The 63,592-nt window shown below is 39.0% G+C and overlaps 4 protein-coding genes and 1 long non-coding RNA gene across 6 annotated transcripts; 1 reads left to right on the top strand and 4 right to left on the bottom strand.

Moving 5' to 3' along the window:
- Positions 1 to 4,776: 4,776 nt before the first annotated feature.
- Positions 4,777 to 7,010, bottom strand: LOC120570553 (galactose-specific lectin nattectin-like). The gene is made up of 6 exons (XM_039818950.1): positions 6,912 to 7,010; positions 6,572 to 6,596; positions 5,891 to 5,973; positions 5,398 to 5,532; positions 5,115 to 5,223; positions 4,777 to 4,972 (listed from the first exon to the last, which is right to left on the bottom strand). Exons 1-6 carry the CDS (start codon positions 6,972 to 6,974, stop codon positions 4,911 to 4,913), a joined length of 477 nt encoding a protein of 158 aa, XP_039674884.1. The 5' UTR covers positions 6,975 to 7,010; the 3' UTR covers positions 4,777 to 4,910.
- A 3,135-nt stretch (positions 7,011 to 10,145) lies between these two features.
- LOC120570563 lies at positions 10,146 to 16,066 on the top strand. Its single transcript, XR_005641080.1, has 3 exons — positions 10,146 to 10,407; positions 13,820 to 13,928; positions 15,960 to 16,066. It is a non-coding gene; the product is annotated as an uncharacterized LOC120570563 (long non-coding RNA).
- A 5,082-nt stretch (positions 16,067 to 21,148) lies between these two features.
- On the bottom strand, positions 21,149 to 26,679 carry LOC120570549 (galactose-specific lectin nattectin-like). Its single transcript, XM_039818944.1, has 7 exons — positions 26,594 to 26,679; positions 26,235 to 26,297; positions 25,658 to 25,682; positions 24,145 to 24,227; positions 22,314 to 22,448; positions 22,031 to 22,142; positions 21,149 to 21,900 (listed from the first exon to the last, which is right to left on the bottom strand). Exons 2-7 carry the CDS (start codon positions 26,295 to 26,297, stop codon positions 21,836 to 21,838), a joined length of 483 nt encoding a protein of 160 aa, XP_039674878.1. The 5' UTR covers positions 26,594 to 26,679; the 3' UTR covers positions 21,149 to 21,835.
- A 3,554-nt stretch (positions 26,680 to 30,233) lies between these two features.
- LOC120570552 (galactose-specific lectin nattectin-like) lies at positions 30,234 to 38,912 on the bottom strand. Of its 2 annotated transcripts, none has more exons than XM_039818949.1 (7): positions 38,775 to 38,912; positions 38,473 to 38,566; positions 38,138 to 38,162; positions 31,870 to 31,952; positions 31,340 to 31,474; positions 31,129 to 31,237; positions 30,234 to 30,982 (listed from the first exon to the last, which is right to left on the bottom strand). In XM_039818949.1, the coding sequence occupies exons 2-7, from the start codon at positions 38,533 to 38,535 to the stop codon at positions 30,921 to 30,923; spliced, it is 477 nt and encodes a 158-aa protein (XP_039674883.1). In that variant the 5' UTR covers positions 38,536 to 38,566; positions 38,775 to 38,912; the 3' UTR covers positions 30,234 to 30,920. The 2 variants fall into 2 exon arrangements, with proteins under 2 accessions (XP_039674883.1, XP_039674882.1); XM_039818948.1 differs by having other exon boundaries at positions 38,473 to 38,535; positions 38,775 to 38,910.
- A 9,788-nt stretch (positions 38,913 to 48,700) lies between these two features.
- Positions 48,701 to 55,617, bottom strand: LOC120570551 (galactose-specific lectin nattectin-like). The gene is made up of 7 exons (XM_039818947.1): positions 55,466 to 55,617; positions 55,163 to 55,225; positions 54,832 to 54,856; positions 50,406 to 50,488; positions 49,878 to 50,012; positions 49,595 to 49,703; positions 48,701 to 49,461 (listed from the first exon to the last, which is right to left on the bottom strand). The coding sequence occupies exons 2-7, from the start codon at positions 55,223 to 55,225 to the stop codon at positions 49,400 to 49,402; spliced, it is 477 nt and encodes a 158-aa protein (XP_039674881.1). The 5' UTR covers positions 55,466 to 55,617; the 3' UTR covers positions 48,701 to 49,399.
- Between the last annotated feature and the right edge of the window lie 7,975 nt (positions 55,618 to 63,592).

The raw sequence follows: 63,592 nt of genomic DNA, 5'->3' as shown, positions 1-63,592 counted from the left end.
TCGGGGGTCGTTCTTTTTGCAACTTCCGGGTCGTAACTCCGGAAAACAACTGGTAAAACGACTTCGGTGGACAAAAAGAACGCACCATAACTACGTAAATTAACTCACGTACTGTGCTTGTCCAAAAATAACATGGATGGTTCAACACAGAGCTCTTTGCAATTAAAATGTTTAAAAAACATCAAAGAATGTTAAACTTAAATGACTTAAAAGTGACAAAAGCGCCAAAAACATTGAAAAAAGTGACTAAAGGCATTGAAAGCCTAGAAAACAGCAGAATAAAGCTTTGGAAAAAGAGTCAAACACAACAAGGCACTAACAATGTTTTAAAAAAGCGACAAGAAACTTTTAAAAAGCATCGGAAAATGTGGGTCAACATTCTTTGATGTTTTTTTTAAAACATTTTAATTGCATTTTAAGAGCGGTGCGTTGAACCATCCATGTTATTTTTGGGCAATTTTGTTGAAAGAAACCCACATTTCTGATATAGAAAACTTTGAAAAGGGGTCAGACTTGACCCGAGGACAACAGGAGAGTTAAGCACAGTTTGTGAGTTAATTTACATAGTTACTTTACACCTCTGATTCGTATTATTTCTCCAGAAGATAAACTACTACAGCTTTTATTTTGGCAGCGCAGAACACTGGACGTACATTGCAAGTGCTTATGGGTAAACAAGTCTGTTGGCTAGTCGAGTTAGCGTTAATTTCTGGTCAGTTTTATCTTAAACCAACCAATTAAAAAGGAACTCTTTGCTGAGTTCAATGATACCTCCTGTGTGTCCCTGTGAAACGTCATCTCGTGTTGCCAAAGGACTGTCCCAATACACAAGTTCGCATTTCGCCAAGAACAGTTAAAATTCCCGGATGTATTCTTGACACGCCCATTTACCGAGGATACATCGGTTGGTTACTTGTATGAACTTCGCAGCACCTGTATCCCAGCATTCATTTCGGCATTCAATGATGGTTGGATTTCCAGTAGGCCTACATAGACAGCCCAAAAACGGGACAATTTTAACAATTTTCGCCATTTTATTCATCACTAAATTCACTTCTGAGAACATTTTAGGCGAGAAATGAACGGTTTAGATTTCGAATATAGGCAGTCTTGCGAAAATCTTTGCCGAATTGACAATTTGCTCCAAAGTTTTCGGAGTTTTCGGAGCTCCATAAAATGACGCGGCCGCCAGCTTGCGCCTGCCGGGGCCGCTAGCTCGGCGCTCGGACAGTCACACTCGGAGATCCCGCTGCAAGACCGGTCCCGTAAATAAGAGGCTTTTATTTCGCCGTTTCGGATCGTTTGTTTAAATATCACAACACATGTGGTTAACTGTCTTTTCGGAGTTAAACTCAACAAGCACACACACACACACACACACACACACACACACACACACACACACACACACACACACACACACACACACACACACACACACACACACACACACACACAGCGCAGCAGGCAGAGGAGAGATATACCATAGGTAGATGTATATTATTAGTCTATGAGATACACCCGTTTCTTTTCGGGAGACTTGTTTAAATTATGCCATAGGCTATAGCCTACATTATATTTTGTATTTAGTTCATATTTTTGATGTATTTGTTTTCTGATTTATTAGAAGTTGAGTTTCAGTCTTTATGATAAATGAACAGTTGTACATAAAGTGGTAACCTGCTATGACATGTTATGTAGACTAAAGGGGAGACACCAACCTTTATAATTTGAATTTTTAATTTCCATCTCCCTGGGCATATACAGTGCACTACAATAATATAGAAATGATGATTCCACATAATACTAATAGGAACACATAGGACACACCAGTGCATATGCCTACTTATTAGTTTAATTTAAACTGACTTAAACTTATATGCTAATAATAGTAGGGATCACGTTCCACTCTTTTGAATAAGTAAAGGGTGTTTGAGCTAAACCATACACAATAAAATTAAAGCTCAATTAGTTTTATTTTTCAATATTATTGCAATAGTTGTAGCATTATGAGGTTTTCTTGTCCGGAGATTGTTTTAATACAAAGTTGTCATGTTGTTGTGGTTTTTATTTCTAGCTGTTATTTTGGAGCCCTGCAGGTAGCCTCTGTGCTGGGAGTGTTGAGCAATAACAGGAAGAACGCATCGTCTCAAACTGTTAACAGCGTTTTCTGTGCTTGTGAACTTGCGAGTTAATTCTTCCAAGAACAACCAGCAAGAACGTTCTCCCCAAGAACACAAGTCCGTAGTTTGCATTCTTGGTATTGAGAAACGCCCTCTACCTGAAACGGTTCAAATGTTATGAAAGGGGGCGTGGCCTGAGTAAGTGGGCGTGGTTAAAGTATAGGGGGCGGCTCAGTATCACATGTGGCCCACACATTCTAAACTTCATGTAAATCGGATGATGTTTGTCATATTAGGCTGATTTGCTGTTGCCACCAGGGGGCGCTATGACCAAAATAAATTTTTGCTTATAGATGTCCTCAGGCCTGGACTCTTGTCAAACGTGAGAAATTTTGGCCAACTTGAAATACATTTTTAAATGGGCAATTCAACCCATAAATATGGAGGATATATTTATTCATAATTCAAATTGAAAGTCCAAAGAGAAAACAAAGCGAGATCAAATTAAAAATATTATTTTATTGCGCTACTAGGAAAAATCATGCCATAATTGAATTTAAAAAAGAAAAAGCAAAGTTGAAATGTAAAATCATAATTTGAAAGTGTAAAGTGCAATGCAAAAAGTCAAATTTAAAATTAAAAGCTTAAATATAAATGCTTAAACTGAAATCTTTGAAATCTTTTATTGATTGAAAATTGCAATGGAAATAAGAAAAGAGAAACATCAAATATGAAAGTCAAAATGTTAAATGGAAATACTTAAAGCGCCTGTATTATGCTCATTTTCAGGTTCATAATTGTATTTTGACGTATCAGAATAGGTTTACATGGTTTAATAATCAAAAACACCATATTTTTGTTGTACTGCACATTGCTGCAGCTCCTCTTTTCACCCTGTGTTCAGGTCTCTGTTTTAGCTACAGAGTGAGACCTCTCACTGCTGTAACATCTTTGTTGGCAGTCGCACATGCTCAGTAGCTAGGTAAGGACTACATGAGCTAGCTAGCTAGCTGTTTGTTTTTACAACTTCAGTCAGTACAAGGCAGGATTAGCTGGGTGACTTCACCCAGCTAATCTTCAAGGGCACACTTCCAACTTAGCGTGGAATACCTGCAGAACAGGGACATGGAAGTAGTTCTTCTGGAGATTATGGTGAACTAGTGTGTGTTGTAGCAGTGTTTTGCCATTCAGAACGAGCTAGAATGCTAGCGCTAGCATGTTACGGTTAGCCTGCTCGTTTCGGCTAGTGACGTAGAAAGCCGTGCAGATTTTGACCAGCTCACCAGGAGACTGAAGGCAGGACACATTCAGAAACCAGCTCTCACTCAGAAAACCATGGATGGTTTGTATGAGTGTGGAAGCACCAGAGACAAAATAACACTCAAACTCACTCTTTTTTCATAACATGAGCACTTTAAATTAAAATCTCAAATAAAAAAAAAAATATATATTTTATTTGAGCCTTTGCAATTCATAATTTTCAATTTTATCTTTTTAATTTTTAATTTGGCAATTTCCATTTGACATTTTAAGATTCCCCTTTTCTTTTGATTTAACATTTGGCTTTTCAATTTGGACTTGGCCCAAAGGCTGGTGGGAGGGTCTGAAAAGAAAGATAGACCTCCCGGCTGCCACCAGTCATACTGGAGCTTCTCAACACCAGAGAAAATTTACAATTGGCCATCAATTTTTGTAAAACTGCCCATATTCAAACTCTAAACAGTTAATTTCTGGCATAAAAAAAGTCTAGGAAGTGAATTTAGTGGTGAAATAGCAGACGGAAATTGTAAAAAGAAAAGCAGTCAAGCAGCTTAGCTTGTTGAATATTGATGAGAACTGGCACAAATCGAGCTGAGTCTTCCTACAGGCTTTCACGCTAGAATGGCTTGAAACAAGGTAACCAAGGCATTTTTTCCACAAAAAACTGTTACAGAGTCCATGGTAGAACTTCAGACATTACCACAAAGTAATGAAGTAGTGTGGCAGGGCACCTTTAACCTTGTTTTTATTGTAATTATTTAAGAAAAGCAAAACATATTATTCACAATTATACAACTATTAGTCACTTTAAAGAAAACAAGAGTCAATAAGTCAGGACCAGACACTGTTTTTGACAATATGTCTTTTATTTTCGAATGCTTATTGATTATAAAGTGAAGAAAAACAGATCAATAAAGAACCCAACACACCAGAAACTCCTCTTGTATCACAGAACGTTCTGACATTTGGACTTTTATTTTCTATTTGGACATTTTGGATGAGAAGATCGTCACCACTCACGTCTGGTAGGTAGATGTTGTTACCTTTGGACAGAGCCAGGCTAGCTGTTCCAGTCTTTATGCTAAGCTAAGCTAATGTCTGCTCGAAGGGAACTTCATATTTAGTGTACAGACGAGAGTTGTATCGATCAGAACTGTTACTCTCAGAGAAATCAAATGAGTGTTTAGGTTTTATTTCATTAGATAGTGGACGCTGTTTATAACAGACAATATTCATTTAACTAAAATGGAAAAGATGTCAGAGTATTTGAATGTTTTCTGTATTTAATTTTGTCTTATTTACTAGATTAAAAATCCAATAACTGATTATGTTTTTGTCCAGCTCAGAGAGTCAGTTTCCTTCTAATGTTAAAACTCAAATGTGAACCGTTTCCTAACTCTTCAGATAATAAACAAGTGAAAGTGAGTCTGTCAGCAGAGAGCTGTTTCTGTCTGCAGAACAAACTGAAAGTGAATCAATGATAGAGATTATAGATGAGCTGTAGTGAGATCATGATGGCGGGAGGCCTCACAGGTCCTTGGAGCACAGGAAAGGTTGTGTTTTGGGACACGAATTGTCATTCCATGTGTCTGTAGAGAGATTTTCCAGAGTTTTAATGTCTAACTTTTTATCTTTCAGACTGGAAAATATGACCACCTGCTATAAGTTTAGAGGTCATTTTTTCAATGTTTATTTAAAAGACAAGATGTTTCATATGTTGTTGTTTTTTACCCTGATAGTTCTCAAGACAGTGCTCAACTCCGCCGGCGTTGTCAGGCTTCCCGGGACCCCAGCTTGTGTAGTCGAATGGGGATCCATCAGACCACATCCACACGCCCGGCTGGAGGAGAAAGATTGGTTCAAAGTAAAATCAAAAGAGGATCCTCCTTTTTTGTTGTTGTTTTATTAAGAGTACATTTCCTCTTTCTGTTCTTTATTTCTTTCATCAAATTTCATTTCCTCCATACCTTTAGAGACAAGTGACATCACTTCCTGTGATGATAAAAAGTCTCACCTGCACTGAGTCAAAGCCTCCGATCCAGGTCCGTTCGATGTCACCGGTCACTTGGTTAATGTAGGTTTTGAGGAATTTATATTCCTCTTCTGAGTGGACTGAAGCCAGATTCCCACCATCAGACTGGCAGAAGTTCTAATGGAGACAATATAATAGGTTAAAAACATTTAAGAAAAAAACATAAACCTAATCACAATTTTAATAAATGCGATCTCAGGACATCTCATTTTTACACTGACATAACTTTGGGCAATGCAGGACTTTTACTGTAACAAAGTATTAATACTTTTTTTAAGTCGTTTGTTCAAGCAGCAATTAGGACTCATATTTAGGTTTATAGTGGCGTTGCCCTCTAATGGCCGTAGTAGTTATGACACCAGCAAAACAGGAGGTAAAGTGATTTATTTTTTGCTCCTGTCATAACTACTATGGCCACTAGAGGACACCACCACTAGAAATCTTAATATAGATACCTATATAGGTAGGTATATACCTCTGCATCTGTCCAACTCTTTATCTGGATGTTGAAGCTGAAACAGCGAGAGCCGAACTGAGTCCAACCAGGAGGGCAGGAACCTTCAAGACAATGTTGGAAAAAAGAGAAAGTTAGATTCTTGTTACGTAGCAGTTTGTATTTTTTGTTGCGTGTGTGCACCTCCCATCCTTCCTTCAGAAACTTAACATAATTTTTGTTTTCCCTAGTCCCTGTCAGGACGTAATATATCTTTCCGCGTGATGCAATCAGTCAAGAGCTGATGTACGGGAAGTTAACATCTGGGCGTACAGCCAGGGACAGCGAGGTCAATGGCCTTATGTGGTACCTAATGTTAAACGCGTCATGTACTGATATGGACTCCATCCTCCCAAATGTATAAATGACTGGCATGCTAGAGAATGTCTTCAGTTCCTCTGCAGAGTAACTCAGGTCTTTGGTTGAATTAAGATCTTATGTTTTGCAACATCTTGGTCTCCCTGAAAATTCCTTGATTAGTAAAATCAAGGAAGTTGAAAAATCCAAGACAAACCAACATGGAGAAGAGAGGAAGGAGGCGCGCACACACACACACACACACACACACACACACACAACAAAAAATACAAACCCCTACATAACACTGTATGAACAAACAAGTCAAATACAATCAGAGCAACGAGTCAGAGATACTGTACTAACCTGGGCAGGAGGTTTGTCCATAACACTGTAATCACAAAAAGACATTCCTGAATCAGTCTGAATCTTTTAATTATTTAAACACGAGCAGTCTAATTATAAGACTACTCAACTCCACTTTATTTATATAGCACCTTTGATACAAACATGCAGCCCAAAGAGCTTCACAGAACAAACTTATCTAAAGTTTCAGCTTACAGTTTGCACTCAGCCTACATTAAAACTAGTAACATTTTTTAATAACTGTCTCATAATCTTACAGGTTGGGAAACCACTACATTATACTGCATGTGCAACACATAGAGTTGATTTTTAAATTAAGAGTTGCATAGTTTTTACTAACAGATGGAGCCAACAGTCCGATGGACAAACAGAGCAACAAAGCAAACGGAAAGCCTGATGCCATCTGTGGAAAGACGTTAAACAAAGTCAACGTACTGCAGACAAGGACATAAATGGAGACAATTACTGACTGGGATCAGTGAGCCATTTCTCAATTAAAGAATCCTGCTAGTTATAAGTGTTTTATATAATATACATATGGTTTCATATTAAATAGATTAACTGATATTTAAAATGTCTAAATATTAAATACAGTAAGTGTTCTCAATATATAAAATGTCCTCTCGATGAATACAGGATTAATTACTAAAAATAAAAATAGATGAAATTGTGATAATAAATTGAAATATAATTACCTTTGCAAAGGTGATGATTGGCTGACACAGAGAAGAACAACCAGCTGATGACTGTCAGTAAAGGAAGATATTCACTCTTTATATAGTTTATCAAAGCCCCACAAGAGAGTACGTCTACACCTGCATGACCCTTCAAGTTCCGCCCCTCTATTCCAGTTGAGAGAGACCCTTATCAAGCCCCGTGACATCTGAAAATCATGATACCTAAAAAACATGTTTGAATCAATGATCACCATGGTGATGCGTGGAAAGGATCAAGGAACAAGTAAACACTTGTTACATAAATTATGTTCCAGTTAAAGGTGAAATATTAACAAACTTCAGCCTACATGCCAACATTATTGTACTTTAATCAAGTATTTTTTCACTATATACTCATACTCCACCAAAACTCAGAGAGAAATATTGTACTTTTTACTGCACTACATTTATGTGACACTTAAAGTTACTTTTTACATAAAAAAACGATATGTACTTATACTACTACTCTACACAGTAGTATACAAAGTATCTAAAATTGACTCCACGTTAATAAACTACTACATTAAAATGCTCTTACTTGATACACAAAATACAATCTTCTAAAATAATATAATACTGTGAAAGGAGCTATTCTGCATATTGATTATGATGATGACTTGATGATGACTTGATGAAGACAGAACAGTAAGCTACGATATGAGCCGAGCTGGGCGCATTCAAAGCCGATGTCCCACGATGCAATGCGGGCCCAGCTCGGCTCATATCGTAGCCTACTGTTCTGTCTTATTTACTGTAATATTTCACCGGTAATAAGACAGAAATAATATTATTAAAATAAAGAAATGCATACCATGATAACAGCTAAATACATGTTGAAAGATGTAGCGTTATAGTTTTAAAAATATCAATAAACAGCAAAGCAATCCAGCTTCCCTGACCGAAATAGACCGAAATAATAACATTAAAAGAAATACATATAAACCGTTATAAGATCTGGTGAATAAATGTTGATTAAAACAGCGATTATTGGGCTAAAAATACCAATAATATCAAAGCTGTATCCAGCTTCTCTGCTGCAGCCCGACTGGCAGAAAGTTTCGTGCTGTGATCACGTAAGATGCTTCTCATTGAAATACATTAGTATAAAAAACGGGACCCCAACACGTAAATCTTCAAAATAACGTGAGGGTATCACGTTCTAATAGATTTAATTTCGTAATGCCATCACGAACTGACGTGAGACTGGGTTGTAATACTGGGTGTGTTTTTTTTTTTTTTGCTGTGGTGGCTGCATTATTACGATAATACGCCAATCATTACCAAAGTTAAATCAAATAAATTGCTATATCATCCAATCTTGTCACGTGACTTTGTTTATATTCTCACACACGGAGCACTGCATGTGATAGAGAGGGAAAGCTCTTCAGCCTTCCTTTTTTCCCGATTAGAGCAACGGAGAGAGAGAGAGAGAGAGAGAGAGAGAGAGAGAGACCGACGGACGGACAGAGAGAATGACACACACACAGCCACATATCTACATTTATCACGGTTTACCCCACTCATCCTGTCTCTTTCTATCGGAGAGAGAGAGAGGCGAGAAGAGAAGGATTGCTTTGTGACCGGCGCGGAGAAATGCGCGTCCGGTATGAATGGCAACACGCGCGATCAGGCACGTATCTACAGTACGCTTTGCAGGAAGCATACACGCCCAGTGTGTTTTTCCTGTAAGACCTTACAACATGTTTGAATCACTGATCGATATTGGTGGTGCTTGGAGAGGATCAAGGAACAAGTAAACACTTGTTACATAAATTATTTTCAAGTTAGAGATGAAACATTAACAAACTGCAAACAAACATTCTTGTACTTTAATCGGGCATTACCTTTTTTTAATGAATACTTCTAATCCACTAAAACTTACTTTTTACTGCACTACATTTTTGTGACACTTAAAGTTACTTTTTACATAAAAAAACGATATGTACTAATACTACTAATCTACACAGTAGTATACAAAATATCTAAAATTGACTCCACGTTAATAAACTATAACACTGAAATGCTCTTACTTGATACAGAAAATATATTCTATAATAATATAATACTGTGAAAGGAGCTATTCTGCATATTGATTAGGATGATGACTTTTGATTTGAAGAATATTTTCTTAATACTTTTACTTGAGCAACATTTTGAACAGGTTATGTACCACAGTCATTCAAAGTAGCTGTGATAAAACCTCTGCTTAAAAAAACACATTTGATCGTGAGATCTTAGCCAACTTCAGACCTATATCTTATCTTCCCTTTCTCTCTAAAATCATTGAGAAGGTAGTTGCTAATCAGTTTTGTTAATTTATACATAACAATAGTTTATAGATTTTCAGTCACGATTTACAGAGCATCATAGCACAGAGACGGCACTGGTGAAAATTACAAATGACCTAACTGCTTCAGACAAAGGAATTGTCTCTGTACTTGTCTTACTAGATCTTAGTAATGCATTTGGCACTAATGACCATCTTATATCCTATTACATAATATAAAAAAAAAACCAACCACACCAAGCTGATTTAAAGCTATAGTGTGTAGTTTCTGTCGCCCCATGAAAAATTCTAAGTAATGACAACAACACTGTTGGCGTGTCCACATGATACAAGTCTTCCCCGCGCACCCCTAACAGTGAAAAAACACCAGGCGCGTAAGCGTCACGTAAGCGTCACGTAAGCGTCACGTAAGCGTCACGTAAGCGTCACGTAAGCATCGCGTTAGCATCGCGTAAGCGCCGCGTAAGCGTCACGTAAACGTCACGTAAGCGTCACGTAAGCGTCACGTAAGCGTCACGTAAGCGTCACGTAAGCGTCACGTTAGCATCGCGTAAGCGTCGCGTTAGCATCACGTAAGCGTCGCGTAAGCGTCACGTATAGCTGCGTAGCACATCTATTTTATTTTGGCGCCCATGTTATCCAATCCGCCCTTAATACTGGGTGTGTTTTTTTTGTGTTGCTGTGGTGGCTGCATTATTACGATAATACGCCAATCATTACCAAAGTTAAATCAAATGAATTGCTATATCATCCAATCTTGTCACGTGACTTTGTTTATATTCTCACACACAGCACTGCATGTGATAGAGAGGGAAAGCTCTTCAGCCTTCAAGGTGAGTTTTTTTAAATTATGGAGATTATGACCATTGCCATGTCAATAGTAACCAAAAAAATCCACTTGAGCTTTGAATAATGTGCAGCTTCAGCTTGCAACGTTTGCATCACGTCGCACAGCATTGCCTTATATTAATGTAAAATGCTACGTTATCAACCAAAGCTAATGACAGCCTATGTTGCAGCAGCAGGCTAATCTACGTTAGCTACGTTCTGTAGAGAAGAGTGAGACACAGGTGTCAGTACCCGATCCGTGCCGCCTGCACGACCCGTTCTGCGCATGCGCAAGATGTTCGCGCATGCGCAGATGATAATACTGTTTTCCGACCTGCACAATCTGTTCCACGCTAGCCTCCACCGGGAAGCTAACGTTAGTTTAGCTAACAGCTAACTGTTATATATGTTAACGGTTATTTTCAAGTTTTTTTCAAGTTTATTTTCAAGTTTTATTTTGAGGGTCTTTTAAAGTTTACATGCTGTCTCAGCTAGCGGTCAGCTGAATTAGCTATTAGCTAAACTAACGTTAGCTTCCCAGTGGACGCTAGCGTGGAACAGATCGGGTAGTGCCGTAAATCCTCGTACAACAGCGAATGCGCGAACATCTTGCGCATGCGCAGAACGGATCGTGCAGGGGGCACGGATCGGGTACTGACAACAGAGATGTGATGGTTTGGGCTCTTGAATGTCTTTGCTCTCCCTCTATATATATATAGAAAGCACGTGGAGCATCACTCAACAAATCAGATGGCTACATAATGAGAGATGTGAGTAAAAGGGCCATGTCAGTAAAAGCGTGATAAGGAAAAACATTGATGCTATGGCCAATAGTATTCTTACATGATAGAATTCAGAATTATAATGTTTCCTTTGGAGACATCTCCATCTTTGAAGGCTGAACAGGCGGTGCCTTTTTTCCAGATTAGAGCAATGGCCCCTCCATATGTCTGAGCACGTCCCTGGATCGGAGAGAGAGAGAGAGGTATGAATGGCAACACGCGCGATCACGCACGTATCTACAGTACGCTTTGCAGGAAGCATACACGCCGGTGTGTTTTTAATGTAAGACTTTACAACATGTTTGAATCACTTATCGATATTGGTGGTGCTTGGAGAGAGTAAACACTTGTTACATAAATTATTTTCAGGTTAGAGGTGAAATATTAACAAACTGCAAACAAACATTCTTGTACTTTAATCGGGCATTGCCTTTTTTTAATGAATACTTCTACTCCACTAAAACTCAGAGGGAAATATTGTACTTTTTACTGCACTACATTTATGTGACACTTTTTACATAAAAAAACAATATTTACTAGAGATGGCCCGATACCACTTTTTTGCTTCCCGATACCGATTCCGATACCTGAACTTGTGTATCGGCCGATACCGAGTACCGATCCGATACCAGTGTGTCATATATTTTATTATGTTTTAACAGCTGTATCCCTGTATGGATGTGATATTATTTCTATCAGGTTAAACTCTTTGTGAAACATGAACAAACACAAACAATGAATGCCGTAGAACTTTCTTTTATTCTCCAGTTTGACAGTCAGTTATAACGGAAAAGAACATAAATAAACTACTTTAATGTAGATTTTCTTTAGGGCTTTATTACGTGGTATCGGATCGGTGAGTAAAACTCCAGTACTTCCCGATACCGATACCAGCGTTTTAGGCAGTATCGGCGCCGATACCGATACTGGTATCGGTATCGGAACATCTCTAATATTTACTAATACTACTAATCTACACAGCGGTATACAAAATATCTAAAATTGACTCAATTTTGATCCAGAGGTCTTAGCCAACTTCAGACCTATATCTTATCTTTCCTTTCTCTCTATGATCCTTGAGAAGGTAGTCGCTAATCAGTGATGTTAGTTTTCAGTCAGGATTTAGAGAGTATAATAGCACAGAGATGTGACCCGTGCGGCCGCCTGGCCTGCACTCGCTAAATTATGACAAGAGTACACACCATGTCATCATAAAATAAAAATTTCATTTAGGTAATGCGCAACGTTACTTGAATCAAGAACTGTAATACCATTACTGTTTTGGAAATTGTAATCCATTACACTACTCGTTATTGTGGAAAGCAATAATTTTACACTAATACTGTATATCACACACTGTTCATGTTAACGATGAATCGTCAATGCACACTGAAGTTAGTCATACTCTGCTTCTGACTGGATAGTAGTCCTTACCTAGCTACTGCGCGTGGTACACTCCCAACAAAGATAGGATAGAAGTGTGATGCCTCACTTGGTAGCTAAAACAGAGAGCTCAACACACAGGGTGAAAACAGGAGCTGCAGCAAAAGATGGTGTTTTTTGAAAATTAAACCATGTAAACCTATTCTGGAATAACCTCTAAATACAATTATGAACCTGAAAATGAGCATGATAAAAACAAATGTCATTCAGGTAACGCAGCGTCACTTGAATCAATAACCGTATACCATTACTGTTTTGGAAATTGTAATCCATTACACAACTCGTTATTGTGGAAAGCAATCATTTTACAGTAATATATCCCACACCAAAACTGTTCATGTTAACGATGAATCGTCAATGCACACTGAAGTTAGTCATGGTGTTCCACAAGGATTTGTCCTTGGACCAATTTTAATTACATTTTATCGGTTTCTCTGTTCATTTCTCTGTTTGTTTGTTTTTTGTCTGTCAGCTGCTATAAGAGAATCTACTGGACAGCTTTTCATGAAACTATACCTATTTAACTAGTTGTTGTGAATTCTGGAGGCTAAAATTCTTTATTCTTATTCTTCTGTACCCCTTTTTTACACATTAACTCCTTCCACATTTTTCAACATAGTAACTTTATTCAAACATAAAAATGTTCAGCGCAATTAGGACATTCCTGAAAATGTATGAAATATGAATATTTCAGAAATTCTGAAAGTTATAAAAAATCTGTATACAAATACAGATTTTTTATAACTTTCATAATTTCTGAAATATTCATATTTCATACATTTTCAGGTAAATCTTCCCCATTCGAGTGGTTGGACAGAATGTTTATATTTGACACAAATTAATCTTCAACTGCTTTCTACTCATTCATACATTCAACAAGAAACTCCATTAAAACTTTAAAATGTTCCAAATCTTTATTACATTCAAGGTAGTATTCAACTTTCAGATCCTATTAATACTTTCGGAAATATTCAACCTTGTTTGAGGCTTAGAAAAAATGCCCTTCTGACATTTTACATTAGTGTGCATGGGATGAAATGTTCAGACTCAGTTTGCAGGATCCAACTGACAGATTGGAGAAGCAGAAGCAAACTGTCTGTCTGTCTGCCTGTGTGTCTGTCTGTCTGTGTGTGTCTGTCTGTCTGTGTGTGTGTGTGTGTGTGTGTGTGTGTGTGTGTGTGTGTGTGTTCAGGATTGTGGAGTACAGGGAGTATAAGGTTCACCTGTACGGGACCAGCACTGATGATATTGATGAGGTGCTGAAACGAGGACGGATGTGCATCATCGATGTTGAACCACATGTGAGTTTCATGATAACATGGATCAACTTATTTTTTTCAGAGTAATAACTGTTGCTTATCCAACCAGTCCTCCAAACCATGTGCTGATATCATTGGTTTATTCCTCTCCTCTAATCTTACCTGCAGGAGAGTTTTTTCCGTCCTCATATCTAAACCAGAGTAGGTAATGGTCGCGTTTTTAAACACGTGGTTAACGTTGTGAAACGGTCTCAGTTTGGTTAGGTTTAGGCAACAAAACTACTTAGCTAAAGGTGCACTATGAGTTCCTGCATGGTTTCAGCGCAATTTAAGTTTTGTCTTAAATCGTAGGCTTCTCTCCATGATCCGCTAGCTGCCTGCCCCCTAAACACACTGTGAAAAAGCCCGGTCTCGGGAGACCACACAGGGGTCGTAAACGTCAAACAAACACTAGGGGCACAGGCTGTGCACCAAAATACAACCAACCACGTTCCAGCCAATCACCGACAAGATGGTTGGGGAGGGGGTGGGGTTAGTGACAGTCAGTTTTAGTCATGACAGTTATGGAAACATGGGGGGAGGGGCGAGCTTGCTCTGTTTTTTTCTGGAATTTACTTGGAACGTCAACAGAAGTGACCATGCAGGAACTCATAGTGCAACTTTAAGTTGATAAAAAGATGGAGGTTTGGGTGAACATCAGACGTTACTTCACTTACTGAAGGTTACCACCACCCGCGGTACACCCATTTTAGGTCCGGGCCCGCCCATTTTGACCCAGCAGTTCATCCAATAAGCAGCCCGAGGAAAGCTTTGAGTGAAAGCTTCTCAGCCAATCAGTGGCTTCTACCCCATGTGTGGACTCTTAAGCCTGCCCACAGGCTGCATCTTCACCAGCAAGTGATTTAATGAAATGAATGACGTTTGCACGCAAGCTTTTCAAGCAAGCTCAATGAGACAGACACAGACTGTAGCTATTAGAAATGAATGTCTTTTGCGTGGTGCGTTTCCCCCCCAAAGTACAAATATAACCAATTTACACACATCTAAGAATCTACACGTGAGTTTTCATACATTTGTACATGGACATTTAACCCTCGTGTTGCCTTCCAATCGACCATGCAACTTTTTGGTTTTCTGGGTCAAAATTTTATATTTTTAGACACTTTTGTTGCTTTTTCACCAATGTTTTTGTCATTTTTTTCAAAGTTTTTGTCACTTTTCTCAAAGTTTTTCGTTTCTTATGCACCTTTTGACATTTTTGTGTTTTTTCCCCCACATTTCTGAAGCTATTGCGACATTTTTGTCACTTTTTTCAACGTATCATTTTTATTTTTCAAATGCTATAAAATTGAATAAAACTGCGTCAAGAGCATACAGTGTAGGGGCCCCATCCATGTTATTTCTTTTGAAAATGTGGTATTGAAACCTTTTGAAAATGGGTCAAATTTGACCCGAGGACAACAAGAGGGATAAATGTCTGATTAGGGTACGAAAGTGACTTTGATGAGAGAAAGCAGTGAGAAAGTTTTGGGCGATGCTCAGCCGGCGGTTCAACTTTACATTCAAAGTGGAAATGAAGGAGCTTTAGTTGCATCATTTAGTGTAGTTGAAGAAAAAATCTATTGTGACGAACACAAGTACAGTCGCCCGATGTGTTTTTTTGCGCTTTTTCCGAAGTTTTTGACACATTTCGATGTCGTTTTGATGCTTATTTTGATGTTTTTTAAGCATTTTTGACATTTTGAAGCTTTCTCTATGTTTTGTTACCCTTTTTTCATTGTTTCCGTTCCTTTTTTTGTTTCTTTTGTCACGTTTAACTGATGTTTTTGTCTCTTTTTTCAAAGTTTTTAGCGTCTTTTTCCGACATTTTTGTGTCATTTGGACTGCCGGCAATGTAGAAAAATTTCTATAATCTAAATGTGTTATTCTCAGTATAAACTAATAATCCCTCTATAATGTATAGACTAGACTTGAATTTTCTTCAGCGCCCCTAGCATTTACCTAGAAGAGTCCTGAAGACTTGTGACTTTAACTCCTAACGAAAGCGCCATCCCATGTTCCCCCGTCCTGCAGGAGGAAGACTTTGTGGAGCTGGAGGAGGCGTCCCGGCTGATGGAGGCCAAGTACAAACAGCTGTTTGATAGCGTGCTGGTGAACGACGAGTTCACCAGAACCATCATCAGCTCCATCATCCAGGCAGCACAGCATGAACCGCAGTGGATCCCCGTCAGCTGGAGCCAGACGGACGAGTAACGAGAGGAAGGAGAGGAAGGGAAGGAGAGGAAGGGATGAGGATATCAAGACTATGAGTGAGAATACGAAGAGATAAAAGACGGAGATGTGTTGGATGAAATGGGACAATACTAATAACTAATAAAGGTTGACTGATCAAACTCTCTCTGTCATCTCACATTACCTCATCGCTACTGCTAACCCTTGGGTCAAATTTGACCCGTTTTCAAAGTTGTTTAATATTAGAAAATATGGGATGTCGAAATAAGCTCCGAAAATGAAAAAAACTTTGAAAAAGTGACAAAACGTTGGAAAAGGGGGACAAAACGTAATATGAAGAGATATAAATTTTGAATAAAGGGACCCAAATGTTGAAAAAAAATTACTTTGAAAAAAGCAGCTAAAACCGTGAGATAGAGACAACAAAAGTGTTTGTTTTCATGGTTGACAGGAAGACACCACAAAGGTTAAACGCTGCACTTTAAAGTTTATTTGGTAACACTTTACTTGAAGGTATCTACATAAGAGTGACATGACAGAATTTGAATTATTTGTTGGTCGCAGCGGTGTCTGTTAGCAGTTAGCTCGCTCGTTAGCCGCTGAACCGCAGCAGAATGCAGGCAGAGCGAGCAGCCGCCAGCTGTTGATCCGTGCAGGACTTCACTGTGATGGACTGTTTAGAGACCATGTGACCGACAGGTAACGTTAACTGGTCCCTGTATGCAAATAAAGTCAAATCATAAATGATAGGGGAACCCAGCAACGGCCATTATGAGCTTTTCCTCCATTTTCTCAGAACTATGTTTTGGTAGGAACGAAAGTTTACATTGTATGTTTCTCCGGGCTCAGCCAGCGAGAAGGATGTCTATAATCCGATTGGTTGCTGGTGTTTGCCACTGAACCGCGTCATTGCTCATTACCATAAAGTTGACCTACTTTCATCTTTCTGCTTGACGCTCTGGTTGCTTAAAACGCAACGCCGACAGATTTGCCGCTTCTTGCAGCTGAGAGACGCTATCGACACTTACTAAAAGAAGGGTTATGTCATGAATGTTTATGACACATTCATGAGTGTCATGTCACTCTTATGTAGATACCTTCAAGTAAAGTGTAACTCTTTATTTTAATGAAACTAAACCTTGTTTTGGATTCTATTAATGGTCAGTATATTTTACACGTAATATTTACTGTATATACATTTTGGGCCAATCAGAAAAATTTCACGGTTTCCATTAACCCTTGTATTGTCTTCCCATCGATCATCAGTGCGTCAGTAACGGCAAATTACACGTACCGTTACCTTACGTAAAATGAAATTTTGGGTATCTATACTTTACTGTAGTAATTATTTTACAGCAGACTTTTTACTTCTACTCCTTACATTTTCACGCAATTATCTGTACTTTCTACTCCTAACATTTTAAAAATAGCCTCGTTACTCCTATTTCAGTTCGGCTTGTTTTCATTCCAGCTCGTCATCGTTAAAAAAAACACACACAAAGAAAAAACCTATCCAGATAAATCGCGCCATCCGGATAGAATGAATTTGATTGTGGTTGGATGAGAAGTATAAACATATACCATTCCAACACCCTATTGGTTTGTACGCGATCCATCGCACCTGCACAGACCCGGTGCAAATACGGCACCCGGTAGCTTAACGACCGTTATCTACCGGACCGAATAGCAACATGGATTTCGGTGCCTTATTTAGGTTCCACTTAAATGCCTGCTTCTCTCTGATGCTCCGAAAACGGACGTTAGAGGCAAGTGAAACATCGCCGCACGGGGCGCTAGTTAACACTACACTCGACAGCAGGTAACGTTAGCCTACCGTTAGCTAGTTAACACTACACTCTGCAGTAGCTAACGTTAGCCTACCGTTAGCTAGCAGCTGGAGTAAACAGGGTTAAAATGCTGACAGCTGACGGTGTAAAAGTGTGTCTGTATTTCACTGGAGAGGATTGTAACACTAGACTGTAGCTGCTGTTGTCTGAAAAACACAGACTCAGCCTGAAATAAGTTGTTATTGTTATTACATTTTTAATAAATCATTTAATTTTGACCCTGTGGCCTTAGCAATACACAAGCCATTCTTTAATGCCTTTTATTCCTTTTGTTTTTTAGATTAACTTTTTTATTATTACAGGGGGCCTATAGTGCACTACCCTTAATGGCATTTTTTAATGGCATTTTTTTAATGGCATTTTTTTAATGGCATTTTTTCCCCCTTATATTACTTTTACTTTTATACTTTTAAGTAGTTTTGAAACCAGTACTTCTACACTTTTAGTTGAGAAAAAAGCTTGAGTTGATGCTTCAACTTCTACAGAAGTCTTTTCAAACCCTAGTATCTATACTTCTACTTTTTTTTTTTCTGGGTCAAAATTTGAAATTAAAACTTTTTTTGGTGATGTTTTTGTCACTTTTTACAAAAACATTTCGTCACCTTTTCCCGATTTTCGACTTTTTGGTCAATTTTTTTCAATATTTTTGTCACATATTTCTGGTTACTTTTTTCAACATTCTTTGATCATTAATAGCTAAAAAATTGAATGAAACACACAAATTCAATGAAAGTAGTGAAGTGATCATTTATTTAACTTTACACTTTAAAGGTCCCATGACATGGTTCTCTTTGGATGATTTTATATAGACCTTGGTGGTCCCCTAATGCTGTATCTGAAGTCTCTTTTATATAGACCTTAGTGGTCCCCTAATACTGTATCTGAAGTCTCTTTTATATAGACCTTAGTGGTCCCCTAATACTGTATCTGAAGTCTCTTTTATATAGACATTAGTGGTCCCCTAATACTGTATCTGAAGTCTCTTTTATATAGACCTTAGTGGTCCCCTAATACTGTATCTGAAGTCTCTTTTATATAGACCTTAGTGGTCCCCTAATACTGTATCTGAAGTCTCTTTTATATAGACCTTAGTGGTCCCCTAATACTGTATCTGAAATCTCTTTCCCGAAATTCAGCCTTGGTGCAGAATTACAGCCACTAGAGCCAGTCCCATAATGAGCTTTCCTTAGTATGTGCCATTTCTGTGTCTGTAGCTATTGAGGAGGAGAGAGGGGGGGCAAGGTGGAGGGTGGGGGTGTGGCCTTGACCAACTGCCACTTTGCTCGTTTGAAAGCCATGATGTCTCTCTCTCTCTCTCATGGGTGGCCCAAATTCTCTGGGCGGGCAAAGCAGAGAAAGAGGAGGTAACCTTGCTCCTTATGACCTCATAAGGAGAAGATTCCTGATTGGCCCATCTGAGCTTTCATTTTCTCAAAGGCAGAGCAGGATACCCGAGTAAGCCCTGACTGCAGTACGCAGATCGAGGAGTGGCTCAATGTGGGTGGAGCTAAACGTTTGACTCCGCCCACTTGCCAAATAGCAATTGGCAGAGCCATTTCTCTATCACTCTGGCAATTGGTGTGAGGGGAAAACACAGGACTTTCAAGCTGACCGGAGATCTTTTCCCGTTGTTGTTTTTCTTAACCCAACCGTCCGTTGTTGGCGTCCCCCAGAGACATGGGCTCGTTTCCCGCAAATTACGTTTGCTTTCCCCGTTATCCTTTCCTTAACCCAGCGGCGGAGTGGAACCAAAACATCTACCGGGAAATTTTGTAGACCACCGGCCGGCAGGTAGCGTCCGTCCGCGGGCAGCCGGCGTCCGTCCGCGGGCAGCCAGCCGGACTTTCCCGATTACCACTCCGCCTCTGCCTTAACAACCATCAGTTGTTGTCTGGCGTTCCCCAGAGACCAGGGCTCATTTCCCGGGAGTCATGTTTGCTTTCCCCGTTCTTCTTTTCCTAAACCCAACCCTGTTCTTTTTTCCTTTTTACAATTCAAATATCATTATTTATTATAATCTCTATATCTATAATTCAAATATCATTATTTATTATAATCTATATATCTATAATATATATTATATTATAAAGGTGTTGCATTGACGTTTGAGAATGTGCTGCCTGATGTCCGCCACCAGATGGCGCACCCACGGAGTCAAACGTTTAGCTCCGCCTACATTTGGCCCAACCCCGATCTGCGTACTGCAGTCAGGTGCAATTGGGATACCCAGGGCTTGGTTTACACCTATCACCATTTCTAGCCACTGGGGGACCATAGGCAGGCTGGGGGAACACAATGAGATAATCAGGTTTTCAAAGTGTCTTTCTTTCTCTAAATGTGTTTCTTTCCTCTTTCACTAACCGCTCACACACACACACACACACACACTATATGGACACACACACGCCCAAGTGAACAGCTGGCCAACAGCTAGTCACGTACATCGAATAGCTACACAGCAAGCACATCGCTAAGTGGTTTATTGTGTGTCTACAACTGCGCTCTTTGGAGTGTCTCTTTGTCAGCAACCTGTTAGTTTGTTGAGCTAACTGGCTAGCTTAGCCATGTGGCATGCAAAGCAGCCCTCTACCGCCCTCTTGGGGCTAAATAGCTTTTGTGCAGCTAACACATAGCCTAGCTCGGATGGGGCGTAGCCGAGCAACCCCTGGGTTTCATCACACCCCCTCGTCCTCGCACTTTAACTCTCACACACACTCACACTCACACAGACACAGACGTGTCTCCCCACATTGTTTGTTTTTCGTTTGGTTGTAGTTTAAAAAAAGGGTATATTCATTTTAATTGATCAAAGGATTATTGATAATATAATTCTGAAATTCTTTACAATTTGTACTTTTACTTTTGGTTATTTTAATGCTGATACTTTTTTACTTTAGCTATATTTTTATATAACTGAGTATTTCTACTCTGTGGTATTGGGTACTTTTACTTCATTTTGTTTGTTTTTCTTTCATAAAAGTCCAAGTACACTTTATAAACCTGTAAAAGAAAGTTTATGACACGGTATGAAACTTTATTATCTTATTTAAACTATTTATCAATATGTTTATTTTTATTTAGTATCTTAAGCTTGTTTTTATTGTAATTATTTAAGAAAAGCAATAACATATTATTCACAAATATAGAATTATTTGTCCCTTTAGAGAAAACAGCAAGACCAGACACTGTTTGTGACAATATGTCTTTTATTATTTAATGGTTATTGATTATAAAGTGAAGGAAATCAGATGAATAAAGAACCCAACACACCAGAAACTCCTCTTGTATAACAGAACGTTCTGACAAAAGTTTGACTTTTATTTTCTATTTGGACATTTTGGATGAGAAGATCGTCACCACATGTCTGGTAGGTAGATGTTGTTACCTTTAGACAGAGCCAGGCTAGCTGTTACTCCCTGTTTCCAGTCTTTATGCTAAGCTAAGCTAACGTCTGCTTGAAGTGAACTTCTGACAAGAGTTGTATCGATAAGAACATGAACTTTTAGAGAGAAATCAAATAAGTGTTTAAGTTTTATTTTATGAGATCAGAGGGAGCTGTTTATAACAGACAATATTCAGTGAACTAAAATAGAAAAGGTGCCAGAGTATTTGAATGTTTTCTGTATTTCATTTTGTGTTATTTACTAGATTAACAGTCCACTAACTGATTATGGTTTTGTCCAGCTCAGAGAGACAGTTTCCTTCTAATGTTAAATCTCAAATGTGAACCTTTTCCTAACTCTTCAGATAGTCAACAAGTGAAAGTGAGTCTGTCAGCGGAGAGCTGTTTCTGTCTGCAGAACAAACTGAAAGTGAATCAATGATAGAGATTATAGATGAGCTGTAGTGAGATCATGATGGTGGGAGGCCTCACAGGTTCTTGGAGCACAGGAAAGGAGATATGTCGTCACACGGATCGTCGTTCCAGTTCCTTCCTGTAGAGAGATTTTCCAGAGTTTTAATGTCTAACTTTTTATCTTTCAGACTGCTACAAGGTTAGAGATCACTGTTGAATCATCATGTTTATTTAAAAGACAAAATGCTTTTTATATTGTTGTTTTTTACCCTGATAGTTCATCTCAAGACAGTGCTCAACTCCACGTGCGTTGTCAGGCTGCCCATCAGCCCAGCTTTTGTAGTCGAATGTGGATCCATCAATCCACATCCACACGCCCTCCTGGAGGAGAAAGATTAGTTCAAAGTCAAATCAAAAGAGGATCCTCCTTTTTCTGTTGTTTTATTTAGAGTAATTTTCCTCTTTCTGTTCTTTATTTCTTTCATCAAATGTCATTTTCTCAATACCTTTAGAGAGAAGTGACATCACTTCCTGTGATGATAAAAGTCTCACCTGCACTGAGTCAAAGCCTCCGATCCAGGTCCGTCTGTTTTCACCGCTCACTTGGTTAACGAAGGTTTTGAGGAATACATGTTCCTCTTCTGAGTGGATTGAAGCCAGATTCCCACCGGCGGACTTGCAGAAAGTCTAATGGAGACAATATAATAGGTTAAAAACATTTAAGCATAACACATAAAACTAATCACAATTTTAATCTCAGGACATCTCATTTTTATACTGACATACCTTTGGACAATGCAGGACTTTTACTGTAACAAGGTATTAATAATTTTAGAGACTGTCCTCCTCCCAAAAAACAGTCCCATCAGTCGTTTGTTCAAGCAGCAATTAGGACTCATATTTAGGTTTATAGTTGCAGCATAAGTGGAGTTTGACATTCAAGCCAGGCGGGGCAAAAAAAAACTCTAGCAGTTGTAGAAGCTGAGACCTGGCCTACCACTTGGGGGGGACAGCACGAGTACATATGGACAAAACAAACGTGCTAAATAAACATATATGTTTATTTTTATAGCAGATTTTAAATTACATTGTAACAATTTAACAATTCGCATTTATGAAATCCAATTGCGGCACGGCTGTCTTGGAAACGCAATAGACGTTGGCGGAATGCCCCGACACTTAAATACAACTAAAATGTAACAGTGACCAATCAGTGTTCGACCTACAGTCTGTTGAGATGCCTCTCCAAACGCAGAAACAAAGCGCAATCACACCATAAAACGTTAAGAAAAAAGATCTGTATTTTGGCGCAATCCAATGACACGAAAAAAAGTAATCCACAGCGATCAGTAGATCCACTTCACCGTTTAAACAATGTGGAATAAAACGTATAAAAGTCCAAATCTACACAAAATGCGCAATCAGTTAGTAAGCTGAGTAAGCTTTATATACAGTACAGGCCAAAAGTTTGGACACAGCTTCTCATTCAATGTGTTTCTTTATTTTCATGACTATTTACATTGTAGATTCTCACTGAAGGCATCAAAACTATGAATGAACACATATGGAATTATGTACTTAACAAAAAAGTGTGAAATAACTGAAAACATGTCTTATATTTTAGATTCCTCAAAGTAGCCACCCTTTGCTTTTTGATAACTCGCGAAACCCTTGGTGTTCTCTCAATGAGCTTCATGAGGTAGTCACCTGAAATGGTTTTACCTTCACAGGTGTGCTTTGTCAGGGTTAATTAGTGGAATTATTTACCTTATTAATAAAAAAGCAAAGAGTGGCTACTTTGAAGAATCTAAAATATAAGACATGTTTTCAGTTATTTAACCTTTTGTTAAGTACATCATTTTATATGTGTTCATTCATAGTTTTGATGCCTTCAGTGAGAATCTACAATGGAAATAGTCATGAAAATAAAAAGGAAACGCATTGAATGAGAAGGTGTGTCCAAACTTTTGGCCTGCACTGTACATGGCATTTAGGCAACCTTTATTGCAACGTTGGCACGGCAAGATGTCAAGACTAGTGCAACAGTCATTTTTATATTTTGCGTCCTGCATATGCGTCAACAATGGTCTCAGTTTTTTTTTTACTAAAGCAGTAGGCCTATATGAAATCAGATGTATTATTATTCCACTCATTTTTGAAACAATGCAATTACCCGTTTCAGCCACCGGGGGCCAGTGCTCCCTCTACCCCCGAGCAAATGAGTAGTGGCCCCCGTCTAAAGGCCATAGTAGTTATGAAGGCAGCAAAGCAGGAAGTAAAGTGATTTATTTTTTGCTCCTGTCATAACTACTATGGCCACTAGAGGACACCGCCACTAGAAATCTAAATATAGGTCAGGACAGTCTTGATAAAACTGCTGTACCTCTGCATCGCTCCAACTCTTTCCCTGGAAGTTGAAGCTGAAACAGCGAGAGCCGAACTGAGTCCATCCAGGAGGGCAGGGATCTTCAAGACAATGTTGGAAAAAAGAGAAAGTTAGATTCTTGTTATGTAGGTGTATGTGTATGTATTTTTGTTACGTGTGTGCCTCCCTCCCTTCTCCAGCTTGGTTGGTTATTGCTTGTGCTCACTCAGCTCCCTGGATAAAGGAGGGAGGAGACCCCACGAGTCGTCCCCTGCTCGCTTTTGGTTTTCAACTCCAGTGGAGCAGTGTTGCATGTCTTCTGTTTGTATTATTTTTAAATGATAGAGATCATTTTGCTACTAGCTCCTCCCATCCTTTCTTCAGAAAACTTAACACTTTTTTCTCCCTAATCCCTATCAGGACGTAATATATCTTTCCATGTAATGCAATCAGTAAAGAGTAGATGTAGGGGAAGTTAACATCTGGGCGTACAGCCAAGGACAGCGAGGTCAATGGCCTTATGTGGTACCTAATGTTAAACGCGTCATGTACTGATATGGACTCCATCCTCCCAAATGTTTAAATGACTGGCATGCTAGAGAATGTCTTCAGTTCCTCTGCAGAGTAACTCAGGTCTTTGGTTGAATTAAGATCTTATGTCGTGGAAGTTTTCTTGAAGCAGCAGAGTTTAGTAAATATCAATGATAAAAATGAAAACGAATAAAGACTGTTTGAGAATTAAACCAAAGTCTGGTCTTTGAGCATTTATTATATTTTGCAAAATATGAGAATACAGATTCACAGGTACAACTGAATGAGCATTTCTAACCTAAAATCTAAACATCACAACATCATATAGTCAAAACCTCTCTCAAGCCACCCCTCTAACTTTATATTTTAGCCTGGCCATAGTTGAAAAGAGGACATCACGAAAAGTCAAACCATCCTCACCTTCCCCTCTGCTATCTGTTCCCAACATTAGCCTAAACAATAGTTTATCTCAGGAGGCAGAAGGAGACATGGTTTGTGGCCTTCTCGACTTTGTCTGCTAAAAGTTAAACAAAATGAGAAGCTAGAGTTTCTTAAAAAGAAACTTCTAGCTGAGAGTTCATGGCTGCAGCTTTCCCTCTCTGGTCTTTAAGAGTCTAAGAGGAAGGAACAGCTTTTGTGGAGGTTTAAAACAATCCTTAAACAAATGGTTAAACTCATTAATCAATAATGATTAAACAATAATGGTTAAAATAAAATTTGCCACCACACTTATGTTTTGCAACATCTTGGTCTCCCTGAAAATTCCTTGATTAGTAAAATCTGCAAGTTGAAAGATCCAAGACAAACCAACATGGAGAAGAGAGGAAGGAGGCACGCACACACACACACACACACACACACACACACACACACACACACACACACACACACACACACACACACACACACACACAACAAAAAATACAAACCCCTACATAACACTGTATGAACAAACAAGTCAAATACAATCAGAGCAACAAGTCAGAGATACTGTACTGACCTGGGCAGGAGGTTTGTCCATAACACTGTAATCACAAAAAGACATTCCTGAATCAGTCTGAATCTTAAATTATTTAAACACGAGCAGTCTAATTACAGGACTACTCAACTCCACTTTATTTATATAGCACCTTTGATACAAACATGCAGCCCAAAGAGCTTCACAGAACAAACTTATCTAAAGTTTCAGCTTTGCAGTTTGCACTCAGCCTACATTAAAACTAATAACATTATTTAATAAATGTTTCATTGCTACTACATTGCACATATCTGTACATGTTGTTCATACATTGTTCATATAGTACTCTTATAACACTGCAATATATTCCTTGTCCTGCCTATGCAACACCTGTCTATACTTTGTATATCGCATTGCACTTTTCTGCTTTTTTTTTTTGCACTTCTGGTTGGACGCAAACTGCATTTCGTTGTCTTTGTACTTGTACTATGCACATGACAATGACAATAAAGTTGAATCTAATCTAATAATCTTACAGGTTGGGAAACCACAGCATTATTCTTCATGTACAACACATTGAGTTTGTTTTTAAACTAATAGTTGCATAGTTTTTACTTACAGATGGAGCCAACAGTCCGATGGACAAACAGAGCAACAAAGCAAACGGAAAGCCTGATGCCATCTGTGTAAAGACATTAAACAAAGTCAACGTACTGCAGACAAGGACATAAATGCAGACAATTAATGACTGTGATCAGTGAGCCATTTCTCAAATTAAAGTATCCTGCTAGTTATAAGTGTGTTATATAATAAAATAGATACTAATAACTAATAATAAATATGGTTTCATATTAAATAGATTAACTAATATTTAAAATGTCTAAATATTAAATATACTAAGTGTTCTCAAAATATAAAATGTCCTCTCGATGAATACAGGATTAGTTTAAATGTGATAATAAATTTAACTATAATTACATTTGCTGAGGTGATGATTGGCTGACAGAGAGAACAACAAGCTGATGACTGTCACTGATAGAAAATGTCCAGTCTTTATAGTTTATCAAAGCGTGTTGAAAACGCTGCAAGATCCTTCAAGTGATGGCCCTCTTTTCCAGTACACAGAGAGACTTCTTCGCAAGTGACGTGGCATCTGAAATATTGAAATCTGAGAACATGTTCTAATTCCTGAATGACATGATGGTGCTTATAAAAAACAAGGAAACACTTGTTACATAAACGTTTTTCCAGTAAGAGGTGGAACATTTGGGTATTTCCTTTTTTTCACTGTAGACTTCTACTCCACTAAATGGGAAAGGGAAAAATCCCACGAATTTGAAAGTGCATTTTTGGTGAGGGGGGGAATAAATAGAAAGCAGCACAACTGGGCAAAACAACCAGCAGTACTTTATTTAAACAACTGTGTATTTAAGAAGAGCAAGACAATACGATACATATTCAAGTTACAAACATAAGAAGATAGTGACTCTGACTGAGTTTTTTAAACTATATCCTCCCACCCACCACCAAAAAACATATTAACTACTTGAACATAAATGTTGCTCTCCTTTCCTTCTGGCCAGCAAATTTCTCCATGACTCTCTGATTAAAGTCAGACCAACCACCAGGTCTTTGCCAGTTCCACAATAGTAAACGCAAATATGAAAGACAAGGAAAAACTGCACTCTGATGGAAGACAGACAGAAAGTGCAAGCTAGGATTTTTTGGTTAAATTTGCTGAATTATTTAGCCCCCTTCCCTGTTTGTTAGCACGTTTAGAGTGGTACCAATGCATGCCTGATGTTTTCCCGTTTAATTTAATACCATAGTCTTCATCCTAGCAGCAAAACTGAGTTCACTACAACCTCTCATATACAACGCGCGATTCATTTCTAACGCATTTAATGTTTAAAATTAACCTAACAGAAATTATTAAATACGTTAAGTTTGACAAAACTAAATGGCACGATCATTTTCATAATCATGATGCACACTCATGTTGAGCTGACTATGCAATTCGCTAAATAGGGATAAAGGCGTCTAATGATGTAGGCCGACTCTTCTTCTTCAGTTTTATTTTTACATGTAGCATACAGTACAGGCCAAAAGTTTGGACACACCTTCTCATTCAATGTGTTTCTTTATTTTCATGACTATTTACATTGTAGATTCTCACTGAAGGCATCAAAACTATGAATGAACACATATGGAATTATGTACTTAACAAAAAAGTGTGAAATAACTGAAAACATATCTTATATTTTAGATTCTTCAAAGTAGCCACCCTTTGCTAAGTGCTTGTATTTGCGCCCCCTGCTGTTGGCTGTTAATATTGCTTTAATAGAGTTTTTTTTTTTTTTGTGCCGACGGCCGTCGGTTGGATGGCCGTTCTCAACTTTTCCAGAACGCACAAATTGTCAGTCCGTCCCTGCTCCTCCCGTTCAGTCGTCCCTGCTGCAGCAAACACCACTGTCTCTACCCTCTGGGGTTTTTCACACCCACGCCATCACTTCCCCACTCACAACCTCCAACAAATAGCCCCCCTCCCCCAACCTGTCCTCCTCACCAGGTGAGGAGTGAGCTACGGAGGATCAAGGTGAGGAGAACAGCGGGTCCTGATGGCCTCAGCTCCAGGCTTCTCAAGTCCTGTGCAGATCAGCTGTGCAGGATAGTGGGACACATGTTCAACCTGAGCCTGAAGCTAGGGAGGGTGCCACAGCTCTGGAAGACATCCTGCGTGGTGCCTGTGCCAAATCCCAGCGATCTCAACAGCTACACTGACATCCTACCTGATGAAGACTCTGGTCCTGGTCCATCTCCGCCCGCTGGTGAGCACATCCATGGATCCACTTCAGTTTGCCTATCACCCTGGCACTGGGGTGGATGATGCTATCATATACCTTCTCCACAAATCTCTCTCCCACCTGGAAATGGCTAGAAGCACTGTGAGAATCATGTTCTATGATTTCTCCAGCGCTTTCAACACCAACGCTTCTGAGGGAAAAGTTGGAGCGGACGAGGGTGGACCTCCACCTCACCGGATGGATATTGGACTACCTCACCAACCGACCTCAGTTTGTAAGGAAACAGGGCTGTGCGTCTGACAAAGTTATCTACAGCCCCAGGTGCCCCACAAGGAACAGTCCTGGCCCCGTTCCTGTTCACCCTCTACACTGCAGACTTCACCTATCACTCAGGAAACTACCACCTACAAAAGTTCTCTGATGACTCCGCAGTTGTTGACCTCATTCGCAGGAGCAAATACTCTTCACATCCTGTGAACATCCTGGGTACGGACATCAGTATGGTTAAATCATATGGGTTCCTGGGTGTTCACCTCAACAATAAACTGGACTGACAACACCACAGCACTTTACAAAAAAGGCCAGAGCAGACTGTATCTACTGAGAAGACCCAGGTCTTTTGGGGTGCAAGGGGCACTCCTGAGGACATTCGATGACTCTGTGGTGGCATCAGCCATTCTCTATGGAGTGGTCTACTGGGGCAGTGGCGTTGCAGTGGCAGACAGGAAAAGACTGGACAGGCTGATTAAGAAGGTCAGCTCTGTTCTTGGTTGCCCCCTTCACGCCGTGGAGGTGGTGGGAGACAGGAAGATAGTGGTTAAATTGTCCTCCATGATGGATGACTCCTCGCACCCCATGCAGGACACTCTGTCAGCACTGAACAGCTCCTTCAGTGACAGACTGCTGCACCAATGCTGCGTCACGGAGAGATACAGCAGGTCTGCTGTCAGACTCTAAAATCAGCACTGCTCCCAGTAGACCACATGGAAAAAACACACACACCAGGGCTGATAAAACATAACACATAAAATAAAACATGTGACATGTGCAATTACTGTAAATACATTTCAGTATTTACTATTTAATGTTTACTTTCTTTAATTATATTTATTACTGTGTGTTAACGTGTGTCTTCTATTTTTCCACTTGTGAATTTCCCCATTGTGGGATTAATAAAGGACTTTGAATCTTTGGGTTCCTGGGATCAACCATCTCACAGGACCTAAAATGGTCTCCCCACATTGACTCTGTCCAGAAAAAGGCCCAGCAGAGGTTATACTTCCTACGACAGCTAAGGAAGTTTAATCTGTCTAAGGAGCTGCTGACCACATTCTACTCAGCCATCATTCAGTCTGTCATCGACATTTATTTTCGATGAGAAGATCGTCACCACTCATGTCTGGTAGGTAGATGTTGGTTACCTTTGGACAGAGAGCCATGCTAGCTACAAATCAAACCATACTACTGACATGGTAACAAGCTGTTTGCCTTCCCCTTTGCCACACACCTGTTAATGTGGCTGTTGATTTCTATAAGCATTTCCTGTGTCAATGCGCCACCCGGTGGTCACACACAAAACTGTAATTTTATCCCGTAAGAGAAAATTCATGACTTAAAAGAAAAAGAAACACAACCCTTTAAAATAAACTTTATGCTATTATTTAATCTATTCATCAATGGGTTTATTTGTATATTGGATTAATATCTTAACCTTGTTTTTATTGTAATTATTTAAGAAAAGCAATAACATTATTTACAATTATATAACTATTTGTCACTTTAAAGAAAAAGAGTCAGTAAGTCAGGACCAGACACTGTTTGTGACAATATGTCTTTTATTTTTTTAATGCTTATTGATTATAAAGTGAAGGAAAACAGATGAATAAAGAACCCAACACACCAGAAACTCCTCTTGTATCACAGAACGTTCAGACAACATTTGGACTTTATTTTCTATTTGGACATTTTTGATGGGAAGATCGTCACCACTCATGTCTGGTAGGTGGATGTTGTTACCTTTGGACAGAGCCAGGCTAGATGTTCCTCCCTGTTTCCAGTCTTAATGCTAAGCTAAGCTAATGTCTGCTCGAAGGGAACTTCTGATGAGAGTTGTATCAATCAGAACATTAACTTTTAGAGAGAAATCAAATAAGTGTTTAAGTTTTATTTTATGAGATCAGTGGACATTGTTTATAACAGACAATATTCAGTTAACTAAAATGGAAAAGATGTCAGAGTATTTGAATGTTTTCTGTATTTCATTTTGTGTTATTTACTAGATTAAAAGTCAAATAACTGATTATGTTTTTGTCCAGCTCAGAGAATCAGTTTCCTTCTAATGTTAAATCTCAAATGTGAATCGTTTCCTAACTCTTCAGATAATAAACAAGTGAAAGTGAGTCTGTCAGCAGAGAGCTGTTTCTGTCTGCAGAACAAACTGAAAGTGAATCAATGATAGAGATTATAGATGAGCTGTAGTGAGATCATGATGGTGGGAGGCCTCACAGGTTCTTGGAGCACACGAAAGTATTTTTACTGTCACACGAATCGTCATTCCATGTGTCTGTAGAGAGAGTTTCCAGAGTTTTAATATCTAACTTTATCTTTCAGACTGGAACATATGACCGCCTGCTATAAGTTTAGAGGTCATTTTTTGCATCATCATGTTTATTTAAAAGACAAGATGTTTTATATGTTGTTGTTTTTTACCCAGATGGCTCTCAAGACAGTTCTCCCCTCCATGGGAGTTGTCAGGCTGCCCCGGAGCCCAGTGTTCGTAGTCGAATATGGATCCATCAGTCCACATCCACATGCCCTCCTAGAGGAGAAAGATTGGTTCAAAGTGAAATCCATCAAATTTAATTTTCTCGATACCTTTAGAGATGAGTGACATCATGTCCTGTGATGATAAAAGTCTCACCTGCACTGAGTCAAAGCCTCCCATCCAGGTACTGTCGATTTTACCGCCCACTTGGTTAATGTAGGTTTTGAGGAATTCATATTCCTCTACTGAGTGGACTGAAGCCAGATTCCCACCTTTAAACAAGCAGTAGTTCTAATGGAGACAACATTCAAATAGGTTAAAAACATTTCAGAAAAATACATAAACCTAATCACAATTTTAACAGATGCGATCTCAGGATATCTAATTTTTACACTGACATACCTTTGAACAATACAGGACTTTCACTATAACAAAGTATTAATACTTTTAGAGACTGTCCCCCCCAAAAAACAGTCCCATAAGTCGTTAGTTCAAGCAGAAATTAGTACTCATATTTAGGTTTATAGTGGTGGCGCCCTCTAATGGCCGTAGTAGTTATGACAGCAGCAAAGCAGGAAGTAAAGTGATTTATTTTTTGCTCCTGTCATAACTACTACGGCCACTAGAGGACACCGCCACTAGAAATCTAAATATATGTCAGGACAGTCTCAATAAAACTGCTGTACCTCTGCATCGCTCCAACTCTTTCCCTGGAGGTAGAAACTGAAACAGCGAGAGCCAAACTGAGTCCAACCAGGAGGGCAGGGATCTTCAAGACAATGTTGGAAAAAAGAGAAAGTTAGATTCTTGTTACGTAGCAGTTTGTATTTTTTGTTGTGTGTGTGTGCCTCCTCCGTCCCTTCTCCAGCTTGGTCGGTTATTGCTTGTGCTCATTCAGCTCCCTGGATAAAGGAGGGAGGAGACCTTCATTGTGCCGGCCGGCAGCAGACTGAGTGAAGCATGTGAAGTTGATCGACCTCTGCCTGTCCGTAGCAAACTGGCTTTTGTTATTTAACTTCTGTGAGGCAGTGTTGCATGTCTTCTGTTTGTATTATTAATACATTATATAGATAATTTAAATACAAGCTCCTCCCATCCTTCCTTCAGAAACCTAACATAATTTCTTTTCTCCCTAATCCCTATCAGGACGTAATTTATCTTTCCGCGTGATGCAATCAGTCAAGAGCAGATGTACGGGACGTTAAAGGAGAATTCCAGTCGATTTCAACACATAGCTCTGTTGTTTGTAAATTTGGAGTGCTGTCAGTAGCGAGAAAAATGATAATAATCGGTGCTGCCTACACAGTGTTATCCTCCTGCTAGTGTTAGCACCCAGGAGGCTGAAACAGGGCAAGTTTCAAACGTGCTTTTAGCTTCTTAACATGTTCAAGATGTCATTACAAGTGTCTACCCATGTGAAGTGATTCCTTCCGAGTGAACACAGAGGGCCATATCTTGCACTCAGCGCAATTGCCTTTGTACCACTGACGTATGTATCATTCCTATTTTGCACCTGACGCACAGCGGACTTTTCCCTCCACAGACGCACGTCGGTAAATTAGGGAATGAACTTGCTCGGGGGTGGTTCAGCAAAAAGAGGAGGGGTATGTTCTGGCGCAAAAGTTCCCTGGTGCTATTTTGCAGTTTCAGAAAACATTTCCGCCACAGACCAGGAAAAACCTAGTCTAAAGTCAGTGGCGCTAGTCTAAAGTCAGGGTGCTAGTCTAAAGTCAGTAGCACTAGTCTAAAGTCAGTGGTGCTAGTCTAAAGTCAGTGGCGCTAGTCTAAAGTCAGTGGCGCTAGTCTAAAGTCAGTGGCACTAGTCTAAAGTCAGTGGCGCTAGTCTAAAGTCAGTGGCACTAGTCTAAAGTAAGTGGCGCTAGTCTAAAGTCAGTGGCGCTAGTCTAAAGTCAGTGGCACTAGTCTAAAGTCAGTGGCGCTAGTCTAAAGTCAATGGCGCTAGTCTAAAGTCAGTGGCGCTAGTCTAAAGTCAGTGGTACTAGTCTAAAGTCAATGGCGCTAGTCTAAAGTCAGTGGTGCTAGTCTAAACTCAGTGGCGCTAGTCTAAAGTCAGTGGCGCTAGTCTAAAGTCAGTGGCGCTAGTCTAAAGTCAGTGGCGCTAGTCTAAAATCAGTGGTGCTAGTCTAAAGTCAGTGGTTCTAGTCTAAAGTCAGTGGTGCTAGTCTAAAGTCAATGGCGCTAGTCTAAAGTCAATGGCGCTAGTCTAAAGTCAATGGCGCTAGTCTAAAGTCAATGGCGCTAGTCTAAACTCAGTGGCGCTAGTCTAAACTCAGTGGTGCTAGTCATAAGTCAGTGGCGCTAGTCTAAAGTCAGTGGCGCTAGTCTAAAGTCAGTGGTGCTAGTCTAAAGTCAGTGGAACGTTATTAAAATGCTATTTTAGGGGCGCATGCTTGGCCATAATGAAGCTAGTGCACAACGCGCATACACCTTGCTTCTCTTGCAGTACAGATCCATTTGCCTGACACGACTGAAGTGTGGTGTCGCGACATCACACATCCATTGTTGATGCTCCACGCCCCCTGACTGGCAGCGTATTGAGAATACAATCTAGTATTTTACAAAAATAGTTCACTAAAACGTGTTTCTGAAAACATTTTAAGAGAGAAATAGGCCGTGCAGTTGCTGAATCTGTCTTCATTTCAGATCAACAAAGGTCAGTTTGAAAGATTTTCGTCTACTTCTACTGGATAGTCACGTCCAATGGATTCTTTTGCATAAAGATGGGCATTGGCCAGCTTTTGGATGCACAGCACTTTTTCAAATGCAGCACCGCCTTCCTGGGAGGCTTTGCGTGCATGTTGAAGTCACTTGACATCACCCATAGGAATAAAGTGGAGCGCGGCGCGACAGAAGCATCGCACGGTCAAATGGATCTGTACCGTTATCTACACGGATGCAGCAGTTCCCATTTTTGCAAACCATACATAATTACAAGGAAAAATATTACTGAAAATGCGCTTCAGGTGTTTGGATCGGTCAGGAGGCACTTTACAGTACAGTCCTCAAAAAGCCGCAGCATTCTTTGTGGCTTGTTGTGTTTTACACAACATTTCCATGAATCATGGATGTGTTGATGACATAAATGAGGAAATATTAGAGGACTTAAAGAGACGTGATGTTGAACTACGGCGGGATTGGACACTTGAGTGGCGATGTGCTCCTGGTGGAGCGGGTGGATGGAGATGGAGTGGGGGGGGAGGAGGAAGGGGAACAACAAAAGCAGGTGGTGCATTTGGAGGCCCACACTCCATAGCTGCAGCAATCCTCTCCAGACTTGAGAAGATGCGCCCAAGAGGCCGCAGCAACATCGCCACCCGGTCAAGAATGGGCATTTATTACTTTGGCGCATCCCGGACAACTCCCGCTGGCATGCACTAAGCAAATCCACTGTTATAATAGCAATCCGCCATGGAACAAGCGCGCCTGCTCTTAAAAGGGAATGTGAGATGACGCTCTGATTGGTTTATTGCACGTTACGCCCAAACCACACCTAGCTACTTCAGACCAACCCATTTTAGATTTGCGTCGGACAAAGCTACTTGCTTTTCAGATCATTAAAATAGCGCCCAGTGAATCTGACTGCAGTAAATGTGAAAGAAATTCATAAAAGTCGTTTATTATGACTTTTATGAATTTCTTTCAGCTCTGTTTAGTTCCGGTGGTGAGAAGGCAACACGAGTGCTTCGGTACTGTCTACAAACTACAACACCGAAAAGAGATACAAACATATTTTCAAAAATAGGCATATGCTTATTTTTTAAAAGTAAGTGCTGTAGTACAACTAGCAGGAGATAAGTTATAAGTGATGTAAGTTTTGAGACTTATTTAATCATTAAATCAGTAAATATTTTTGCATCTTTTTTCGGTAGTTTGTAGACAGTCCCCAAGTCTTTCCGTCTCAACACCGGATCTAAACAGAGCTAAATTAGCACAACTTTCAGATTCACTGTGTTCACTCGGAAGGAATCACTTCACATGGATAGGCAGTAGATGTGAAAGAAATGCATAAAAGTTGTGCTAATTTAGCTTTTGTTTACTTTTTGTTTTTTATGTTTACTTCTGGTGGTGAGTGACCACTCGCAAGACGAGTGCAATACCGAAAAGAGATATTATTATTATTATTATTATTATTATTATTATTATTATTATTTAATCATTAAATTAATAAATATTTTTGTATCTCTTTTCGGTGTTGTAGCTTGTAGACGGTCCCTAAGCTACGGTGGCCGGGAAGTGCAATGCAACATTACAAAGAATGAAACACTTTTACATTTTGGAAAACAAATTTACATTTTGGAAAACAAAATAACATTTTGGAAAACAAATTTACATTTTGGAAAACAAAATAACATTTTGGAAAACAAATTTACATTTTGGAAAACAAAATAACATTTTAGAAAACAAATTTACATTTTGGAAAACAAAATAACATTTTAGAAAACAAATTTACATTTTAGAAAACAAATTTACATTTTGGAAAACAAATTTACATTTTGGAAAACAAAATAACATTTTAGAAAACAAATTTACATTTTGGAAAACAAAATAACATTTTAGAAAACAAATTTACATTTTGGAAAACAAAATAACATTTTCGAAAACAAATTTACATTTTAGAAAACAAATTTACATTTTGGAAAACAAAATAACATTTTAGAAAACAAATTTACATTTTCGAAAACAAATTAACAAGATGCAAAACACTTTTACCAGTCCCGAAACAAATTTACAAATGACAGATTCTTCACGAAAGGGAATGTACCACATACCCGGAAGTGATGAGGTTTTGTATACATGTCGCCTTGACTACGGCAGTTATGGATCGAATGCGTCAATAGAGCCGCCATCTTGGAACAGGGGAGGCACTGCCTTATATACTGTCTATGGGCCGTCCTTCCAATGCATCAGCGCGTCAATGTAGGCAAAGGTCTAACGGAAATAAAATCACTATAAATCGTCAAAATCTCATGCGATGTTCTTGTTTTTTAAACAAAAAGACAAAGAGACTAATTAATGTGTTAATACAAAGAATATTTATTATAATCAGTTCACAGATATGAGTACAAACGGAAACTTCACCCTTCTGAACTAAGAGGTTCTGCTTCAAAGTGAAGTTTAAACAGACTGAAATGTCCAGGCTCACTCCCCACTAATGATTCATTTATTTCTGCATGTATTTATTTATTTAACGAGACTTTAAGTCGTGTTTCGTCGTCCACAGTCCGAGTCCCGCGCGACACCCTTTAGGAAACCTGTGATTTAAACTTCAGCAGGCTGTGACAGTCCGCTCCGTTTAGTCCTGGATCTGATTCTCCCGGGCTTCCCTTCCCTCCAGCGGGCCCAGCAATACGGCCTGGGTCTCCAGCTGCGTGGTGTCGGTTTTGGCTCCCAGGAATGGGCAGTGAGCTCCAGGTCCTGCAGCTGCAGACGGACTCAGCTGCCCCCCTGCTGTAGCTTCGATCCGGCCGCGGCTGTCGATACGTTCCCTGTTTTTCCAATGTTTCCGTCAGGTCCGCGTCATATAAAAACTCCAAACACCGACCACACGTAAAGTCACCATAAACTTCATTCACGCCATATACTCACTCACAACAACACAAATTGACTGCGCTCACCAACAACACCTCATCACTTCCGGTATGTGGTACATTCCCTTTCCGTGAAGAATCTGTCATTTGTAAATTTGTTTCGGGACTGGTAAAAGTGTTTTGCATCTTGTTAATTTGTTTTCTAAAATGTAAATTTGTTTTCGAAAATGTAAATTTGTTTTCGAAAATGTAAATTTGTTTTCTAAAATGTTATTTTGTTTTCCAAAATGTAAATTTGTTTTCTAAAACGTAAATTTGTTTTCGAAAATGTTATTTTGTTTTCCAAAATGTTATTTTGTTTTCCAAAATGTTATTTTGTTTTCCAAAATGTAAATTTGTTTTCTAAAACGTAAATTTGTTTTCGAAAATGTTATTTTGTTTTCCAAAATGTAAATTTGTTTTCTAAAACGTAAATTTGTTTTCGAAAATGTTATTTTGTTTTCCAAAATGTAAATTTGTTTTCTAAAATGTTATTTTGTTTTCCAAAATGTAAATTTGTTTTCTAAAATGTTATTTTGTTTTCCAAAATGTAAATTTGTTTTCCAAAATGTAAATTTGTTTTCCAAAATGTAAATTTGTCTCGAGCTTTGTAAAAGTGTTTCATTCTTTGTAATGTTGCATTGCACTTCCCGGCCACCGTACTAAGCACTCGTCTTACTGCCTTCTCAACAACGGAACTTAACAGAGCTGAATTATTACAACTTTTATGTATTTCTTTCTTTCAGTCAGATTCACTGTGTTCACTCGGGAGGAATCACTTCACATGGGTAGGCACTTGTAATGACATCTCGAACATGTTAAGAGGCTAAAAGCACGTTTCAAACTTTCCGTCTTTCAGCCTCCTGGGTGCTAACGCTAGCAGGAGGATAACACGGTGTAGGCAACACCGATTGTTTTCATTTATCGCGCTACTGACAGCACTCCAAATTTACAAACAACAGAGCTACGTGTTGAAATCGACCGGAATTCTCCTTTAACATCTGGGCGTACAGCCAGGGACAGCGAGGTCAATGGCCTTATGTGGTACCTAATGTACTGATATGGACTCCATCCTCCCAAATGTATAAATGACTTGCATGCTAGAGAATGTCTTCAGTTCCTCTGCAGAGTAACTCAGGTCTTTGGTTGAATTAAGATCTTATGTTTTGCAACATCATGGTCTCCTGAAAATTCCTTGATTAGTAAAATCAAGGAAGTTGAAAAGAATCCAAGACAAACCAACATGGAGAAAAGAGGAAGGAGGCGCACACACACACACAACAAAAACTACAAACCCCTACATAACATTATATGAACAAACAAGTCAAATACAATCAGAGCAACGAGTCAGAGATACTGTACTAACCTGGGCAGGAGGTTTGTCCATAACACTGTAATCACAAAAAGACATTCCTGAATCAGTCTGAATCTTTTAAGTATTTAAACACGAGCAGTCTAATTACAGGACTACTCAACTCCACTTTATTTATATAGCACCTTTGATACAAACATGCAGCCCAAAGAGCTTCACAGAACAAACTTATCTAAAGTTTCAGCTTACAGTTTGCACTCAGTCTACATTAAAACTAGTAACATTATTTAATAACTCATAATCTTACAGGTTGGGAAACCACTGCATTATTCTTCATGTGCAACACATATTTGTTTTTTTAAATTAATAGTTGCATAGTTTTTACTTACAGATGGAGCCAACAGTCCGATGGACAAACAGAGCAACAAAGCAAACGGAAAGCCTGATGCCATCTGTGTAAAGACGTTAAACAAAGTCAACGTACTGCAGACAAGGACATAAATGGAGACAATTAAATACTGTGATCAGTGAGCCATTTCTCAAATTAAAGTATCCTGCTAGTTATAAGTGTAATATATAATATACATATGGTTTTTAATTTAGATTAATATATACATAATTATATAAAGTGTTCTCAAAATATAAAATGTCCTCTCGATGAAATTGTGATAATAAATTGAAATATAATTACCTTTGCTGAGGTGATGATTGGCTGACACAGAGAAGAACAACCAGCTGATGACTGTCAGTAAAGGAAGATATTCACTCTTTATATAGTTTATCAAAGCACCACAAGAGAGTACGTCTACGCCTGCATGACCCTTCAAGTTCCGCCCCTCTATTCCAGTTGAGAGAGACCCTTATCAAGTCGCGTGACATCTGAAAATCATGATACCTAAAAAACATGTTTGAATCAATGATCACCATGGTGAAGTAAACACTTTTATTACACAATTATGTTCCAGTTAGAGGTGAAACATTAACAAATTGCAGCCTGCATGTCAACATTCTTGTACTTTAATCAAGTATTGCCTTTTTTTCACTGTATACTCAGAGCATACTCCACCAAAACTCAGAGGGAAATATTGTACTTTTTACTGCACTACATTTATGTGACACAATTACTTTTTACATAAAAAAACAACATGAAGCTGTACTTATACTACTAATCTACACAGTAGTATACAAAGTATCTAACTAAATTGACTCCACGTTAATAAAATACAACATTGAAATGCTCTTACAATTTTCTATAATAATATAACACTTTGAAAGGAGCTATTCTGCATATTGATTATGATGATGACTTTTGATTTGAAGTATATTTTCCTACTACTTTTATTTGAGCAATATCTCGAACAGGTTACTTTACCACAGTCATTTAAAGTAGCTGTGATAAAACCTCTGCTTAAAAAAGCACTTTTGATCCAGAGGTCTTAGCCAACTTTAGAGCACTGAGATGGCACTGGTGAAAATTAAAAATTGCCTTCTAACTTTTTCAGACAAAGGACTTGTCTCCGTACTTGTCTTATTAAATCTTAATGCTGCATGCGACATTGACCATCACATGCTATTACATAAATATAGAGACTGAAACATTGAATTGACATTAAAAGAACTGCACTAAGCTGGTTTAATCAATCAATCAACATTTATTTATATAGCACTTTACAGCATCCAGCAGGTATCCAAAGTGCTTTACATCAGGAACCAAGAATAAAAAAACATATACAATAAAAAGAATGAAACATAGAAAACAGTAAAATCAGAAAAGGTTACATAGAAACAGGAAATTGTCTCTACATATTAAAAGCCATTGTCTTACAAATAGGTTTTGAGTTTAAATCTAAAAAGAGCTACATCTTTGATAGTGTGAATATCCAGAGTCTGGGGTAGATCACCCCACCGTTTATAACTCGACCTTGGGACTTCTAAAACCAGTTGATTTGAAGACCGCAATGACCGGTTATGCTCACGCAGGGTTAAAATCTCGGACAAATACTCCGGGGCCAGAACAAACAAAATCTTAAAATCGATTCTAAAACACACAGGGAGCCAATGTAGGGTGTAAAAAACGGGAGTGATGTGTGCACGTCTAGATGTATTTGTTAAAAAGCGAGCAGCAGCATTTTGCACAAGTTGAAGTCGTGAGATGGAGGTCTGATTCAGACCAACATAAAGAGCATTACAGTAATCCAACCGTGAACTAATAAAAGCACGAATCACCTTTTCTAGATCATGCCTGTTAAGGAAGGGCTTAAAGGAGAATTCCGCCAGTCGATTTCAACACGTAGCTCTGTTGTTTGTAAATTTGGAGTGCTGTCAGCAGCGAGAAAAACGATCGGTGCTGCCTACACCGTGTTATCCTCCTGCTAGCGTTAGCACCCAGGAGGTTGAAACCGGGCAGACTTTAAACATGTTTTTAGCCTCTTAACATGTTTGAAATGTCATTACAAGTGCCTACCCATGTGCAGCACTGCTGCTCCCACCACTTGAATCACGCACTGTGCGTAGGGCACCAAGTGCTGAGGGGGCACCAAAAATAGCCTAATGAAAAATCATCATAGTCATAATAATTATAATACCGATATTATTTCAGTATAGAAATATTAGGCACTTTTTAGGCATGTATATCACAAAACAGGCAGAACAAGAGATATATTTAATTGCTCAAGAAAGTAACGATGGTGCACCCCTACCCCCCAAACACACACACTGAACTTCCCAAGATCCCCCTGGGTGCCCTTCCCTATCTCAGTGGTCTGTTGAAATGCACCTGACAAAGTTTGACAGTAGCCTAGGCTAAGTCATCTTTTTTGGAAATGGCCTCGAAAAGACAGCAGGAGCCAGGAGCAGAGAAAAGAAAGAAGTAGAAACTGTGAGATGATGCCCGTGCATCACTTGCAGGTAAGTCCGTGTTTAATCATTCTTAAATACGGAAAATGTGCTGCTCATATTGCTAATGGTTAGCCTATCCGTACACCTCGAACTAGCTGACGTTATTGGTAATATTAGCAAACTCAAATATGTTATAAGTTAGGTGCAAGCTAAATTGAGATTTCGCTGTTGTCGACCGGTGTGGCAGTTGCTGAGGCGTCGCTTCGCTTGCTTGGTTGAACCAACCCTCTTTGTGCCTTCCCCTCAGCAACCCCCGGCCCTACTGTGCCCTCTTCTGCCGTACGGACAAACACTAGTTGCCCATCAGCGGGGCGGATGTTTTGGCCTATACTAAAAGGAGTTGCTTAACGACGCTTCCCTGATTAATTTAGCTTTTAGAGACACACATGCCCTCCGTTACAGAGAGACCCTCGCCCGGATCAGGGAACCCGAAGGCGAGGCAAGAGGCTAGATACACTACCCCAGACGTCCCCAATCTCACAGGTCTTCCGGTGCGTTGCATTATGGGTAGCGTAGTTTCGTGCTCCGGGGTTTTACTTCCCGCACAAATCGGACTCTCGTTTTCACAAAAACTAACACTTTACGATAATATGTGGCAGTTAAACTTGTTTTATATCTGAATAGAGGAATCAGAAACATCTAAAGCAACACTTTTTAAGACAAAACTGACAAGAAGTTAACGCTAACTCGACTAGCCAACAAACTTGCGATGTACTTCCAGTGTTTTGCGCTGCCAAAATAAAAGCCGTGTTCTGGAGAAATAATAATGTGGAAAGTAACTACGTAAATTAACTCACGTACTGTGCTTGCCCAAAAATAACATGGATGGTTCAACACAGCGCTCTTCGCAATTAAAATGTTTAAAAAACGTCAAAGAATGTTGAACTTAAATGACTTAAAAGTGACAAAAGCGCCAAAAACATTGAAAAAAGTGACTAAAGGCATTGAAAGCCTAGAAAACAGCAGAATAAAGCTTTGAAAAAAGAGTCAAACACAACAATGTTTTAAAAAGCGACAAAAACATTTTAAAAAAGCATCGGAAAATGTGGGTCAACATTCTTTGATGTTTTTTTTAAAACATTTTAATTGCATTTTAAGAGCGGTGCGTTGAACCATCCATGTTATTTTTGGACAATTTTGTTGAAAGAAACCCACATTTCTGATATAGAAAACTTTGAAAAGGGGTCAGACTTGACCAGAGGACAACAGGAGAGTTAAGCACAGTTCGTGAGTTAATTTACATAGTTACTTTACACCTCTGATTCATATTATTTCTCCAGAAGATGAACTACTACAGCTTTTATTTTGGCAGTAGAGAACACTGGACGTACATTGCAAGAGCTTATGGTTAAACAAGTCCGTTGGCTAGTCGAGTTAGTGTTAATTTCTTGTCAGTTTTGTCTTAAAAAGATGCTTTAGATGTTTTTGATTCATATATTCTGATATAAAACAAGTTTAACTGCCACATATTATCGTAAAGAAATACAAAAACAAGCAGCGTTGGAACCGTGCATTTGCGCGGTACTCAGACACTGCAAATCGTCACCAATGAAAACGGAACTCTCTGCTGAGTTCAATGATACCTCACACAATAGTGTAGGAAAAAGCTTAAAGATACTGCCAAAATTTTTCAGATGACGCAGATGATCCATAAGCCCACAAGAATAACAAAGTCTTCTCAAATGCTTTTAGACTTAATTTTCACAAATAAACCAGATCGAATTAGAAAGACTTATAACCTCATTACTTTGTAGATTCTCACTGAAGGCATCAAAACTATGAATGAACACATATGGAATTATGTACTTAACAAAAAAGTGTGAAATAACTGAAAACATGTATTATATTTTAGATTCTTCAAAGTAGCCACCCTTTGCTTTTTTTGATAACTCTGCAAACCATTGGTGTTCTCTCAATGAGCTTCATGATGTAGTCACCTGAAATGGTTTTCACTTCACAGGTGTGCTTTGTCAGGGTTAATTAGTGGAATTTCTTCCCTTTTTAATACAAAAGCAAAGGGTGGCTACTTTGAGGAATCTAAAATATAAGACATGTTTTCAGTTATTTCACACTTTTTTGTTAAGTACATAATTCCATATGTGTTCATTCATAGTTTTGATGCCTTCAGTGAGAATCTACAATGTAAATAGTCATTACAAAAAGGAAATGCATTGAATGAGAAGGTGTGTCCAAACTTTGGCCTGTACTGTATATATATATATATTAGGGCTGTCAAAATTAATTACTTCATGTGGCGGCTGAGAAACGTAATACGTCTACATAACAGCAGGTGGCGCTACTCTGTATTGTTGCCCAAGTAATGAAAACCGGCAGCTGATTGGACGAACGCGTCACATGGGTTTGTTTTCTCTGGCTATTGAGAGCCAGACTGTCATGATGGCCGTTCAGAATACGATCTCATATTGTACTAAAATAGTTCACTGAAACATGTTTCTGAAAACATTTTAAGCGAGAAATAGGCCTTGCAGTTGCTGAATCTGTCTTTATTTCAGCTCAACAAAGGTCACTTTAGAAGATTTTCGTCAGATTTTGAGAGACTAGTCACCTCATTCCGCTCGCCATTTCCGGGTGAGTCCCGACTGCCCTGCCACCGACTGAACATAGACTCGTTGGAGATGAACTGCGCCTCGCCTGTAAAATAGACGAGAGCAGGCGACAGCAGCCGGGGGCGGTGACAAAAATCTGCTCTCAAGTCGGACAGTTTCTAGCCGTTTCCAGCAGCCTTCAGCAGGACTAAATAAGTCAAATTGTTGCTGCTGTTGTTCTGAAAGATATTAAACATTCTGAACTTAGCAGAACCTTTCCTTGTTTGTTTTTGTTTGTTTTTTCTTCATATTTGCAAAGTTAAGTGATTTAGCATTTAAATATCCATTATTACAAGCTTCAGTCCCAATTTAAAAAAGCGATTAATCGCGATTAATTACAGCAAATTGTGCAATTAATTAGTTAATTTATTTTAATCGATTGACAGCCCTAATATATATATATATTTTGTAATTTCCCCACTGGGGATCAATAAACAGTATAAATTATTATTATTATTTCTAAATTATTAATTTAATGTCAACTATTAAAGACATTATATTAAAATACACCAAAAAAGGGGCAAGAAAACAAATAAAAAATATAATCTACCCTGGTTCAACACAAATCTCTGCAAATTAATGAAAAAAAGGGATGCTTTTTTGAAAAAGTTTTTAAAATCAAAATTAAATACTGATCATCTGAATTTTAAAAGTTCAAGAAATAAAGCCACACAACTTAGAAAGGCTAGAGCAAATTTCTTTCTCAATGTTATTAGTGAGGCAAAAGGAAACCCTAAAAAGTATTGGAAGAGCACTGACAAAATACTTGGACGGGAAAAATCAGCAAATTTTAAAACTCATGGTGGATTGCTGTATCCAGGATGATGACCAGATTATTGGGGAATGTTTTAATGAGTATTTTATAAATTCAGTATGAGAATTGAGTTTAAGTTTTCCAAAAACTCAACTCACACAAGCTTTTACCTGTGATGATTCTGCTTTCAACTTTTCCCTTATCAACACAGAGAAAGTGGAAAATATAATCTCATTTTTATCTAATATCAAAGCTAAAGATATATATGGCAGCTTTTTTAAAACAACACAAGACATCTATTATGATACCTCTAGCCATGATTATAAACAAGTCTTTTAACGAAAACATCTTTCCCAGTGTGCTTAAGCCTGCCATCATCACCCCTGTGCATAAATCTGGGGATACTCAAGTGGTCTCCAACTACCGACCCATCAGTATTCTCCCAGTTGCATCAAAGGTTATCGAAAAGGTTGTGGCAGAACAACTAATAGCACATCTGGACTTTAAGTCCTTTTTTCATCCTATGCAATTTGGTTTCAGAAAAAAACGTTCCACTGAAACTGCATGCTGCTACTTCCTTGAAGAAATTAAAACCAGCTTAGATCAAGGAGGAGTGGTGGGAGCAGTCTTCTTAGATTTATGCAAAGCCTTTGATACAGTTAATCATGAGGTACTGATACACAAACTGGCCAAATATGATATCTCCACAAATGTCCTAAATTGGATAAAATCGGACTTGATAAATCGAAAACAATGTGTGCAAGTAAATGGCACATTGTTTACATCTCTTGCATCTACTCTGGGAGTTCCACAGGGGTCAATTTTAGGGCCACTGCTCTTTTGTTTATATATTAATGACCTGCCTTTGGTCTGCAAGGGCACAAATATTGTTATGTATGCTGATGACACCGTTTTATATACCCATGGGAGAAGTGCAACAGACGTAGCCAAGAAATGATCAAGTGTCATGAGCAAGGTTAGTGACTGGTTGCATAACTCATGCCTCACATTAAATGTTGAAAAAACTGTAAACATGTTCCTCACAAACCGATCTAAACTTAAAACTTATCCTGAAATTTTAGTAAATGGCCAATATATAAAACACATAGAGAAATTTAAATATCTGGGTGGTAACTCTAGATTCAACACTTAGCTTTAAAGGTCATGTTAAACATTTGTGCAACAAACTGAAATTTAATTTAGTAAATTTTAGATACATAAGAAACTCTCTCACCACTGAAGCATCTAGTATATACTTAAATGCAATGATCATCCCCCACTTTTTATACTGCATTACATCCTGGTCTCAGGCATGTAAAACAGTCATAAAACTCATATACTTGTCAAATATGATCTACTTAGTTTTGAAAATTTAAGAAAACACTCAAATGTGTCTTTGTTACATAAAATCATATACAGTGCTACTGCTCCCCCTCTGAAAAAGTTTGTAACACTCTGCTCCAAAATGACAATCTTCACTACTCGAAGCGTTACAAGGGGGGAGTGTAGCATCCCACAACGTAAAACCCAATTTGGGAGTTCCTCTTTCTCATGTGTGGCCATGAGGCAGTGGAATGCCCTTCCCACGCAACATATTTTATGTAAAAATTCTCACACTTTCTCATGCCTAACAAAGAGTTGGTTGTTGAGTAAACAAGTTTGCTTACATCTATAAGAGACTGTATTTATGTGAGTGTGTGTGTGTCTGTGTGTGTGTATCCGTATATGTATGAGTGTCTAGAGTTGCATGTACCCTAATGTGCCTAAGCTGCTGCTGAACTGTTTGAGTGTGTGTGCTGGGAGGGGGGAGACGGTTCAAAAATTATGAAAGGAGGCGTGGCCTAAGTAAGTGGGCATGGTTAAAGTATAGGGGGTGGGTCAGTATGACATGTAGACCACACATTCTAAACCTCATGTAAATTGGATGATGTTTGTCATATAAGGCTGATTCCCTGTTGCCAGCGGGGGGGCGCTATGACCGAAAATAAATTTTTGCTTATAGATGTCCTCAGGCCTGGACTCTTGTCAAACGTGAGAAATTTCGGCCAACTTGAAATACATTTTTAAATGGGCAATACAACCCATAAAAATGGAGGATATATTTATTCATAATTCAAATTGAAAGTCCAAAGAAAAAAAAAAAGCGAGATCAAATTAAAAATATTATTTTATTACGCTACTAGGTAAAATCATTCCATAATTGAATTTAAAACAGAAAAAGAAAAGTTGAAATGTAAAATCATAATTTGAAAGTGTAAAGTGCAATGCAAAAAGTCAAATTTAAAATGAAAAGCTTAAATATGAATGCTTAAACTGAAATCTTTGAAATCTTTTATTGATTGAAAATCGCAATGGAAATAAGAAAAGAGAAACATCAAATATGAAACTCAAAATGTTAAATGGAAATACTTAAAGCGCCTGTATTATACTCATTTTCAGGTTCATAATGGTATTTTGAGGTTGTACCAGAATAGGTTTACATGGTTTAATTATTAAAAAACACCATACTTTTTTTCTACTGCCGTAACATCTTTGTTGGCAGTCGCACATGCTCAGTAGCTAGGTAAGGACTACATGAGATAGCTAGCTGTTTGTTTCTACAACTTCAGTCAGTACAAGACAGGATTAGCCGTGAGACTTCTTCTGAATGAGGGCGCACTTCCAACTTTGTGTGGAATACCTGCAGAACAGGGACATGGAAGTCGTTCTTTTGTAGATTATGATGAACTAGTGTGTGTTGTAGCAGTGTTTTGCCAAACTTTGAAAAAGCAAAATTGAAATATAAAATGATAATTTGAAAGTGTAAAGTGCAATGCAAAATGTCAAATTTAAAATGAAAAGCTTAAATATAAATGCTTAAACTTAAAATAATTGAAATCTTTTATTGATTGAAAATCGCAATGGAAATAAGAAAAGAGAAGCATCAAATATGAAACTGAAAATGTTAAATGGAAAAGCTTAAATGGAAATACTTAAAGTAACCATATTCTGCTCATTTTCAGGTTCATAATTGTAATTTGATGTTGTATCAGAATAGGTTTACATGGTTTAATTATCAAAAAACACCATATTTTTGCAGCTCCTCTTTTCACCCTGTGTTCAGGTCTCAGTTTTAGCTACAGAGTGAGGCCTCTCACTGCTGTAACATCTTTGTTGGCAGTCGCACATGTGCAGTAGCTAGCTAAGGATTACATGAGCTAGCTAGCTGTTTGTTTCTACAACTTCAGTCAGTACTAGGCAGGATTAGCTGGGTGACTTCACCCAGCTAATCTTCAAGGGCACACTTCCAACTTAGCGTGGAATACCTGCAGAACAGGGACATGTAAGTAGTTCTTTTGTAGATTATGGTGAACTAGTGTGTGTTGTAGCAGTGTTTTGCCATTCAGAACGAGCTAGCATACTAACGCTATCATGCTACAGTTAGCCACCTTGTTTCGGCTAGTGACGTAGAAAGCCGTGCAGATTTTGACCAGCTCACCAGGAGACTTAAGGCAGGACACATTCAGAAACCGTATCTCACTCAGAACACCATGGATGGTTTGTATGCATGTGGAAGCACCAGAGACACAAAATAACACCCCAAAGTCCCAGAAAAAGTGATTTTTTTTCATAACATGAGCACTTTAAATTAAAATCTCAAATAGAAAAAAAAAATATTTTATTTTAGCCTTTGCACTTTATAATTTTTAATTTTCAATTTTATCTTTTTAATTTTTAATTTGACAATTTCCATTTGACATTTTAAGATTCACCTTTTCTTTTCGATTTAACATTAAGGCTTTTCAATTTGGACTTGGCCCAAAGGCTGGTGGGAGGGTCTGAAAAGAAAGGCACCTTATAGACTTCCAGCTGACAGACTGCCCGGCTGGCAGGGAAACGATCCCGGCCGCCACCAGCTGGCTGTCATGTCAGACTGGAGCTTCTCAACACCAGAGAAAATGTGAAATTGGTCATACATTTTTGTAAAAACCATATTCAAACTCAATATTAAAACTCTACACAGTTAATTTCTCACATAAAAAAAGTCTAGGAAGTGAATTTAGTGGTGAAATAGAAGACGAAAATTGTAAAAAGAAAAGCAGTCAAGCAGCTTAGCTCGTTGAATATTAATGAGAACTGGCACAAATCTTCCTGCAGGATTTCTATACCGCGCTAGAATGGCTTGAAACAAAGTAACCAAGTTTACAGAGTCCATGGTAGAACTTCAGACATTACCACAAAATAATGAAATACGTGTGGCAGGGCACCTTTAACCTTGTTTTAATTGTAATTATTTAAGAAAAACAATTACATATTATTCACAATTATATAACTATTTGACCCTTTAGAGAAAACAAGAGTCAATACGTCAGGACCAGACACTGTTTGTGACAATATGTATTTTATTTTTTAATGCTTATTGATTATAAAGTGAAGGAAAACAGATGAATAAAGAACCCAACACACCAGAAACTCCTCTTGTATCACAGAATGTTCTGACAAAATTTGGATTTTCTATTTGGACATTTTGGATGAGAAGATCGTCATCACTCATGTCTAGTAGGTAGATGTTGTTACCTTTAGACAGAGCCATGCTAGCTGTTCCTCCCTGTTTCCAGTCTTAATGCTAAGCTAAGCTAACGTCTGCTCGAAGGGAACTTCATATTTAGTGTACAGACGAGAGTTGTATCGATCAGAACATTAACTCTCAGAGAGAAATCAAATGAGTGTTTAAGTTTTATTTTATGAGATTAGTGGATGTTGTTTATAACGCACAATATTCAGTAATAAACTAAAATGGAAAAGATGTCAGAGTATTCAAATGTTTTCTGTATTTCATTTTGTGTTCTTTACTAGATTAAAAGTCCAATAACTGATTATGTTTTTGTCCAGCTCAGAGAGTCAGTTTCCTTCTAATGTTAAAACTCAAATGTGAACCGTTTCCTAACTCTTCAGATAATAAACAAGTGAAAGTGAGTCTGTCAGCGGAGAGCTGTTTCTGTCTGCAGAACAAACTGAAAGTGAATCAATGATAGAGATTATAGATGAGCTGTAGTGAGATCATGATGGCGGGAGGCCTCACAGGTTCATGGAGCACAGGAAAGGTTGTGTTTTGGGACACGAATTGTCATTCCATTTGCCTGTAGAGAGAGTTTCCAGAGATTTTATCTTTCAGACTGCAACATGTGACCACCTGCTATAAGTTTGGAGGTCATTGTTGCATCATCATGTTTATTTAAAAGACAAGATGTTTCATATATTGTTGTTTTTTACCCTGATAGTTCTCAAGACAGTGCTCAACTCCGCCGGCGTTGTCAGGCTGCCCGGGACCCCAGCTTTTGTAGTCGAATATGGATCCATCAGACCACATCCACACGCCCGGCTGGAGGAGAAAGATTGGTTCAAAGTAAAATCAAAAGAGGATCCTCCTTTTTTGTTGTTGTTTTATTAAGAGTACATTTCCTCTTTCTGTTCTTTATTTCTTTCATCAAATTTCATTTCCTCCATACCTTTAGAGACGAGTGACATCACTTCCTGTGATGATAAAAAGTCTTACCTGCACTGAGTCAAAGCCTCCGATCCAGGTCCGTTCGATGTCACCGGTCACTTGGTTAATGTAGGTTTTGAGGAATTTATATTCCTCTTCTGAGTGGACTGAAGCCAGATTCCCACCGGCGGCCTTGCAGAAGGTCTAATGGAGACAATATAATAGGTTAAAAACATTTAAGAAAAAAACATAAACCTAATCACATTTTTAACAGATGCGATCTCAGGACATCTCATTTTTATACTGACATACCTTTGGACAATACAGGACTTTTACTGTAACAAAGAATAAATACTTTTAGAGACTGTCCTCCCCTAAAAAACAGTCCCATAAGTCATTTGTTCAAGCAGCAATTAGGACTCATATTTAGGTTTATAGTGGCGTTGCCCTCTAATGGCCGTAGTAGTTATGACGGCAGCAAAACAGGAAGTAAAGTGATTTATTTATTGCTCCTGTCATAACTACTATGGCCACTATAGGACACCGCCAGTAGAAACCTAAATATAGGTCAGAACAGTCTCGATAAAACTGCTGTACCTCTGCATCGGTCCAACTCTTTTTCTGGATGTTGAAGCTGAAACAGCGAGATCTGAACAGAGTCCAACCAGGAGGGCAGGAACCTTCAAGACAATGTTGGAAAAGAGAAAGTTAGATTCTTGTTACGTAGCAGTTTGTATTTTTTGTATTTACTATTGCTTGGCCTGTGGAATTGCTGCTTGTAGAATTCATCGAAACCAAATTGTACCCCAAAATGACTTACAGACGGACCCCAAACCACTTCATATGCAACTCCACTGTATAGCCTACTACTGAGTTACAGTGTAGGCTACTTCTACATCAGAGGGAGACGTTGTACTACTGTATTTACATGACAGAGAACGCTGCAGATTCAGAATGTGATCACAAAATAGACAGTAATCAGACATTAGCTTCATGGACTCATGGCAGTGCGCTACCCACCCGGCCTGTTATGAGCGCTAATCAGCACATATCTGTGTTCATCACCCACCAGACCCGGACCGTGTGTGTGTGCAGAGAGAGAGAGAGAGAGAGAGAGAGAGAGAGAGAGAGAGAGAGAGAGAGACTGTGTTGTCTTGTGTCGAATCGTTAATGAATTTAACATTTCAGCAGAGTTGTTTTTGGTTTAAGTTATATTGAGTTGACCTATTTTAGAGGTTTATATATCAAGTTCTTGGTCTTATATTGTTTTGTGCATTTTGGGGTAAATAAAACCCCACTTTTTCAACAAACTCCTGTTTTCCTAATTGTCTTACTGCTTGGTCCCTGACATTCGAGTTATTTTGGCGATTTAATTAACCCGACCCAAGGTTAGTCTGATGAAAATTTATGTATCTGCCTGGTTCAACTCTGAGATTTTGCACCGCTATCTGAAGGAATAATCTCCAAGATTAGGCTACGTTATGGTCTGTCAGCTCACAGCAAGTTAATACAATAGCAGGAAAAGAGTCCCCCCCCACCCCCGCTGTTCTAAAGTGTTCTGCATATCTGCGGATGTGCAGGTTACCTTCCCCCCAAAACACGGACACACTTATGGCGTTTTTCCATTACATGGTACCTACTCGACTCTACTCGCCTCGACGCGCTGTGCGTCCGTTTTCCATTGCAGATTTTAGTACCGCCTCAGCGTGGCTGGTCGTCATAGCGACTGCCGTGGGCGTGGCTTAGTAGCTTGCTTTTCCCATTGACATATCCCCGACTCATTTCCTGGTTCTCCGTCTCGGTACAACATGATATCAAAGAGATAGTTAACGTTTACTGCTCCAGATTTCCCACCGTGGTCAGAAAGAACAGGGGAGACACTTAGTTTCTCTCACATATATATGACTCTAGAGTCGCTACTCGCTGCGGAGATAATCGCCGTCACTCTCTCACTTCTCCCTCGCTCACCAGCTCCCCACACACACACATAAGGCGACTCGACACACACACACATCACACATGCACACACCAGCGCACAAGTATAAACGTCAGGCCCTTACGCGTAGCGCACGGAAAGTCTGCGTGGAGCCTCCGGCAGCAAAAAAACACCGCTGGCTAAACTATTTAAAAATGCCGTCTGTCGCTAGCAATGCAGTGATCAGTGACGATTCTTTCCGACCAATCAGCAGCCTGCAGGTTTTCACGTCACCGTTTCGGCTCGCCTCAGCTCGCTTGGAACCTCGACTGAGGTGGTACTAAAAAAAGTACCTGTTAGCAGGTACCAGGTACTTTTTTTCGTAATGGAAAACCAAAAAAGGCGAGTCGAGCAGGTACCATGTAATGGAAAAGCGTCAATATATACAGATACGTATTGCTTTAGAAGATAGATAGCCTGCCTATAAGTGACATCACGCTCTGTCTGCACTTGTTGTAGCTGGTTGTGCCTTGCATGTGTGGGATTCTGATATGTCTTTAAAATCGGGAATTGTCGTTTGTTTATTCAAAGTCAAAGACAGTCCAAAGTAGTGGTACTTTGCACATTTTTGTGGGTCTGAGGTGTATGTCACATTTCAGCTGCCAAAGCTCTGCTGCTCTCTGTCTCTGGTCCTCAGTGTGAGAGGGGGAGGGGCCAGCGGCTAGAGCGGCAAAAGCCAATGTGTGCTCATTTTACCGATATATATTTAACGATATCTTTGGCATTTCTAATCCATACAATATCTTGGCTGTGCACTTACTCGTCCCCGTAGCAAGACACCTGTCAAGTTTGAAATCCATCGGACTAATGGTTCAAGAGATATGCGCTTAACACCCACACACACAGACAGAAAGACGTTCCTGCAATTTATGGATAGGCAGGCAGATAGATAGATAGATAGATAGATAGATAGATAGATAGATATAGATAATTTTGCTACAAGCTCCTCCCATCCTTCCTTCAGAAACCTAACATCATTTTTTTCTCCCTAATCCCTTTCAGAACGTAATATATCTTGATGCAATCAGTCAAGAGCAGATGTTCGAGAAGTTACCCATGTGAAGTGATTCCTTCCGAGTGAACACAGTGAATCTGACAGAAACACCGATTGTTTTCGTTTTTCTCGCTACTGCCAGCACTCCAAATTTACAAACAACAGAGCTACGTGTTGAAATTGACCGGAATTCTCCTTTAACATCTGGGTGTACAGCCAGGGACAGCGAGGTCAATGGCCTTATGTGGTACCTAATGTTAAACTTGTAATGTACTGATATGGACTCCATCCTCCCAAATGTATAAATGACTTGCATGCTAGAGAATTTCTTAAGTTCCTCTTTATTAGTAAAATCAAGGAAGTTGAAAAAACCAAGACAAACCAACATGGAGAAGAGAGGAAGGAGGCGCACACACACACACACACATACACACACACATACACACAACTACAAATACTTCGTTACTGTACTTAAGTAGATTTTTCAGATATTTCTACTTTACTTTACTATTTTTTTTTGTGCCGACTTTTTACTTTTACTCCTTACATTTTAACACGAATATCGGTACTTTCTACTCCTTACATTTTAAAAATTGGCTCGTTACTTTAGTTTTGTACAAGAGGTCGTAATGTCGGAATAAGCGGCGGACGCCACGCCTCACACTGTGAGGGCGGCGCGTCACCACAGAAAAAAGTGAGAAAAAAGAAAGAGAGACTGCTGTCCGGAGGATAATCAGTTGAGATGGTGTGTGTGCGTCCTTGAGAACTGTAAGTCGTATAACTTATGTTGTCAGTTCATGTAAGCCTGTTGTTGTATTGGTCTATAGTTCCTGCACAGTTAAAGTAGGTTAGCTAGTGATTTAGTTGTTTGTGTTCTTCACCTGTTAGCTAGGCTTCACGTTGCTTGTAAAGCATCAAAAGAGAGAAGTTGTCTCTGTCCGTGTTTTACAGACACACCTGGAAAGTTGGCGAAGTTGGAAACCAGCATCAGCTTTAAATACGGTCCTAATCTAGTCCTCACTAACAAGTTTCAAATAATTTCACTGGAGTTACCGTTATTATTTTTCACGTGATCAATACCGAATTCAATCTAATTGGATGGGAATATACTGTAGGCTACGTTGCATGTAACGCACCAATACAAGACGACTCGACAGATTCGGTCGCATTCTGCATTCATTTGCGGCAAATAATTGCAGCTTGATGGCGGTAACGTTAGCACTAGTAGTATGGACGGCGACATGATTGAAAATGAAGAAAACAGAGATCCCAGAGATTAGGCAGACAAGCAGCAAGACATTCCCAATCATCCCTGGCCTTATCTGAGAGAGATGTTTGAGATAGGCTAGGAGGCATCAAGTATGACTCCTGGCCAATGTGCTGTGTAACTCTAAAAGTATGGGGAACTTCTTAATTAATCTATGTTTAGTAATTCATATTGTATCCTTTATTTTCTTTCTATATTTGAGCACACGCACATACATGTAGATTCCTTTAAGGGGACGATTAAAAAAGAGAAACTGGATCTGTGAATTCTCACAGAATCACAATTGAATTCATATCTTGCTACTCACAATAATCATATATGTGATGTTTGGCAGACATCCATTTAAAATGTAGACAATGGCATATAAAGAGCCTGGTTTTTATGTCCACTGAAGTTTCTCATCTTGCACTCTAGTAACATTTGTGTGGTCCAGGTAGCTTTGCATAAAAAGTGGTTGTCATTCGCAAGGCTACTTTTACTTTTATACTTTAAGTACATTTCAAAGCCTGTACTTTGTTACTTTTACTTAAGTAAAGAAGTTAAATCAGTACTTCTACTTTTACCAGAGTATTTTTTAACACAAGTATCTGTACTTCTACTTAAGTACGGGAAGTGAGTACTTTTGCCATCTCTGACACACACACACACACACACACACACACACACACACACACACACACACACACACACACACACACACACACCACAATACAAACCCCTACATAACATTATATAAACAAACAAGTCAAATACAATCAGAGCAACAAGTCAGAGATACTGTACTGACCTGGGCAGGAGGTTTGTCCATAACACTGTGATCACAAAAAGACATTCCTGAATCAGTCTGAATCTTTTAAGTAAACACGAGCAGTCTAATTGCAGGACTACTCAACTCCACTTTATTTATATAGCACATTTGATACAAACATGCAGCTCAAAGAGCATCACTTAACAAACTTATCTAATGTTTCAGCTTACAGTTTGCACTCAGCCTACATTAAAACTAACATTATTTAATCACTGTCTCATAATCTTACAGGTTGGGAAACCATTGCATTATACTGCATGTGCAACACATATTTGTTTTTTAAATTAATAGTTGCATAGTTTTTACTTACAGATGGAGCCAACAGTCCGATGGACAAACAGAGCAACAAAGCAAACGGAAAGCCTGATGCCATCTGTGGAAAGATGTTAAACAAAGTCAACGTACTGCAGACAAGGACATAAATGCAGACAATTAATGACTGTGATAAGTGAGCCATTTATCAAATTAAAGTATCCTGCTAGTTATAAGTGTATTATATAATATAGATATGGTTTAATATTTAGATTAATATTATGTATAATTATATAAAGTGTTCTCAAAATATAAAATTACCTATCGATGAAATTGTGATAATAAATTGAAATATAATTACCTTTGCTGAGGTGATGATTGGCTGACACAGAGAAGAACAACCAGCTGATGACTGTCAGTAAAGGAAGATATTCACTCTTTATATAGTTTATCAAAGCCCCACAAGAGAGTACGTCTACGCCTGCATGACCCTTCAAGTTCCGCCCCTCTATTCCAGTCGAGAGAGACCCTTATCAAGCCCGTGACATCTGAAAATCATGATACCTAAAAAACATGTTTGAATCACTGATCACCATGGTGAAGTAAACACTTTTATTACACAATTATGTTCCAGTTAGAGGTGAAACATTAACTAATTGCAGCCTACATGTCAACATTCTTGTACTTTAATCAAGTATTGCCTTTTTTCACTGTATACTGAGCTTACTCCACCAAAACTCAGAGGGAAATATTGTACTTTTTATTGCACTACATTTATGTGACACAATTACTTTTTACATAAAAAAAACGATATGAAGCTGTACTTATACTACTTATCTACACAGTAGTATACAAAGTGTCTAACTAAATTGACTCCACGTTAATAAGATACAACATTGAAATGCTCTTACAATTTTCTATAATAATATAACTCTTTGAAAGGAGCTATTCTGCATATTGATTATGATGATGACTTTTGATTTGAAGTATATTTTCCTAATACTTTTATTTGAGCAATATCTTGAACAGGTTATGTACCACAGTCATTTAAAGTAGCTGTGATAAAACCTCTGCTTAAAAAACACTCTTTATCCAGAGGTCTTAGCCAACTTTAGAGCACTAAGCCGGCACTGGTGTAAAATTAAAAATTGCCTTCTAACTTCTTCAGACAAAGGACTTGTCTCTGTACTTGTCTTATTAAATCTTAATGCTGCATGCGACATTGACCATCACATGCTATTACATAAATATAGAGACTGAAACATTTAATTGACATTAAAAGAACTGCACTAAGCTGGTTTAATCAATCAATCAACATTTATTTATATAGCACTTTACAGCATCCAGCAGGTATCCAAAGTGCTTTACATCAGGAACCAAGAATAAAAAAACATATACAATAAAAAGAATGAAACATAGAAAACAGTAAAATCAGAAAAGGTTACATAGAAACAGGAGGAGGAGAGGGAAATTGTCTCTACATATTAAAAGCCATTGTCTTACAAATAGGTTTTGAGTTTAAATCTAAAAAGAGCTACATCTTTGATAGTGTGAATATCAGGGGGTAACTTGTTCCAGAGTCTCGGGTAGATCACCCCACCGTTTATACCTCGACCTTGGGACTTCTAAAACCAGTTGATTTGAAGACCGCAATGACCGGTCATGCTCACGCAGGGTTAAAATCTCGGACAAATATTCCGGGGCCAGAACAAACAAAATCTTAAAATCGATTCTAAAACACACAGGGAGCCATGTGAAAAAAACGGGAGTGATGTGTGCACGTCTAGATGTATTTGTTAAAAAGCGAGCAGCAGCATTTTGCACAAGTTGAAGTCGTGAGATGGAGGTCTGATTCAGATCAACATAAAGAGCATTACAGTAATCCAACCGTGAACTAATAAAAGCATGAATCACCTTTTCTAGATCATGCCTGTTAAGGAAGGGCTTAAAGGAGAATTCTGCCAGTCGATTTCAACACGTAGCTCTGTTGTTTGTAAATTTGGAGTGCTGTCAGTAGCGAGAAAAACGATTGGTGCTGCCTACACCGTGTTATCCTCCTGCTAGCGTTAGCACCCAGGAGGTTGAAACCGGGCAGACTTTAAACATGTTTTTAGCCTCTTAACATGTTTGAAATGTCATTACAAGTGCCTACCCATGTGCAGCACTGCTGCTCCCACCACTTGCATCACGCACTGTGCGTAGGGCACCAAGTGCTGAGGGGGCACCAAAAATAGCCTAATGAAAAATCATCATAGTCATAATAATTATAATACCGATATTATTTCAGTATAGAAATATTAGGCACTTTTTAGGCATGTATATCACAAAACAGGCGGAACACAGAGATATATTTAATTGCTCAAGAAAGTAACAATGGTGCACCCCTACCCCCAAACACACACACTGAACTTCCCAAGATCCCCCTGGGTGCCCTTCCCTATCTCAGTGGTCTGTTGAAATGCACCTGACAAAGTTTGACAGTAGCCTAGGCTAAGTCATCTTTTTTGGAAATGGCCTCGAAAAGACAGCAGGAGCCAGGAGCAGAGAAAAGAAAGAAGTAGAAACTGTGAGATGATGCCCGTGCATCACTTGCAGGTAAGTCCGTGTTTAATCATTCTTAAATACGGAAAATGTGCTGCTAATGTAGCTAATGGTTAGCCTATCCATACACCTTGAACTAGCTGACGTTATTGCTAATGTTAGCAAACTCAAATATGTTATAAGTTAGGTGCAAGCTAAATTGAGATTTCACTGTTTAACATTATCTATGCATTATCTATTACAAGTAACTAACGCCAGATAGCTGTTACTTTACTTTAGATCAGGGGTCGGCAACCTTTTTAATATGAAGTGCCCTTTTCAAAATGTTTTGTTTATTAGTGTGCCATGTCAACATTAAGTTTAATTATGACATCACATCAAAATGTAATATCCAGGGAATCTGTAATTTTATTCTATAGCAACATTTGATAACATTTATTTCTCATAATCAGGACCTTTTAATTATTATTATAGTATATTATTATTATGATTATGGAAACATAGTTTTAGTATGCAGCGTCCTGATTGGTGGAAAATGGGCTGACAAAAATATCACTGTCAAAGAGGCTGAAGCGAAAAGTTGATGTGGAAAAGTCCAGCTTTAATGATGAATGGACTGATAAGCAGGTCCTGTATGCCTCATTTTCAATGAAACGATGCTGTGGCAAAATAATAACACAACCAGCATCATTATCAAGAATGAACACGAACATAACGATTGCATCATTCACATGCATATTAAGTAGCCACATGTTTTTGTTTTGGTCTTATAATTTATCCATATTTACCGCTCCAGCGGAGAGGATGGTTTCTCCAGTTAGCTTAAGTTTATAAGAATTTGGCAAAATTTCAAGATTCCCTGCAAACTAAGATAAACAGACTACAAACCGACAGCTTTTGCTTTAGCTTGTTTTGTAAAAATTTGCTATTTGCATAGTAGAGCTGTGTTTGCGTAAAACAGCACAGCAGGAAGAGTGTACTGAGCAAACTGAACAGATTGAAATATCGCTTTCTACATGTTTATGCTGGTCCTCTTTGTATTGTTCCCAGTCAGAGATATGAGTCAATCCGATTTATGTTTTCCTCCGTGGGTGCTCACAGGCGCATGCCCTTTAAAAAAAAAAACTGTAGTCAAAAAAAGTTTGCATTTCAGAACCTTAGGAAACGGACAGCAGCCGATACAAACACACTATTAACTCAATAATAAAGCCGTAACGTAGGCTATCGTTCAACTCAGGACAGCGCCACTTCTCACAAATGCAGATAGGATTGGAGATGTGAAGTTTAACTGACCAGCAACTGCCGCTGACCTGACGGAGCACCACGACCGGTCGCTCGCGGTGCGCTATATCTAGCGCGCAGTAACCGATTCTGGGGTATCAACCGCGATCAGCTTCGTGGGAAATTAAGAACTCTCTGCACTGATGGTGGATGTCATTGATGCACTTGCATCAATAGGTTTGATTTTTTAATAACAAATCTGTCCATTTAATTTTCACTCTTGTTGGGACCAAGCGGTTGGTTAAACCTGATTTTAACCAAAAAGGCCTCAGATTGAACTGACCGGAGAGACAAAAGACATATGGGCAAGACAAAGGGATCTTGGCCTGCATGTGAATTCCAAAGCCTGTTTCACCAAACTCCTACAGGTCGCCACTTGGAAACAGGTACAAAATGGGGAATCTACCTTCAACACGAGGAGAACAAGGCAACACAATGGTTTCACACCTGTGACAAAGGTATATTTTTCCCATTGGCCATCGAGCCTTTGAATGCACCAAAAGGATAAAAGCTTTCAGCGATCGTCTTTCAGTGCTCTTCACGGTAATTCATTACTGAAAGAAGACGCGCCGCTCAGCTGTTCCAACTAGCTAGCCAGCCTCACCTCGCCGGTCGAGATTGAGCTGGGACATCAAGTAACTTTCTGATACAAAAGGGATCCGAGGGAAATACTGACCCAGTATTTCCTCACATCTGCAGCAGGTTTAATCAGCCCGGATTCAAGGAAAGGAGGACAACGTGCTTGTTTTCTCGTCTGTCGACTTGGATCGCGTGTCGTCCACTGCTCTGGACGAAACAGATCGTTAACCTCTGGCGAGAGATTAACTAAAAAACAACACACAGTAAGAAGCTTTTACACAGTTCTGGGCAGACGTTAGAACTAGTGTGTATGGTTTGTTTTATTAATGAGCAAAGGTTATTGCTACCACTTGTTTGCCATTAATGTGATCTGATTTTAATCATATGCTCATGGTCCATGGTCGTGATTATTAATCTGTTTCTGTGAATGTATCATTTGATCACGATACTGTTGATATGTTGTGTTGAGTAGCTTGGTAAAACTGTAATTGCTACCTGCTCACTCCCCTTTCACGGAGTTTAGTTGCAACTCAGTTTCCCCTCAGTGAGACAAAATTCTCAGAGTCTGCCCTAACTGCACGTTTGGTCCAGACCTGAGTGGCTGAGGGGGGCTGGTCATTATTGATAACTAAGATGTTGATAACTGTGTCTCTTTCTTTACCCTTTCTTCTTTAACTAACTACACACACACACACACACACACACACACACACACACACACACACACACACACACACACACACACACACACAGACACATGCGGGCCACAGTAAACTGCTGTTTTCTGCAAGCTAGTCACATAGCTCCCGAGCTAAAACTGCTAGCTTAACCACGTGGAGTCTGCATAGCATTTGTACAGAGCTAACACATACGAGGCTCCTCCTCGTGCACACAGCACCACTACCGCCCTCTTGAGGCTAAATAGTTTTGTGCAACTCACAGGAGTAGCCATTTTGGTAGTCTTTGGGTTAGACTACTTTTCGACACCGCCCCCTCCTCTTTCTCACACACACACACACACACACACACACACACACACAACACACACACACACACACACACACAGACACAGACGTGTCCATGCTACAGGCTTGCTGTTCATAGGATGAATTTTTGCTTTTGGTTGTGATATTGTAAAAGGTATATAAGTTTATGATTGAAGGATTATTGATCAGCCATTGATGATTTTGAAGTTAATAAATTCTACTATACTTTAAGTAGCAGTTGCCTGTGATTATTAGTGTACTTATTGTAAGAAATTGCTGGTTGAACACAGGTCAGTGCTCGAATTCACCCCTTCCTTTGTTCCTTTAAAGGATTACTACAGAAATGAGACTGATCCACAGTTTGACAGCGTGCCATTGGTTAAAGTCCCGCGCGTGCCTAAGGTTGCCGACCCCTGCTTTACAGTAATGTACTCAGTACCCAGATGATTTAATTGATATCAACATTCTATTAATGTTAAAGTTAAGATGACTAAGATATGATCTGCTTCTAGGTTTGTTATACTGACATGAGTTAAGCTTCATCATTAACATTGACATTAAGCATTCTTCCTTTTGTAGTTCCCCTCATATGTAGAGTGGAGCCAAAGACTGGTGGAAATGACACTGGACAGGGTGGCAGAAGTGAGGAGACATGAAGAGGTAAAGAGGTGGAAATTATTTTTTCAACAATTACATTTCATGTCATTAAGTATTGCAATTCAATTATTTTGATTCCTTGACTTCTAGTAGTCTGATTTGAACATTATTTCACCCAAGATGTGGTTCCTTACCCCATTATTATTCAAATGTTTATCACGTTAGGCTAGGCTATAGGAAAACTGATAAATTTGAGTCCTTCAAATACAAATTTATCACTTGCCCTTGTGTTAGTAATGCACACAATTGTCTTCTCTGCAAGTGCAGAGAATTTGTTAAAAATGATTTGCCTATTGTAATACATGTAGTGACTGTACCAATATAATTTCTTGCAGAAAATGTTGCAATATTGAACTATAACCATCTCCCCCACCTCTACTCTGGACAAGGCAGAGGAGCTGTGGACATGGGGCAGGTCATTGGAGCTGTGGAAATGGGGCAGGTCACCGGAGCTGTGGACATGGGGCAGGTCATTGGAGCTGTGGACATGGGGCAGGTCATTGGAGCTGTGGAAATGGGGCAGGTCACTGGAGCTGTGGACATGGGGCAGGTCACTGGAGCTGTGGACATGGGGAAGGACACTAGAGCAGGAGGTGGAGCCTGTCACAACTTTCGAGACTGCTGGAAGGTATACCAGTATGAATACTTAGTTACTTGTAAGACCCACCCATTTATTATGTTAATGAGAAAAAGTTGGGATGCAAAACATGTAGTGCTGTAAGATCACTCAGGAGCAGAGCATAGTGGTAAACTCAGGTACACCTTCTCAAGTGAATGGCAAAATTGTCTGGTTGGTCATTATGGTAACACGACTGCAAAACAAATGAAATCCTTGAAACATTTTTTTATGAACATAGTGTTTCCCAAAGCCATAAAAAGCTGAAAGTATACTTAAAAAGCAACAAGACAAAACATTAGAAACAAGTTTTCTCAGAACCGAGTCTGAAATTCTTGAGTCTACTTTCAGTGTGTTTAGAACAGCCTACTACACTGACCATCCAAAACTCATTGACTTGCAGATGTTTAACGGTGTGAATGTTGGCCATGTTTTTCATTCAAATGTCACATGTACTGAGATCATTAATTTCATATCCAGGGAGATGAGACAGGCACTGTTGGCCAGCATCAAACAAAGTCGACCAAAGCTAACAGCGATTGTAGATGAGAGCACCTCGTTAAGCAAGAGGTCCTGCCTGATTGCTAGCGCAACAGCGTTAGCTTAGACTGCTAGTTAAATACCGGTATTACAACTGCTTTCGAGTGCTGCACATTGTTCAACACAAGGCGTGGCGTTAGTGTCTCCTTTGTTCTCTACTTTTATTGAATGAAATATTAGTTCGCTCCTACGAAATAGGTGTTTGTTTTGTTAATTACGACAAAGCTAACTGGCTATAGTTAGTGGTATAGCCTATGCTTGTGCGGGATTAGCTAACATTGCGTAGCCAGCCAGCAAACCCGGCAATCGGCAGTAGTTTCGGGAGCTAACCGCGACAGTATGTTGCCCACAATCAACCTCTGCTGCTAAAAGCAGTCAATCTGCAGCGATGTTTGAAATGGAGACACATGGATGTGTTAGCTGTCGAGGTTAGCTCGCCGAAGCTGCTTGCTGGCTATGCAACGTTAGCTAATGTCCGCTAACATACGTACAGGCTAACTATAGCCAGTTAGCTTTGTGTGTAACTAACTAACTAACAAAAACCATCTCGTAGGAGCGAAGTTTAACGTTTCATTCAATAAAGTTATGGTACAAAAGGAGCACTAACGCCACAAGTCTTATGTTGACAACATGGACGCAGATACAGGAAACTCCGAAGGCACTCGTAATATTTACCTAGCCGGCTAGGCTAATGCTGTTGCACTAATGTTAGCGAAGCGTCTGCGTAGCGTTAGCTAGCTGTCTAAACTTGTGAGAAGCTGAACAGCATCCCCGTCCAAGTAATAAATAAACACCAGGCAAATATGTTGTTACTGGAGCTAGTAGGCTATCATCAAAACGTGAGATATCTAATCATGATATCAATCATATCTATGTGTTTACAACCATCGGGGGATTTCACAGGTGGGACTGGCAAGTTAGCACATAGCTAGCATGATGCCTTGTATTTTCTAGATCTAGATAAGTTTACCGGTACTTATCTGAACTAACGACATGATCACTGTCACTAGATATAAATAAAACATTGACTTTCACTTGGTGCTATTCACGGACAGTAAAAAACCCTCTTCCTCATCCCAGTCAGTCCCCATAGTTACAGTACCAGGCTGATACACGTCTCCCCAACGTGAAGTCATCACCGAATTGCGAAAAAAACCCACTAATACCTAAAACGACAAAAACCTGACAAAAACTGGCCTTTAACACTATTTGGAGACATTTTTAACAATGATATACATATATTGAGTGCTATATGTACCTATTAATCAACAGTGGTGGTTAACTTGCA

Source organism: Perca fluviatilis, chromosome 12 (genome assembly GCF_010015445.1).
Source record: "Perca fluviatilis chromosome 12, GENO_Pfluv_1.0, whole genome shotgun sequence".
In the NCBI taxonomy this organism is placed as follows: Eukaryota; Metazoa; Chordata; class Actinopteri; order Perciformes; family Percidae; genus Perca; species Perca fluviatilis.
This window is presented reverse-complemented; position numbering and strand designations above follow the sequence as displayed.

Excerpts from the sequence above, each read along its gene's own strand:
- LOC120570549 (XM_039818944.1), bottom strand. The coding sequence starts at position 26,297 with ATGGCATCAGGCTTTCCGTTTGCTTTGTTGCTCTGTTTGTCCATCGGA. Across the intron at positions 25,683-26,234 it reads TCGGACTGTTGGCTCCATCT|TGTTATGGACAAACCTCCTG; the intron begins GTAAGTAAAAAC and ends TTGTGATTACAG. Across the intron at positions 22,449-24,144 it reads AGAGTTGGAGCGATGCAGAG|ACTTTCTGCAAGTCCGCCGG; the intron begins GTACAGCAGTTT and ends TGTCTCCATTAG.
- LOC120570551 (XM_039818947.1), bottom strand. The coding sequence starts at position 55,225 with ATGGCATCAGGCTTTCCGTTTGCTTTGTTGCTCTGTTTGTCCATCGGA. Across the intron at positions 49,704-49,877 it reads GAGGCTTTGACTCAGTGCAG|CCGGGCGTGTGGATGTGGTC; the intron begins GTAAGACTTTTT and ends TTTCTCCTCCAG. Across the intron at positions 49,462-49,594 it reads CTGTCTTGAGAACTATCAGG|GCAAATGGAATGACAATTCG; the intron begins GTAAAAAACAAC and ends CTCTCTCTACAG.
- LOC120570553 (XM_039818950.1), bottom strand. The coding sequence starts at position 6,974 with ATGGCATCAGGCTTTCCGTTTGCTTTGTTGCTCTGTTTGTCCATCGGA. Across the intron at positions 5,533-5,890 it reads AGAGTTGGACAGATGCAGAG|AACTTCTGCCAGTCTGATGG; the intron begins GTATATACCTAC and ends TGTCTCCATTAG. Across the intron at positions 5,224-5,397 it reads GAGGCTTTGACTCAGTGCAG|CCGGGCGTGTGGATGTGGTC; the intron begins GTGAGACTTTTT and ends TTTCTCCTCCAG.
- LOC120570552 (XM_039818949.1), bottom strand. The coding sequence starts at position 38,535 with ATGGCATCAGGCTTTCCGTTTGCTTTGTTGCTCTGTTTGTCCATCGGA. Across the intron at positions 38,163-38,472 it reads TCGGACTGTTGGCTCCATCT|TGTTATGGACAAACCTCCTG; the intron begins GTAAGTAAAAAC and ends TTGTGATTACAG. Across the intron at positions 30,983-31,128 it reads CTGTCTTGAGAGCCATCTGG|ACACATGGAATGACGATTCG; the intron begins GTAAAAAACAAC and ends CTCTCTCTACAG.